The sequence below is a fragment of the Python bivittatus genome, unplaced genomic scaffold (assembly GCF_059951505.1).
Source record: "Python bivittatus isolate LINGU-HERP-01145 unplaced genomic scaffold, Pbiv_v1 ctg000850_np1212, whole genome shotgun sequence".
NCBI lineage: Eukaryota > Metazoa > Chordata > Lepidosauria > Squamata > Pythonidae > Python > Python bivittatus.
Window position 1 is genome coordinate 29,243,048 of NW_028277112.1, and position 72,089 is coordinate 29,315,136.

At 39.5% G+C, this 72,089-nt stretch overlaps 2 protein-coding genes across 2 annotated transcripts; one reads left to right on the forward strand and one right to left on the reverse strand.

Moving 5' to 3' along the window:
• Positions 1-22,540: 22,540 nt before the first annotated feature.
• HINT1 (histidine triad nucleotide binding protein 1) lies at positions 22,541-32,043 on the reverse strand. Its single transcript, XM_007438358.3, has 3 exons — positions 31,881-32,043; positions 30,308-30,412; positions 22,541-22,866 (listed from the first exon to the last, which is right to left on the reverse strand). Exons 1-3 carry the CDS (start codon positions 31,989-31,991, stop codon positions 22,702-22,704), a joined length of 381 nt encoding a protein of 126 aa, XP_007438420.1. The 5' UTR covers positions 31,992-32,043; the 3' UTR covers positions 22,541-22,701.
• A 2,068-nt stretch (positions 32,044-34,111) lies between these two features.
• LYRM7 (LYR motif containing 7) lies at positions 34,112-50,204 on the forward strand. Its single transcript, XM_007438359.3, has 5 exons — positions 34,112-34,254; positions 35,970-36,042; positions 40,059-40,129; positions 43,476-43,557; positions 50,100-50,204. Exons 1-5 carry the CDS (start codon positions 34,240-34,242, stop codon positions 50,168-50,170), a joined length of 312 nt encoding a protein of 103 aa, XP_007438421.1. The 5' UTR covers positions 34,112-34,239; the 3' UTR covers positions 50,171-50,204.
• The last annotated feature ends 21,885 nt before the right edge of the window (positions 50,205-72,089 follow it).

A 72,089-nucleotide genomic window follows, 5' to 3' on the forward strand; every position in this document is an offset into this window, starting at 1 on the left:
TTTGATGAAGAATTTTAATATTCATTTTCATTCTAAAAACTGGCTTGTGATATACAAAATAAATTAATATTTTAGAAGTTTGACTGCTGAATGCTCAGAGAGCAATAATGCGATGCCAATACTGCACCAAAATTCTCATTTTCAATACCAGAACTAGTTAGGAGAGGAGAGGAATGTATGACTCATCTGAAGCTAGACAGAGTTTGAAATGTGAGGTGGGGGGAGAAGATATTTACAATATCTGTAAACGTTATGTGGTAAATGAAAATATAATGGCTGTGATGGATGAGCGATGATAATTTATTACCTTGGCACACTGAAGTTCACTTAACCTAATAAAAATGTATGGTTTTCATTGTGCCAGCTTGTATTTTATAAATATGGAGATCTCCAGGACTATTATACTGTGGACACTATATTACTTTGCAAATCCAGAGGTGTCATAAATCCATTTTTAAATGATTTTGCTCAGGGAGGAATATTCTACTATCATCTCTCTTTTCCCTAATCAAGCTCATGCAGGGAACTGAATTTCTTAGGTATCTAAACCAAATAACTGGCATCCCCCCACTTTGATACTGAAATTCAGCTTTTCCCATCCTAATGACTTCCAGATGTACTGAACAATCATTTCCAACAGCCTTGCCTTTGGGAGTTATAGTCCAACACATTCAAAAGGTGCAAAGTTGGATAAACTAGTTGAAATGTATATTTGTCTAAGGGTATAATCCTCAACGTGCTTCATTTCCACTTATTTCTGAGTGAAAACAGGATTGGCTTCTAAATCATTTGCAGCAAGCTCAAAAATTCATCCCCAGAAAAGACAGAGACGTTCCCTAAATTTCACAGAAGAATTCATTTTATTAAATACCATGCAGAACTGATAAGCCAGCTGACTATATTAAAGAATTATTTCCTAATTATTTTCAAAAGGGAGAAATGACAGTGTTAGAAGAACCAATAATGCTTTCCCCAAAAGCATCTCCAGTGATTCCTTGACATGCTTCTGTATTTCTTTTTTACAAGAACATATTTCTTGCTGGTTTTTAAACATGAAGATAAGTAACAGTGAGACAGCAGGATGAAGAGAAATAAAATAATGCATTAAAGTAGCTTTCCCTCCAGAATGCCCACCATTTTAAGAGAAATGTAGGGAAGTGAAGAACAGTTGGCCTTGACAGAACAGCTTTAGGAGTACAATTTTGTCCAGTCTTTGACAAGCAAGAGGCACTTTATCAAATTTCAGTTTGGGTGGTAAAATTTTCAGCAGGGTTTTAAGACCTGCTGTTGGATGTATTCAGAATTAAAATGGGGAGGAAGGGGAAATCAGTGTATTTTAAGACTATTTGTTGTATTAGATGTTTTATGCTCCATAGTAGCTATAGCAACATCAACACAAGTTGAACTGTTCTCCGGATTAAACGGAGTGATTTGCACCTTTGGCATGGAAACCTAATATGCAGCTCTGTTTCCAAGTTTGTAAAAACAGAGCTGCATATTAACAGTCATTCCAAGTGCAATCCTACACTTGAGAGATACAGGTTTAGGATCTGGCAAAAGCATTTCTCCAGGATCTGAATTTGGAATATGCCAGCACACCACTCAGCTGCTGAAACGTGCAGCAGAATAAAAATTGAGTGGCACATCCTATAGTCTTTCAGTTTGTACCCATGTGCAAAAGAACTTTTCCCCATTGATTTCAACAGGAAAATGTCTTCCTCTTCCTCTTCCTTGTCCTCTTTTTCTTTTTCTTTTTTTCAAAAAAGGCACAGCCCGTCAAAAACCATCCATTACATGTCAGTATGTTGGGATAGAATGTAAGTGATGAGAAAAAAAAATAGCACCTAATGACTGCAGCAACAGCAATATGTAAAGCTCCCACAGAAAGGACGTGACTCTGATGTTAAGATGCTCCAACTGGGACTCATCTCTCTGCTTTCATGATAAGTACTCTAGGAGGAGGAACTGAGACGATGGATGGAAAACTATAGTGAAAGCTTAGTTTGTACAAAAAGTTGCTTTCAGAACAAATGGATGAATATGCACATATTCCTAATATCTTTCTCCTTAGGTTCTTAACAATTACTCCCCCAGAGACTCCAGACATAGTTGGGGTGCTACTAGATGAGGTCTTTGTACTACATTTTCCACAGAATCCTCTCTGAGCCCGAGTGATCTCCTGTAATCAGCTGTGTTCAACAGCTCAGCTTGATTGATCTGCACATCAGGATATCCAAAACCACACTGCAAGCAATATTTGTCACCCTTTACAGTGGGCCAGGTCAGAAAACAGACTCCACAATTCAGATTGTATTGATTCTGTACTCTCTCTCTCTAGAGATAGAGATAGAGATAGAGATAGAGATAGAGATAGAGATAGAGATAGAGATAGAGATAGAGATAGAGATAGAGATAGAGATAGAGATAGAGATAGAGATAGAGATAGAGATAATCTATATTATATTGATACAGGCCATAGTAACAATCTTGAAAGCCTAGCCAAGTTTTCCCCTCTTTCCTTCCTCTTATACTATAGTGAATTAGGGAAGAATCAATCTGAGCTTCTTTCTCCAATTTTTGCTGTTTCCCAGGCATAAGGCATGCTTTTGTTTAGGTAATTATTATTGTTTCTCTTAATTTCCCCAAGGTCATCTCCATGGCTTTCTACAATACTTCCACCTGAAACGTTGAAGCTCTGCAGAGCTTGTAAGTGGGTCATTTTCCCATTGTCAAGATTCTTTCATCACCCCAGTTCTTCACTGCCAGATTCAAGAAAGCTTCTTCCCTGTCTCCTGTAGAGATTCAGCTGCCATAGCACCATGTTGAGACACTTTTTTTCTTTTTCTTTTTTTTTACAATTTTTAAAAAATGCAATGGAGGGATAGTGGCTTGGCAGCTTGGTAGCTTGGCAGCGTTCCCTCATAAGAACCACTAGGATTTCTTTGTAAATCACCAAAGGACTGGTGGGAAGTAGGGCACTGACTGAATGATGTTTTTGTACTCTCATATTAGTCCATTGTGGGGAATCCTGAGCAATTCAAGGTTAATGCAAATGCAGGTGTTAATAGGGTCTCCTCAAACGTCTTTTGAGGGACTGGGGAATAGAAAGTGGCATGTGGAAGTGTTCTCAGTCAGCACTGTTCCAGTTCAACAATCGGGTGTGCCAAGATAGAGCACTCTTCAGAGAAGATGGGGAATGTATCTTGAAATGTAAAACTGACATTACTGCCACTTTGCCTTTTTTGCATTTCAGTATTAAATATGGTAGAAAGGGGCTTCCTGACTGACATAGGGTTTAGTCAATAAGTATTATGCACAGTTCTTCTCTAAAGGTAAGGGCTTATTTTATGACTGATGTAAAGACCAACTAATCGGTAGTACAGTATCCTTTTCTGGTTCTCCTAAACAAGATTTAAACCCCACTCCCACCTCCTTGAGCCTGAACTGAAAGATAGGTGCAGAGTACATTTATGGACAACATGGTCCAATATGGATTGATCCTGAATTTATGTCCTTCTTTGGCCAACTGTTTGCTTGGGAGAAATAGGTTAAGAGACTTCAGATGCCTACTACATACCAGTAGTGCTCTGGCCTTACATGGTATCACAGAAGACCATATGCAGAGTATGTTAAATCACCTAGCAATGTGCTCCAGAATTGTCTCATTTGCTATAGTTTGACTGCTTCAGGGTTGCTGATCAGAGAAATGCAGCTTTAATGTTTGTCAGACTCAAGTTTTGTATTGGTACAACAGAGCCTTATTTGCAATACCTACAAGTTATTCTGCCAGAGTGTGCACTGACAACTGAATAGCAAGATGCAAGTGCAGACTTTCAGGAATGTTCTTTTACAACAAGAGGTTTCACTCCCACTCTAGGAACAGTATGCAGTCATCTGAGATAATTACCTGTCTCACATCTGGATCTCAGGAGGAATTTCTTTCTGCTCATTTTGCTGTCAGAGAAAAAACCCTGCTGGGGTAGTCCAAGTTACTTTCACTATTAAAAGAACTTTATTTTCAACACCCAACCTGAATTGGAGAATATTGTAACTATTACCAACGCCAACTTACACCCTTAAGCATAGAATTAATACTCTGTGAATATCATACACATACCGTGCTAGCATTTAACCATGGCAACTTTGTGAAGCGTTCCAGAATGACTGGATTCCCTTCACAGCTTCAGTCAACATCTTGATTCCATATGAAAACACTTCTGACAATCTTTCCCCCTTTTTTGTACTAGAACAAAGACTTTCAATACAAAGGAAGTGAGAAGTGCCAGGCTTCAGAAGCAAGCTGGGCTGTAAAAGAGAAATCTTACAGCTGGGCTGTAAAAGAGCAATGAGTCCCCCATTGTGGGGAGATGGGCGGGGACAAGTCCAATAAATAAATAAATAAATAAATAAATAAATAAATAAATAAATAAATAAATCTACTGACGCTTAACCCTCAGCTCAAGTTCTCAGCTTGATCTGGCAGAAGACTCACCAACATGGCTCAGCTACTTTAGAATCTTTATTGCAGACAAGATTGAAGTTCTACACACACAGCAGTTAATTATTCACTGCAGCACAAAAGATTATGTTCTCAAGGGTATCTTGAAATCAGATAGTTATGAAATGAGTACATAACACCCCTCTCTAGTTTGGGAACTCCTGGTTCTTCCTTTCCTTTTCAGGAAGCTATTTTTGAAGCATCAGTGCTATTGATATATAGGTCCTATTTTGCAATTCTTCATTTGAAGGTATCTCCTTGGAAAATTACCTAAATCAACTTCAGTTTAAAGATGAAGTACAGCAGGGTTCCTCAACCTCAGCAACTTTAAGATGGGTGGACTTCAACTCCCAGAATTCCCTAGCCAGCCATGCTGGCTAGGGAATTCTGGGAGTTGAAGTCCACCCATCTTAAAGTTGCTAAGGTTGAGGAACTCTGAAGTACAGGATAGAGTAGCACTCAAAGTTTCCTATGAATAGTTCATACTGGGGACCAACTGAAGGACTTTCAGACTTTCCCACTACATTAAAATCTATTGTATTTATTATTTCCAAGTTTGTCTCTATACTCATATTGGTGTTAGGCTTTTACATAAGTGTAAACTCCATGTAATCTATGCTGTCATTTGTCTTGTGATGGGTGTGATGCATTTTCTTCTTTGGGGGAATGATTAACGCCTTCCTTTTGTGGGTGTGTACCTTCAGGTCAGTTTTTGACTCCTGGTGATTGCCTGACCAGTGCTTGCAGTTTTCTTGGCAAGAATTTTCAGAAGTGGTTTGCCAATGCCTCCTCCCTAGAGCTGAGAGAGAGCAACTGCTGTAACCCAGCTGGCTTTGTGCCTAATGCAGGACTAGAACTCAGTCTCCCAGTTTCTAGCCAGGTGCCTTCACCACAACACCAAACTGGTCTAATGCCTCCCTTAGTTTCTACCAAATATTCCAACAGAGTTCTTTGTATGTGATAGCATAGTCCTGGTCAGATATTTCCTTCCCAAATGTGGGTGGGGGGGGCAAGGTTACACCTTCTAGTCATGCTCCTAACCTACCCACATTCAGTGAAGGACATCAGAAAGGTCTCTGCCTCTATGTGTCACATTACCAGGAACTCACATCATGACAGATGACCAATGCATAAAAAAACCCACATATTCATAATCTCCAACCACCATAACTAATGACTATAAAATATAGGAAGTGTAGCTCAAAACATCTGAATGACATCAAGTTTTTATTTTTGCATGTTTAAGCATCCCTTGGCTAAATATGCCTAAGATGGGTAGGGTGGTCTCTAGGCATAGTGATGTCAAGAGAAATGCCTGCAGGCACTGATTATATGGGGAGGAATGGCTCATTGGGTTGTAACCCTTGATTAATTAGAACTCCCTTTGAGTTCCTAGCTTCCCAGAAATTAGTAGTGGTAGGAGGACTCATAGCTTAAAGCTTCAAGTGGGAGCTCCTGATAGGATTACCCTTGCTGGTAAGAGCAAAAGTGGAGATGTGAAGGAGTATTTCACAATGTGGATGATGTTCAGGTGAAACTCTGCAAGCATAAGGAAAGCCAGCCCACCTAGAAGAAGGAACTCAAAAATAAAATCTGAAAGAAGGCAATGGTAAACCACTTCTTTATGATTGCTAAGAAATTTGTAAAGACGTGGCTGAAACTTTTAGAGATGTTTGGGTGCCAGGTGATGAAAGGCACTCCTCTAGTTACTAAAGAAGAAAAAGATAGTGTGGAAAAGATTAACATGTAGAATTATACCAAAGAAGGGAAAGACACAAGAGAATGTCAAGCTACCAAACCATTCTACCCACAAGCAAAGTTTTGCTTTAGATCTTACAAATAAGAATAGAGCCATGAAAAAAAAGCTAAATAGACAGGTTTCAGGAAAGGAAAAGTACTGAGATCAGATAACTAACATAAAATGTATAAAGGAGAGACCAGGCGATTATAAGAAGGTTTCTTTTGGCATTACAGCTAGAGCTATGCAAGTACTTCAGATCTGAAGACGAAGAGCTACACAAAGATGCAGTTGGGAAAAGGCAAACTTGTTTTCTGGGGTAATAGGCAGATGATATAGTCATACCCCTGCAAGCTCTGGAGCACCATTTCCCCTTTGAATCCAAAACATCAACGAGCCCTACAACCCTAATTAGATTTCAAAGTATGAAACATTTAGCCCACCCTTCCTCAATCTGGTGTCCTCCAAATGGGTTAGATGGCTGTTTCCTATGAATTATAAGCCATCACATCAGGAGAACAGTGAGTTGGCGAAAGCCTTCTTAACACGTTGGCAAAAGTGAATAGAGAGTTGGATAACCTGTACAGAGTAATCAATATTTAGTATTAGCTATAAGTTTTCATTGAGGCTTGTTGTTATTAAGCAATTTTCACAAAATAATTGCTGGATAATCATACAGCCTGGTTTCAAACATAAACATGCAGATGCTCTGGTGAGTCAAGAAATGCAAAAAATAGGAAGGGGGGAACAGTTAAACCTATTTAGAAATGTCTTTAAGTCACGGATGATTTGTTAAATAAGGCTATATTTCTTATTGACTAGGTAAGACTATAATTTTTCACTTTAATTTATATTTCATATTGTGCTCTTTACCATTGATACTCATACATTAACTTGATTTTAATAATGATCTGTAGTTTTTAAATGACAAGATATTTAAATAAATATAACTAAATTAATGTTATTTTGATAATTTGTACGTAAGTTAATGTTATGATGCTTGTAATTTTCTTGTCTATTTACTTTATGTTTTTCTTATTTTTTTTCTCTTCTTTTTCTTAAAATGTTCAGTAAAAACGGGATGTAAAAATAAAGAAAAGAAAATATCTAGACTTGTCAGCTTGACTAAGGATATTAAATGTTTCATATGAGAATTTTATTTATGATGGTGAATAGATCCATCCAACAAAATTATGGCGATATTTTAAACTTTTAAAAACTACATAATCTCATTATTTACCTGGTTTAAACCACAAATCTGGAAATTAGTACCATTGAACTTTAAGGTGCTTAATTTTGAGTAGACAAAGGATTGCACTAGTGGAACAATAACCATTTGCTGTAAAACTGAATTTAGGAGCTTATCAGTCAGGAAGCAAAATGTCACAGCAGCTTTTGAGATAGACCTGAGATCAATAATGCATCAATGTGCCTATTAGACTCCCCTGCCGCATCTGATGTTTATGTGTGCGTGTGGCATTTTACAGAGGAAAGCACCAGTGCTGGAGATCTGAATGTAGCAGGTGCCTGTGTTACAAGAGATACTCCTGAACATAAGTAGAGTGCTGAAAGAAGACTGACTCAGTAAGTAACAAAAGGTCTCATAAAAATAAAAACATTCATGGTACAGTTAGATTCTGAGAATGGGCTTAGCCTGCTATCAGTGAATGCCAGCAGTCACTGTATTTGAAGTAAAAGCTAGATTTATTAACAAATGCATCAGACAGAAATCAGGGATGTCCTCAGGGGGAGTAAAAAAATTCAAGATGGTAGCTGTGACTGCACAGCCCCACTCCTTTTTGTACCTTGGCATGCATAACACGCATGGATATGGCCTCAATCATGCAGTCATAGCCTCCATCATGATTTTTCAACCTACCCATCCCTTGTAAACACCCCTGAATAGAAGAGCTTTACATATTGTTATATATTGAAGAAAGGGAAGCACAAGGGGGAGGGAAGGGGGAGGGAGGGGAGGGAAGTTTCCTTTGACTCTTACTGTGTGTGTGTGTATGCCTTCAAGTCATTGTTGACTCCTGCAGATTACCTTGACAAGGCCCTGCAGTTTTCTTGGCAAGGTTTTTTAGATGTGGTTTGCCATTGCCTCCTTCCTAGGACTGAGAGAGAGTGACTGGCCCAAGGTCACCCAGCTGGCTTTGTGCCTAAGGCAGGACTACAACTCACAGCCTCCCAGTTTCTAGCCTGGTGCCTTAACCTCTACACCAGACTGGCTCTCTGACTCTTACAAAAATAAACTCAATTAACCAGCAATAGGCCAGATTAAAAGCAGACCCATGTGAAGACCTTCCCCTCTTCTACCTATAACCATTTGCCCTAGTGGTCAAAAAAGCTGATAGGTGTAAAGAAATCATGCCATCTTTAACACTAAGCTTCCAGCACTGTCTTTATTTCAAAAGATTGAAGTAAGATGGGGTTCTGGCAGACATCCTGGATGGGTGAGGTTACAGGGAGTTTTTCAGTAAATTGGTCCTTTGTGATTGGAAAGCTATTTTGTGAATGGGTCCCTCCCTCTTGGCAGGTAGTTTGCAAGGCACACAACCCAGATTCTAAGTTTGCCATTGACGCTAAAAGGCTGGAGATTCCTGAAATAGATTGTAATACTATCATCGAAACATGTGCCCTAAATAGTCTTATTGACTTTTGATGTGCATAGTTTCTAAGTATATATCTATAGAGTTTCAATGCACTTACTGATTTTGATGTATGTGGTTTTGATGTGCATAGTCAGAGTACATAGTTTCTCCCCATGCTCAGAAAGTTATAGATGTTACTTGGAAGGCTAAAATTGTTAATCCTCTTTTCACATAACAAACCATCAGCTTACAGTATCATAGAGTTGACTTCTAAGTTTTCATTCCCAGGATTTGTCATGTCACTCAGTGCTGGTGGTGGTGGTTTAACCACCATTATTTCTATTCATATCCTGCCTTTCCTCTAAGAGCTCAAGTCAATGTACTGTATAGAGCACTTCTGTCTCCAATTTTGTCTCCAATTTTATCCCCACTGCAGCTCTGTGAGGTAGGCTGGGCTGAGAGACAGTGATTGGCCCAAAACTCACCTACTGAGCTTCCGAGACTGAGAATGGATTTTAATTTGTTCCTTCTGGGTTTAGCCCAACCTTAACTACTATATGACACTAGCTCAAAGACTGAAAGATTAAGTGGTTCCACATTATCAATATAACTTTGGTGCATTTAATGTTGTATATATTTGTGTAAAATTAGAAAATTGCTACGAGTTTATGTATCTTCTTGGCTGTTACTTTTATGTCCTTTTGTTGTTTTTAATTCTGGTTGTTTTTATTGCTTCTGCTCTGTCTTAACTGTCAGCCACTCAGAGTCATGTATATAAACAGCAGGCAAAGACAAATGGTTAGCATATAAAGACTTGTTAGCACAGGAAAATGGGGAGCTTAAGATGAAATCAAGAGAACAATTGAGGGATTTAGTTGTCAATGGTTCTCATATGCACAATTAAGAGAAAGATTTAATATAGATAATAAAGTACCAGGAATGGAATGTGATAAAATGGAATTTAAAAACAAATGATGTACAAATGATGAACACGTGATTGCTAAAATGTATAAAAATTTGATACGGAGGAAGAGCCAAGAATTTTGGTTATAATATTCAAATGGATCAATGGGAGAGAATGTGGTTAAAAGGTCTGAAATTCACATTGTCTTACAATTTAAAGGAAACCTTTTTTAAAAATGATGTACTGTTGATATATGACATCACAGAAATTGTCTAAGATGTATAAAGGTACTTCTAATCACTGTTGGAAATGTGAAAAACATGAAGGGACATTTTACCATGCATGGTGGACTTGTGCAAAAGCAAAAAGATACATATGGTGATGCAGAGAGTTTTAAAAATTAACATTCAGATGAAACCGTAACTTTTCTTATTAGGACTTATGGACACTCAGCTGGAAAAGGCTCATGGACAATTGGTTTTATATACTGTATGTTAACTGCAGTGAGGTTATTATATGCACAAAGATGGAAGACTACGGAAATACCAGTAATGGAGGAATGGATTGTGAAGATGGCTGAGTTTGCAGAAATGGCTAAACCGATTTGTTTGATTAAGGAGGGAACTACAATTACTTTTATAAAAGACTAGAAACCCTTCATAGATTTTTGCTAAAAATGGATAAAAATGAACTGCTGATTTTGGGATTTACTGATTAAAAGTTTTGTTTATGGGAAGAAGGGAACTATGATATGCAATATGGGAGGGTGGAGATGGTAATTGCTATGTTTGAAACTGCTACAAAGATCAGAAGTCGCTTCTTTAGACATCTTTTTCTTGCTTTTTTTTTGTTTTTCTTCACTTTTCCTTTTACCCTTTTATAATATTTTCTATTTCTATTTCTTCCTCTATGTTTCTATAGTTTTTAAAAACTTTGTAAAATCTTTTTTTAATAAAAATTATTTTAAAAAATTAAACAAATAAAGAAAATTCACCTTCATTTGGATGTTTAATTCAGTCTGACTCTGTATCTTTAATCCAATTTCAGACAGGATATAGTTACATAACCTTTCATAGCTACTTGGGTTTACATGAAGAACGTAAACATGAAGGCATTGAGCCGGATCAGTGGTCAGCTTATAGGATTTTCCAGATTTTTTTTTCAGCCTTTCCTGAGCCAAAGTGAGAAACATTTTCAGTGGGTAGTCCTTAATTCACTTAAGCAAAAGATAATATCCATTTCTTGACAGAATTGAAGTTGAAGCAGGCAAAGAGAAAAGCAGTTCCCCAGCTAAAAGTGTCAGTTGCATACACATACAACCAACACTGGGCTTAAGGCCACCAAGTGCCATATCAGAGCTGTTTTTTGTTTTTTGTTTTAATTTGAAAGGATGGGAGGAAGAATCCTTGGCTTTAAATCCTTGAAAATATATTGAAAAATCCCTGATATCATTGTACTAAGTAGACAATCATCTGTTGTATATGGCTGAATTCTTGTCTACAATAATCTAGCTGAGCCATGACTATTAGCCTGCTGCCAAGTCAAGCTGAAAAATTGACCTAAAACTGTGAAGTGTAATTTACTGTAATTTATTGCCAAATCCTGTTGAAGAAGCCTGACAGCTTGATTAACCCCTTTCCGATTCAGAATAGCTTGAGTTTAGATAACTACGTGAATTTTTGTGGCACATCTGAGAGCTAACTTTGAGGATCTGATCAAGCAAGTGACTGCCAGCCATGAAATCCATCACCTACAAGAGGGTTAATGTTTGCTGCAAGAATAAGTGGTTGAATTTCACCTGTTAGTTCAGGATATGGGCAAGAATGAAAGAGGCATAACTGACCAGTTTAAAGACAGACTATCAGATGAAATGCAGGATGAGCTCATTCATCAAGGTATCCCAAAACTGGCGACAGCATTAATCAAGGTCTGTCTGGGCATTGATGGAAGACTTGGGGAACAGAGTATGGGAAGAAAGGAAAGATGCCACTATTCTTTCATTCTCTCCTTCTTCCCTCTACTCACCCAAGAGAGACTTTACAACCCCATGCAGTTGGAAACTAGCAGAGCCTGAGAAAAGTTATACCAACCCACATATGGGATATTTCTACATTGTGGAAAATCTCACTTCACACATGAATGCCCTGCTAAAACCATTAACACTACAATTCCAAGGCATAAGAAAATGTCATTGTGAGTAAGGACGGACATTTTGTGAGCAAATGTGTGGCTTGTTAGGTACTGAAAAAGTCCCAGCCCTCAAAGCTCAGAAACTGGGACAACTAGTAGGGCCCAGACATGAGGAATTATATAACAATATTTAGATGTTCCTATTACCCTAGAAAGCCAGAATGGCATAGGACACAACTGCAGGTCCTAGTAGATTTTGTCATCACAGATAACTTCAGTAAATAACCCACAAAAATAGGCTTTGCCCACTCAACCTCCTGTTCATATTGAAATTATTGATGGTTTACACTTATACTCAGGACCCATCACAGAGTGCTCAGACATTGTATAATTCACAGTTCAGGAGACCTGCAACTTTATTTAGACTCCATACTGCATTTAAAAAATGGAAATGGACTGGCTACAGACTCACAATCCACATATTCATTGGATCCATGATGACATCATCTTTGACTCCCCAGGATGCAAAGTTTATAGATTGCAAGGACTCAATCCTGTGCATCCACTACCATTCGGCAAGTGCGCTCTCCAACTTAGCGTGCCAACTATATGGACAATGCAGATGTGTTTGCAAAGGAAGAATCACAGAACCTTCCTCCCTGTCAGTTCCATGACTGCAAAATCAATCTTATTGATTCACACGAAATGTCACTAGCTAATGTCAGATACAGATTTGGCCTGCCTAAAGAAATTTAATGATAAGAACTTATAGAACATTTTTAATCCACTCATGCCAATACTCCTACTTTTTTGTCAAGAAGAATAGCTTTATAGGTAGTCCATTATTATCAGCTCCTGAATTCTGTAACCATTAGGGATTACTACCTTCTGCCTCTTATTTCTGAACTCTTAGAATAGGTAGGGAAAGCATTCATTTTACCACATTGGGGCATTCAATCTGAAAGGGGGTGGGGGTGGAATAAAATACTTTGGATTGCAAATATTGCAAGCAAGAATAAACATGTCTTTCGACCTCCAAGTGGCAAAAGCAGTTCTTGTAAAGATTCATAAACTGCATTTTTCATTATTTTCTGGATAAATCCTTGATTCTTTATTGAAACAATTTACTTTTTTCTGAAGCTCCTGACCTCCATGCCAATCAAGTTCAAACAATTCTTCAGTACCTTCCTGCCAGCCCCACTAGAGACCAGATCAGGAAATCAACTCCACAGGAAGGCTAAAACTAATTTTATTGAGATTGGCTATAATAACAGAATCTTGCAAATCTGATCATGCTGTACCTTCTACTCCTTATTGTTCAATGAATTAGGGAGGTCTCTGCCTGATCCACTTCTGAATGTTATCTGGCTGTTCTGGATTTAAAAAATGCTTCAGCCCCTTTTGCCTAGGCAACAGCTTCTGCATATCTCTGTCAGGGTCATCTTCTCTACTCTCTACATCTCATGACTACAGCCTCTAGGCTAATCTATAAAAATGTATAGTTGATCAGCGTATGTTGAATTATTTGGAATTCATATGGATCCAGCTGCTAAGGTAGACTCTGGGATCATCCCTACACTTTCAGTAATATGCAATTTTTGACCTAATTTTGCTGTTCTGACTACACAGTTGAAAAGAATTCCCTTTAAATGAGATTCTGAAACCCAACAAACCTTTCTTCAGTTCAAACAAGCATTCATTTCTTGGATTATCTTCCATCATCCAAATCTCTTCCCTGTACATTCTTTTCCATAATCTGGAAACTTAATTTACATTGAGGCAACCTGAAACTACATTTGCCATTTTTGTACCTTTATTACACTATTGGCTATCTCAATTCAAATTGAAACTGATTGCAAATAAATTTATTTTCTATACCTGCACAGTCTGGTTGATATCATTAAACAGCAAAATGCCACCTTTGCAAATACAGTACTGAGTTACTAGTTGCTGTAACAGATTATTTTCTAAACAAATAAAATCCTATCTACAGCGCACATATGCTGAATGATTTCCTTTAATCCCTTTTTTTTTTCACCAAAGCAGTTGGATTTTAAACCAATCATGTTAGACAAAATAGCTGCATTAGTACCTACCTTTTATTTGTACCTACCTGCTACTCAACAGGTTTTTTTGGTTTGTTTGTTTCTCTTTTTGGCTGGATGTTCATTTCTCCTCCAACTATTCAATGTATGGGCTACATTTTCTCTAGGGATCAGCTATCAGCAGTTCTTGTTTTGGCTTAAATGTTGGGTGGCACCAAGAAGAATGTTGGAACTTGCCTATTATTGAATTCATGGACATGCTAAAATACATTATACATGAGATTGTGGGTATGGGTGGCATTATACCTACTCTTTTTTCTTTAACAAGTGGGTTGTAGGGGATGAAGTGACTGAGTAGTGATAATTTCCCATCCCCATCCCCATCCCTTCAACTCTGTCTTTTCAGAACATGCCATTTATTTGGGGCCATTTTTTAACAAATCTGAATTGTGGATACAAGGGAACACTGCCTGCCTTGCTTGTTTCCTGCATATAAATCCACAATGACCACTGCTTTAATGGAATGACATCATAATTTTGCAGCAAAGGACATTTCTCAACAGCTACAACCATTTGGATCAGTTGCATGTAAAGTTCCCTTGCATTGGGTGGGAGAGACAGGAATGGCTTCCTTGAGCCCTGAGGCTGGAAGTCAGAGTGAGTTAAGATTACCGGATATACTACCTGCACAACCAGGAAAATTCAAGATGAGCAGTTTTTTTCTAGAAATGATGGTTGTGAAACGGACTAGATTTATTTGGGCTAAGATTGGGTTTGTTCGTAAAGAGGTCAGTGAAATCCTATGGGGAAAGCACCCAAGAAACTCTAAAACAGTTCACATTTTGCCTGCAAAGTTCATTATAACCTTAGAAGGAGAAATCTCATCTCAATATTTGTCCCCTAGCCCCAGAGTTCTTTCCAATGTTGGAAGTTTGAAAGGGAGGGAAACAGGAACATGTCAGGAATCAGCTAGTGGGTTCCCACAACCAATAGTATATTATTCCCCTATTTCAAACTCATTCTTTCCTGCTAGTTTCAATAGGCATGGACTCCTTTAAACAATGACAAGAAAAAAGAAATGCAAAGATCTCCCTTCTTGTACCTAGACTGGACTGAGACTAGCTAAGCCTTAGAAGTCTTAGAAGCTCCAATGTCTGAGCTCACCACCATTATTGTTTTGTGAATGCTGGGCTGGGGAAAATACTTTGGCTCAGTATGAGGAAATCAAGATGAGATTATGGGTTTGCTTAAAGCCCAAAACCTCTCCTTCCCCTCCAACACATAATTAATGGTTTAGAAAAACTAGTCATTTTAGATTTGTTTCATTTATTATAGAAAAAGTAGTTCCCTATGTTTCATTACAAGATGACATCTTTTCTCTAGTATACGATAGTAACAATAATAGGATTGTATTATAGTAAAGATTACTCATAGTCATTGTCTTTTACCGATAAGAAGCAGTCACCCTCCAGTGAAAATTTTGTATGATTTGCTGGAATGTGTAAAGTCTCTGTATCTTCAGTTTCAAGGCTGCTCGGTCCAGTTTATGTCCCTGCACAGATTTCAAGAACTGCAGTAAGCCAGGTCCCTAAAGAAGCACAAAAATTAAACTTATTCTGCCCTCCTGTGGTCAATCCTGAAATCACAAAGCCTCAAATAAGCAGATAAATGCTATCAAAACTATACAGCAATACAAGAAAATTGAGCTTTATCATTTTATAAACATATGCTATATAAAGTTGGATAAATGTAAAAAGCTATTCTAGTGCATTAGCACATCTCCTGCACTGGAACAAGGAGCAAATGAAAATGTTCTTAGTAGTTTTAAAAAGCAGATGAGATATACCTGAATTATGGCTCCCTCCCATGGTTAGCATTAAAATAGTACTTTTAATACAATCTTTCTTTGCATTATGGCTCTCAAAATGGAAACATAAAATTAAACTGTTTTTATTCATCTTCTTCACCCCCTAAAATGATCTGTTTAAAAAAAAACACTACTAATTTTATCCAGTCTTTATTGTTGATTAATACAGTTTTTTAAAAACATCACCATTTTCGATGGCTGGTGTGGGTCTTCCGGGCTGTGTGGCCGTGTTCTGGAAGTTTTGTTTCCTAACGTTTCGCCAGCACCTGTGACCGGCATCTTCAGAATGCAGGAGCACAGACAGGAGCAGTTCTCTCTGTGCCCAGGGTGATGTGACCCTTTTGTGGGTATTTATAGGTTATCAATTTATAGGTTATTCTTTGTCTTTGTTCCTGCCAAGTGAACTGAAGACCTTCTGGAATCAACCATCTGTAGTTTACAATTACAATTCACAATTTTTTTGAGGCAGAAACACTATCATAGATTTGAAGTCCTGCCATGACTGCAGTCACACTATCTAGTTACAGAATTATCTATTTTCTGGGTTTGTGAGCCATAAACTAGCCGGACAGCATAGATTTGCACAATACTTGAAGCTACAACAATGCTTAACCACATTTAACATCTGCTGGGTCTTTAGTTGGTCAGGTTAAGCATGTGGTATGAATACAAGTAGTGAATTTTATAGTTAAGTGGGAATTTGATGTGCGTTTTCCAGATGCTAGTCTTATCATTATACTATTAACAAAGTTTTCTTCTTCCTCCAAATGAACTTGGACACCACTGATCTCTTCTTGGACAGCTAATTATTATTATTTTTTCTGCCTTCAAGACAGTCTTGACTCCTGGCAACTGCCTGAAGAAGTCCCTGTAGTTTTCTTGGCAATGTTTTCGGAAGTGGCTTGCGATTGCCTTCATCCAAGGATTGAGAGAGAGAACAGTTGGCCCAAGTCATCAGCTGGCTTCATGCCTAAGGCCGGACAAGGACTCATATTCTCCTAGTTTCTAGACCAATGCTTTTAACCACTACACCAAACTAGCTCTCATAATTAAATAAGCCACCAAGTCACTTTTTTGTGAAATGGGCAGCTATACAAATATGATAAATAAGTAAATAAAAACAAATACGCCTAAATATCTAAGAACAGAATTTTCCTTTTCTTGCACTGAACATCTAGTAGCATAGGAATTGGTGGGGACAGGCAAATGATGAACAAGTACCGCAACCCAAGCTCTGCTCCTTTTGTGAGAGATGTCATCGTAGGCATGTATGTCAAGGGAGAACCTTGCAATGTGACATGGTGATCCTTGTTTCAACATTCTGATGCAACTGCTGGATTCTGTGGGCCGCTCTGCTCCGTTGTCTCATTTACCAAGATAGTTCTGTGCTGCTTTGCACAGCTGGAAAGAGGGCTTTCTGTGTTGCGGGCTTCCTCTTTGGTGTCTGTCAGATATTTGTGTTTATGTGGATTATTTGCAATGACTCCAAGAATAGTGATCAAACAAGGAATTTATACTGGGGCTATACATCTCATTCTCTGGTATCCTGAATTAAATTGGGCAAATTTGGGCAAATTTAAGCAGCATCCAAGTCAGGCCAAATTGGACATCTCCTGAAGCTTGTTTAGTAATTCACAAGTACAAAAACAGCATGACTGTAAAAATTGTACACATTTCTTCCCAAGTTGTCTATACAGGAAAAAGTCCAATGTGGGCAGTGATGAGAAGTGAATAGGGATTACCAGCTCAGACTTCTAATTATAGTCAGTGGGCTTCTGGGGATCTCCAGTCACAATGTTTAAGAGGAAGGATTCTAAACTAATCTATCATAAGGCTGTTCCAATGTTCCATGCTCTTTGCTAGATCTCTTTCCTCAGAGCAAGAAAGGTTAAAGGGTTCCCTGTGAGACATAAGAAAGATTTTTGCTTGGGAAATGCTGAAGGTGCAAATCCTTCTGCCATAGGCACCACACAACTCCCTATATTCCATATGCATTATCCTATTATACATTCTGCAATTTTGATCCAGTTTAGCAGAATAAAACAAAAACAAAACCCAAAGCTGCAAAATTGGAGTGAATATTAACACATTTTCTTCAGCTCTATTGATAAAATGTATGATTTACTGTTTCAAAACCTTGTCCAGGACAAAACATTAATCCTTGCAAAGAACCGCTTCTATTTGGCAAAACATTGGAACAGGAGGCATTACGTTGCTAATGTTCAAGCTCTTGCTTCTGCAAAAATTCCAAAGGGATCTCCATGGTTCTTAAATAATTGAAGGATATCAGAGACAACCGAAGCACAAGTCTGCATTGGAATGTAGTTCTAAGCAGATAACAACTCTTTCACACTAGGATGAAAGGAAAACATGAGAGAAAAAAAGATCACTTCAAGAACCAGGTAGTCCCAAGTAATGCAATAAAAAACTATTTGAAAGGCTTCTTATCTTTTGACTTACAACAAGGCAGGAGTTACTTTTTAAAATATAAAATAAATATTGTGGGCTGAACTTTAGAATCCCTTTAGAATTAGCTCGTAAATCCTGTGTATGGAAGCCACTTCACTTTCTAATATACTCTTCAACCTGAACTAGGTGATTGCATTGCATAATTCACTATTTCTTGGTTAATTTAATCATGGTATACCCATCTGATACATTGTTGTGGGGCTGCACAACTTGCTGTGCCATTAGTTAATCATGCAGGCTGGATGACTGCTTGGTTTATGGCTCTGCAACATGCAAACATTCCCACTCTTTTCCTATCTCTCAAGAATGATTAATACAGCTGTCTGAAGTTTTCAAGTGCTGATTCGGTTCAAGAGATTTTCAACCAAATCATTCCTTCAAATCTGAACTGAATCTCACAGACCTTTGGAGGCATCTAATCAAATCAGGCATCTCTGGACACATTACAAGCCAATTTGGAGATCTGATCAACTTTCTGGTTTTGCAGTCTCAAACACTGTTGCAGCTTTTCTTCCACGTATGGACATAACTGAGGGAGGATTAAGTGTTGGATGGATTCTCTGATATTGATATGAACAGCTAACCAGTGAGTCTTGCCACCTTCCTTAACTCTATCAGATCTGGGAGGTATTGCTAAGCTAGGTACACCTTACCCTTCTGCTATACTGTAATTTGTTTAGGGAGTTATAAAGAGGGATTCAGATGTATTCTGCTCTTTTTTTATTGTTTGCTCTTTTTGTGATCCTATTTTGCCAAATTAATACTCTTCATTTACTCTCAATCTCCTTGCCTGAGCTGAAGTCCATTATTCTATGTCAGCTCTGTCTGCAGTTCTTCAGCATTTTCAGTCCATTTCATTCTCCGCATTGTGAAAAAATAATCCTGTGTTCTTTCTACTTGTCTATGTACTAAGCCTTTTTCACTGAATTAATGAGCATGCATGCTAGTATACTATCACATAGAGTACTGTGCAAAAGTTTTAGGCAGGTGTGAAAAAATGCTGTAAAGTAAGAATGCTTTCAAAAATATATATTGTAATTGTTTATGTTTATCAATTTACAAAATGCAAAGTGAGCAAACAGAAGAAAAACCCAAATCAAATCAATATTTGGCATGACCACCCTTTGCGTTCAAAACAGCATCAATTCTTACACTCGCAACTTTGGACACTTGCACAAAGTCAGGGATCTTGTAGGATTAGAGTCAGGTGTATGATTAACCAATTATACCAAGCAGGTGCTAATGATCATCCATTTCATATGTAGGTTGAAACATAGTCATTAACTGAAACAGAAACAGCTGTGTAGGAGGCTTAAAACTGGGTGAGGAACAGGCAAACTGCTACTAAGGTGAGGTTGTGGAAGACAGTTTCATGTTATAGGTCATGCACCATGGCAAGACTGAGCACAGCAACAAGACACAAGGTAGTTAGACTGCATCAGCAAGGTCTCTCCCAGGCAAAAATTTCAAAGCAGACTGGAGTTTCAAGATGTGCTGTTCAAGCTCTTTTGAAGAAGCACAAAGAAACAGGCAATGTAGATGCAGTGGTCGGCCAAGGAAACTTAATGCAGCAGATGGAAGACACATCATGCTTACTTCCCTTTGACATTGGAAGATGTCCATCAGTGCCATCAGCACAGAACTGGTGGAAACCAGTGGGACCCTGGTACACCCATCTACTGTCTGGAGAAGTCTGGCCAGAAGTGGTCTTCATGGAAGAATTGCAGCCAAAAAGCCATACCTCTGACATGGAAACAAGGCTAAGTGACTCAGCTATGCACGAAAACATAGGAACTGGGGTGCAGAAAAATGGCAGCAGGTGCTCTGGACTGATGAGTCAACATTTGAAATATTTGACTGTAGCAGGAGGCAGTTTGTTCGCTGAAGGGCTGGAGACCAGCACAATAATGAGTGGATGCAGGCAACAGTGAAGCATGGTGGAGGTTCCTTGCAAGTTTGGAGCTGCATTTCTGCAAATGGAGTTGGAGATTTGGTCAGGATCAATGGTGTCCTCAATGCTGAGAAATACAGGCAGATACTTATCCATCATGCCATACCATCAGGGAGGCATGTGATTGGCCCCAAATTTATTCTGCAGCAGGACAACCACTCCAAACATATAGCCAATGTCATTAAGAACTATCTTCAGCATAAAGAACAAGGAGTCTTGGAAGTGATGGTTTGGCCCCCACAGAGCCCTGATCTCAACATCATTGAGTCTGTCTGGGATTACATGAAGAGACAGAAGGCTTTGAGACAGCCTACATCCACAGGAGATCTGTGGTTAGTTCTCCAAGATCTTTGGAACAACCTACTGGCCGAGTTCCTTCAAAAACTCTGTGCAAGTGTACCTAGAAGAATTGATGCTGTTTTGAAGGCAAAGGGTGGTCACACCAAATATTGATTTGGGTTTTTCTTCTGTTTGCTCACTTTGCATTTTATAAATTGATAAACATAAAGTTACAATATATGTTTTTGAAAGCATTCTTACTTTACAGCATTTTTTCACACCTGCCTAAAACTTTTGCACAGTACTGTACTAGTGCAGACTTACAAAATAGTGGAATACATATACAGTAACAATGCACATACACTCCTCAGACCTTTAACTGCTGCACAAACAGCATATAGCTACATGCAGAAATTTAGATACCCTGGTCAATGTGTGTATTTCAATCATTAAATAAACAGAAGCTGACACAACCTCTCCATGGTATAAAGTGAAATGCATCATCTTTCTGCAAATTTGAATGTATATTCATCATGCCCTGGGTGACTTTGGTTGAATGAATCTTTTTCAGGCCAAGTTAAATTAGAGTTGCTGTTGTGGGGAAAAACTAGAGGAGGGAGTGCTCCTGAAGAAAAAGTGGATATCAATTTAACAAACCGTACATAATTATGATGAAACTGTTAAAGCTACCAGCTGAAACACTGCATAAGTAACATTGTCTAAAGGGTTTATCATCCTTGTGATTTTCATCCCATTGTAACAAAAAATTAAGCAGCTGTGGTTTTTATTCTTCCCCATTATAGTCTGAGTGAATCTTGTATTGAATAAAATTTTGAATTGTTTCAAATCTAGTAGACTCTTCCTTGGGTGACCTACATACTGGAAATGTGTTTTCAACCCAGAACACTGGGTTCCAGAGGTTCTACTCAACCATTTCAGATCACGGCAGGAATAAAACCAGCATTTTGTTTTAAATGAAAGGAAATCTAGAGTGGTGCTGGAGTGATTTAATGAAGTAAGGCAAGGCTGTTGCAAGTTGTCCCTCTCTGCCCTCAGCAGATCCCATTGGTCCATCCACCCCTCCAGCTTTGCCAGTGCCCTCTCTTCCCTCAGCCACTGCTTATGAACTAGCTTGTCTGCCTGTTCCTTACAACCGTCTTACTCTAACCCATATCCCACCTGCTGTCCTGTCCCTCTATTCCTCCCAGTGCACCTCCCTCCCTATGCTCAGCTGCCATCCAGGTCTTTGGCTTTTTTCTGCTCTTACATCCCCACTTCTGCCTGTAATAACTGTTTTGATCCATGCACAGAACAAAACAGCCCCAAATTTGTTCTAGGTGCAGACCAAAGCATCCTGTTTCAGCTGAGCCATGATCCACCCAAAATAGAACCTTTTGCACATCCCTACATCTTGCTATCTTTTAATTCCAAATTTGAATCCCATTTTGATTTACCTGCACATCCATAGTCCTGCTGGGTACTCTGAATGCTGAGCATATTGTGGGCACTCACAATTGGACACCACAAAAGAGGAGTTTGCCCAGTTACAAAATGGCTGCTACTGTGAGCTTGGCAAACCCCAGAATGCCCGTTAACAGAGGATGAATAAGAGAGGTTACTCCCTTTCAGCCTAGTAGCACCCATCTGCATGGATGCTAAGCCAGTATGTAGATCTTTGGATCATTTAAGTTTTTTGGGAATGTATTTTGGCTTTATTCAAAGTGGGTATGTCTGTGGGTATGCGTATTAGTTTCAGCAAAGAAAACAATATTTTGAGAAGCAAAAGGAAAACATCCAGGCATACAAATTGCTAATGTTATTTTCAGAATAGCACCTGTGCATTTGCAGCTTTCTGCTTTAACAAAAATACTGAAAAATATTAAAATTAAATACAGTTAATTTGATTATTCCTGATACACCTAATACTTCCTTTCCTAACACATTAACATTACAATTTAGAAACAATGTTTGGACAGTTTCTGGGGACTGTATCCAAGGATTGTAGAAGCCAAATGTAGCCCTGGGTCTCAGATTGTTAGATAATATGAAAAGAAAGAAAAAAGAATCCAGTATGCTTCAACTTTATTAATTTATGGGCAAAATGTATAATTGTGTTCCATGAGAAAGATTAATTAATTGGTATTATTGACAGGGGCTGTATTTTCAATACAAGTGTGGACTATATTCAACAGAATGAGGACAACACTTTTTCTTCCCATGTTTTTCTTAGCCTGGAGGCCAACCCATCTGACGTCCCCCAAGCACATGGAGATGCACATGATAGACCGATTGACCACCATCTGGACCTTCATTCAAAACCATTCGGTATCCTCTAGTCAGGCCTAATTCAGCTGCACATTTCTTGCCCACAATGATTAAATGTCCAAGAAGCTGGAAAAGAAAAGCACATTATTCTAAGACATAACAGAGAAAAAAACTTCTTAGAATGGCCAAACAAAAATAAAGTTCAGTATGAAGAGTGTACTCTTACAGTGCAGTTTCAGTATCAGTAAAAGTTAACCTGGCTGTTCACCATAGATGGGGAACATACAGTATAAAAGAAGGGCCAAAGCAGCCTGCATATTCAGCCACCATTTCACCAGTGTTCCTTTCAGCAGATTTACTTACTGTTGCATTGAAGATTAGCTCAGAAGAATGACAGTAAAAAAAAAAGGCTGAAACCTAGTTTTTCCTTCTTCTAGACTGGCATAAAAGTTTAGAGAACATGCAACCGAATAATTACCGTTAATCCGTTCTGGCGTGGAGGACAGGGAGCCGGCTATTGCTTGGAGGGAGAGTCCCCCTCCCTACAACCACGTGTCAGGGTGGAAAATGGCCACGGACCACGTGTCAGGGGCGTAAAAATGGCCGCGGACGTGTCGGGGCGGAAAATGGCCACGGACCACGTGTCAGGGGCGGAAAAATGGCCGCGGACCACGTGTCGGGGCGGGAAAATGGCCGCAGACCACGTGTCGGGGCAGAAAAATGGCCGCAGACCACCTGTCAGGGGCGGAAAAATGGCCACGGACCGTGTCACGGGATATCTTGTTCGTACCCCGAGGTGGAGTTCGCAAACCGAGGTAAATTTTTGCGGCCGGAGCTGGTCGTAACCCGAAAAGTTCGTTAACAGAGGCGTTCGTAACCCGAGGTACCACTGTACATGTATTTTTTTAAAAAGGAAGCTTGCCTGACTTGAATGTCACTCCTGGTAATTTATATGGATGCATCCATGTAGGTTTTTTGCCATGATACAAAAGTTGTTTGGTGTTGCCTTCCTTCAGGCTAGTTTTTGGTCTTGAGTTTAACCAACAGCCCTGATATTTCTTCCATCCAAGTGCTAATCAGGACTGACCCTACTTAGCTTTCTAGATTGGCCAAGGACAAGCTAAATGCTGTTATCTATTGAGGCCTGTAAAACATCAAGCTTGGGCATGCACTCTGTATTTTCATGTCATGCATACAATAAATTATTGTATAAATTAATTTTATATTGTGTATTAATAAATTATTAATACCTATATCACTAAAAATGAGAACATTGTATAACAGATTTACCATGATGGTCTATTTGCTACTGTACAGATAGGGCATTCCATCCTGGAATATTTCTCTCCCATTTGCTCCAAAAGGACTAGAGAGTTCTGACACTGCTGCTGTGGAAGGAGACAGTAGCATCCCGAGTTTTGGAACAAGCCAGAAGAGCAGCTCAAGAAAGGACACTTGAAAAAAGTAGGCATAGAGATTACAAGAAACTATGTAAAAATGGTTCCTGAAATTGACAGGACCCTGATGCATCTTTTCTTTATTGCTTGGATGGGCTGGGTGTTCCATTCCTGCTATAGAATATGGATCTTTGGGTCCTTTTTTCTAGAGCTCAGTCAGGGTTTTCCATAGGGGGACATATCAGAACTACTGCAATGCACTCTAGAGGGGGCTGCCCTTGGACACCACCTGGAAGCTGCAGTTAGCCCAGAATGCAATGGTGCAAGCAGCAATGGGCATGCCGTGGTATCCAGATGCTTCGCCACTGCTCTGCAAGCTGCATTGGTTGTCAGTCAGTTTCTGAATGAAATTCAAGGTGATTATTATTTTCATGGCCTAGGGCCTGATAATTTGAGGGACCACCTGTCTCCAATACTTTCTGCCCCTCCAGTAAGATCTGGCAGAGTATACACGCTTCAGGTCCCTCCAATTAAGCAATGTCATGTATAGGACCCAGGAAGCATTCCTTCTCTGTTGTAGCATCTGCCTTCTGGAGCAGCATCCCCACCAAGATCCATAAGGCTCCCACTCTGATAATGTTCCTAAAGTCTCTGAAACCCTGGCTTTTCTCCCAGGCCTGGGGATTTGATCAGCACGTTGTCTAAGCAGTTGTTCAAATAAGGTAGGTACAACAGTAACCATCACCTTTATGAATCTCCACAACTGCTGACAGGCTGAATGGAAGAGCCTTGAACTGTTAGCAGATGCCCTGGTAATCAAATCTCTAGAACCCCTAATGGGACGGGTGGCTTAGGATACACAGGTACGTTTAGCAAGACCAAACCATCTCTGTTTTCTGGAAGCGTTCTTTAATGGATCTCAAGGTTTCTATTTGGAACTTGCAGTATTAAATGTGGTGGTTCACCTGCTTGAGGTCCAGGATGATGTCATTCTTTGGTCTTCTTGGGAACGATGCAAAATATGAAAATGAGTCTTAGAATCTTTCACAACAGGAGAACCTGTTTGAGTACTTGAATGCTTCAGTTGTGATTTATGACCTTCAGGATTAGACAGGATGGGGTGAACTCTATGAAATAACTATTTAAAGACCACCTTTTGGAATCGTGCATCTGAAGTTACGTGGATCCATAGAATTCCATTAGCCTCCTGCCCATTGATGTTTGTATCTTCCATTTTTGGTGGTGGGAAAAGACAATGTCCTTTGGATGGTTTGAGACTAGTGAAACTTATTTTCAGGGTTTCTGCCTCGCCCTTCCTGCTCCCCTGCCCAACGATCTGCATTGGGTGTGGTAGGAACAAAAGTAATGGTAGGTATACCCTAATGTCCTACTGCCTTTGCCTCAATATTTTTTGGTGATGTAGAAGAGGACAGGGATTAGCACTATTTTCTCCTACTCTCCTAGGGTCATCTCAGTTGAGCAGCCTGGATACAGCGTTTCTCACTCATTTTATTTCTCATGGAGTGGGTGGACACTAGTTCAGGCCTGATCTGCAGAAGCCATAGCCCAGCCTCAGCCTTCCCCAGGTGTCTCTGGTAACTGAAAGGTCACAAAGGCTTTCAGGGGGGTTATTGCCTAGCAGAACCAGCTGATGAGCATTAGAAAGATTGTCCCATTCGTGAAGGATGGGAAATTTGAATGCCCAGAGTCACTAGCTCCGGTCCCCTCTGGTGCCTTGGCAGTCTGGTTCCATGGAGTAGCAGCTTCAGAGACTGTTAATGTTGCCTGCTTCACAGCTGACACCTTGACAGCCGTGATATTGGTTAAGGTCTTCTGAGGGCAGTATGGTGGAGAAACCGGAGATGGAATTCAGTACCTTGTCTTGGCCATAACAACTGGAGAGATCCTGCAATTCTCCACAGGCAGAGAGCTGGTGGCCATGACGTTGCTGGCCATGGTGTCTGTAATAGGTGATGCTGAAGAGAACATAAAGTAGAAAAAACTAGAGGAGACGTCTGGTGGTTCAGCTGATCCTAGCCATCTGAGTGGCTGGGTGAGCTTCCAGATGGGTGTGCCCTCTACAGCAAGGGAGGGTCAGGACAGGGGGAATTCCTGTTCTATCTCCTCCCCCCCAAAAAATACCACCCATATCTTCAACCCTTGCCTCTGAAGCAAATGGGAAGGAGAAACCCATTTGTGGAATGCTTTGGTTCCACTGTAGAAAAAAGAGAAATTAAACATAAAAACTAGTATACTCAAAGCAAATTTCAAAATAAAGTTCAAGCAGGACTTTTGGCAATAAATGTTTTTAAAATATGGAAAGAATATTTAGTTTCTCTAACCACTGTATAACTGTCTGAGAATGGGTATCCTTCCAGTTTTGTAATATTGTTTTTTAAATCATAAAGGAGTACAATATCAATTTCTACTGTCCTGTCAATTCCAAACCACTGATCTATAATTCAAAGAAAATAAGCACCTATGAAAATCAATTAATTTTCCGGCAAATGTATGAAAGAATTTCATATTAAGCAGAATGTTATTTCACTTGACCACATCATATAAACCAGTGTTAATTTTAAGCACCACTATCTCCAACAATTAGTTAAACCTAAAAAATGCTTCCTAAAAGATGTCCAACAGATGAAAAAAAAATTAGTAAGAGGGATTTCCATAGGTTCTAATGTAGCTGGACCTAACTAAATATGCTAATTCCAAGATAGCCCATGAGGGCAAGGTTCCAGAAAGCAAAATTTGCCAATCATTTTTTCAAGAAAAAAGATCCATTATATGGGCTAAAGTTGAATATGAAAAATTAAAAACTGCTTCCTTGAAAACTGAAGCATCTTTAGGGAAAAATGGGTGTTCCCCAAATAACCCTTTGAAACAAGGCATTAAATGTCCGAAAATAGATTTTTGGAATATATAAAGGATGTCACGTATGGTATAAATTATTCATGCAAAACATCCATTTTAGAAATGTTATTTCTTCTACAGGTACTCAATTTAAGTAAACCTTATCTCCAAATCTGTTATTATATTCTATAACAACGTATTTCAATTTAGTTTAACCATCTAGGTCAGTGATTCTCAACCTTTTTGAAGCTGCCGCCCCCCTAAGGAGCAGAAAATTTTTCAATGCCACCCTTTGGGGAGGGGGGGGAGTTACTGAATTATAAAAGGCAAAAGTTTTAAGTAATTTTTTTCAGTAGACTTACACACCAAATTTGTTCGATTTAACTCGATACTTTTGGCCTGGAAGGTAATTGCATTCCTTTTATTAAAATTAAAATGACTAATGCAAAAAAAATGAAGCGAACGAAAAGCAACTCAAGAAACACGGGTCAAATCAAACATTCATATTGAAAGGACGCTCAACGCATGCACTGCGATTAATCGCGTGGGAAGACAGCTGACGCACGCGCTGCGATTAATCGCGTGGGAAGACAGCTGACGCACGCGCTGCGATTAATCACGCAGGAAAACAGCTGACGCATGCGCTGTGCTGGTTGGGATCGGAGAAGAATCGTAGTGTCTTCAAGGTCACTTTTTTCAATTTTGTTATGTTGCAGCCTGATACTACAATTGTTCAAATTCATTTTTTTTCTCATTAATCTACACTCAGTACCCCATAATGACAAAGTGGAAACAGAATTTTAGAAATGTCTGTAAATTTATTAAAAAGGAAATACTGAAATATCACATTGGCATAAGTATTCAGACCCTTTGCAACAACACTTGAAATTTAGGTCAGGTTCCTCTTGATTGTTGCTGAGCTGTTTCTACACCTTGACTGGAGTCCACCTGTGGTAAATTAAATTGATTGGACATGATTTGGAAAGGCACACACCTCTCTACAGAAGGCCTCACAGCTGACAACGCATACTGTATCAGAGCAAAAGCCATGAGGTCAAAGGAACCGCCTGCAGAGCTCAGAGACAGGATTATTGCAAGGCACAGATCTGGGGAAGGCTACAAAAAAATTTCTGCTGCACTGAAGGTTCCCAAGAGCACAGTGGTCTCCATAATTCTCAAATGGAAGAAGTCTGGCACAACCAGGACTCTTCCAAGAACTGGTCACCCGGCCAAACTGAGCAATCGGGAGAGAAGAGCCACAGTAAGAGAGGTGACCAAGAACCTAATGGTCACTCTGACTAAGCTCCAGAGATCCTGTGTGGAGATGGGACAAAGTTCCAGAAGGACAACCATCATTGCAGCCCTCCACCGATCTGGGCTTTATGGCAGAGTGGCTAGACAGAAGCCTCTCCTCAGTGCAAAACACACGAAAGCCTGCTTGGAGTTTGCAAAAAAGCACCTGAATGACTCTCAGACTGTGAGGAACAAGATTCTCTGGTCTGATCAAACCAAGATTGAACAGTTTGGCCTCAATTTGAAATGTTATGTCTGGAGGACACCAAGCATCGCTCATCACCTGCCCAATACCATCCCAACAGTGAAGCATGGGTGGTGGCAGCATCATGCTGTGAGGGTGTTTTTCAGCAGCAGGGACTGGGAGATTGGTCAGGGTTGAGGGAAAGCTGAATGGAGCAAAGGACAGAAATATCCTCAATGAAAACCTGTTCCACAGCGCTCAGGACCTCAGACTGGGCCGAAGGTTCACCTTCCAACATGACAATGATCCTAAGCACACAGCCAAGACAACACAGGAATGGCTTGGGGACAATTCTGTGAATGTCCTAGAGTGGCTCAGCCAGAGCCCTGACTTGAACCCTATTGAACATCTCTGGAGAGACCTGATAATGGCTGTCCACTGATGGTCCCCATCCAACCTGACTGAGCTTGAGAGGATTTGCAAAGAAGAATGGAAGAAAGTCCCCCAATCCAGGTGTGCAAAGCTTGTCGCGTCATACCAAAAAAGACTCGAGGCTGTAATTGCTGCCAAAGGTGCTTCAACAAAGTACTGAGTAAAGGGTCTGAATACTTACAATAAATACATGTGATATTTCAGTTTTTCCTTTTTAATAAATGTACAGACATTTCTAAAATTCTGTTTTCACTTTGTCATTATGGGGTACTGAGTGTAGATTAATGACAAAAAAAATGAATTTGAACAATTGTATCAGGCTGTAACATAACAAAATTGAAAAAAGTGAAGGGGGTCTGAATACTTTCTGAATGCACTGTATCTAGAATAACCTGCAAAACAATTAATTTTAGTATGGAAGATTTGGGGCTATCAGTAAGCTTCCAAAAGGGCTTCTGGAAACAAATAAGGATTATTTTATACTCTTTATCTGCAGGTCCACTGCTATGCTTAACTGCACACACTGAAGCTTCAAATAAAAATAAAGGAAAAAGAAGTTAACTCTGCTGTACATTTCTTCCCAAGTGATCAGGTAAGATCCCATTAGTCTTCACCCACTTTGGAAACAAATAAAAATATGTAATCAACTCTAATAATTCCTGAAGAAAACAAAATTTTGAAATTAAAAAAAAAAATTCTAATAAAATTTATCAAAGGCCTTCTGTGCAGCCACTGATGTAAGAAGAGCAGCATCCACCTTAACATTATTTAAAACTACAAACTGTTGGTCTCTTGCCTATAATAAATAAATCCTGTTTGATCAGCAGGTATAAAGGTCAGTAATACATTCTGAAGTTATATAGCAGCAATGCCAGTTATTTTTAAACCTACATGTATTCATTAAGTAGCTCTATCATTTGTTTATGATGTTTACTTACTTTAAGAACTACAGTATAAGCTCCTCAAGGGAAGTAGATAAAATATTATAGTCTAATACAAAATTATAGGGCCAAATTATAGAATTCTCCAGGAAAACCATTTGGCCCTGACATTTTACCACTCCTCATGCTATCAATAATATAGTCCTCCCTCCACCTCACCCTCATAGCTTTTTTTGTTGACAAACATGGGAGGGAATCTGATTTCTTTTTAATCAAATCCATAACATTTAAAAAAAATAAAGCCTTGAACAAAACTATTGAAAACTTAAATGTATGTCCTTTAGTGTTACATGCATATTATGATCACCCTATATCACTGGACTAAAATTCTGAGCTTTTGCTGGTTTAGCCAACATGCCAAAACTTCACCTGGTCTTCATCTCTCAAACTTTGCTCTGAGGTAACTCTTCTTCTTATTGAAAAGCTGGCCACTACTTAATAAAAAGCCCTTTTGCAATACTTACATCTTCATCAGTATCTTGTACTTGAGATAACTGAGCAATAGGCTTCTTGGGAACCACTAGGAAATGAGTTGGAGCTTGTGGAGAAATGTCATGGAACGCGAGGCACTGAATGGAAAAAGGCACCGCTTTAGTAATAGCTTTTACAAAATGAGTATAAATTTTAAGTAAGCCTATGAACGGAAAACAAGTTTTTACTGGAATACTTTATATGAAATATTCCTCTGTGCTAGGCTGCCCTCTTCATAACGCAACAGTATTTTAAAATACAATTAACAATTCAAGCAAAATTTTATTAGGGGTTATGGACATGAAGACTGTGAGAAATCCTAATGGATTTGTTGAATTGTATTGAATCAATACTTTTTAAAAAAAATATATAGCACTACTAGGATCCTTAAAAATAACCTGGCTCAAAATGATAGCACTCCTTCCAATAATAAACTCAGACTGTGAGTACAGACAAGACTATGGCCAAAATAGACCCATAGAGAAAGAGAGAAGTATCAGAATGTCTTCAGAAGCCCTAAGGAGAAAATCCTCTCCAGACTGGGACCCTTCCCTCATAGCTAGGATTAATAATTGCAAACCAGGTTTTATTTTTACTTAATTCCTGGATTTAGAGGGAAGCGACGAATCAGGTTTGGGTATGCTCATAATAGGCTCTTCCTCATTTGCATGTAACCATGGCAGTAAAATGCTCTAGCAACATCTTTTTTCTAGCATGTCCCCATGATGTCTTCTTCATGTTGTCCTCAGCATAGGAGTGAAACAATCTTACATTGTCCTTAGATATGCCAGTGTTTTCTTCTTTAGGCTGACCTAGTCCAAGGGTATCCCAAAAGTGTACAGAATCTGTCAGGCTTTATCACCTATTACTTTGGAGAAAAGTCAAGTGATTTGCTTATTTATTAGATTTATATTGCACCTTTCCTCCTGGAGTTCAAACAGGAAATACATAGCATTCCCTTTTCCAGTCATTATGGGTTGGGGATGAAACGAAAATATCATGAGAACCTAAATCATATCTCACCATGGCTAGCTGTATGTGAAATTATACAAACCCCATGCAGGGACAAGGGCCCAGTAGCTGAAAGTTACCTTCTAATTGGGAAGAGACTGCAGTAGTGGGGGAGTTAGTCCCCTAATCTCTGCCTTGCTAGAATTACTCTAAAGAATTTGAAGAAGTTTCACCTCCAGGACAGAAAACGTAAGACGCAGGGGAGGGCCCATTAGCTGCAGGTAACATATCCTTCTCGCTCCTTCTCTGGGGCGGGGAGGAGGCAAGAAAAATGGAGCCTCCACGTGCAAAGGCAGTCTACCTCCATGAGCCAGGCTTCAGGAAAGCGAGCGAGGCACTCGGTTTGCTTGGCACCCCACCCCCTTGCCACGGGATTACAGTTCCGAGCCAACAAGGCCACGGAACGTGGCTTGAAATCATGCGAGTCACGATCCAGCCCGGCGATGCGGCTAGAAAAGACAAATGGACCTGGGCCGCTTATGGCCGCAGCCATGCAAGTGCGGACTCGCCCCTCGAACGGAGGAGGAGCCGCCGAGCTCGTCCCCGCTTGCCCACCTTCTCGTCCTCGAAGATGATCTTGGCGGGGATCTCTTTGCGGATGATTTTTCCGAAAATGGTGTCCCCGCCCGGCTGAGCCACCTGAGCCTTACGAATCTCATCCGCCATCTCTGCCCGAGAAGCACCCGGCGCTCCGTGCGTCCTACCTTCTACCCTCCGGGCCCACCCCATCGAGTTCACCAATAGCGAGCGTAGGATGGGAAACCAACGACAAGACTGCCCTATCAAAGGGATACGCTGGTAGAACTGTCCCTCTTACTGGTCCATCCCCCTGCCCGTCATTTTATTCCCGCCTTCGCGTCTTTCCCGAGGAGTAGCAATTCCAGGGGTTCAATCGTATGATGCGGCAGCAAAGTAAAAGAGTGCTGGGGCTAAGTTATGCGCTCAATGAGTTCAGCGTTTTTCATAAGCTACTATAGGCTTCATAAATAGCTGTTGCCTTTTCTTTTCAGTCATTTGTTCACCCTCTCTATTAATCAGTTTTATCATTTTAACATTTCCTAAATGGCACTGTATTTATATCCGTTATTTATCCAACTGCATTTTTGAGATTGGAGGGTCACAAAAAGATGTTGACAAAACCGACAAAAAAGGGGAGGACAAGTATATACGTAATAATAATCATAGTTTGAAAACCAGACCAGAATGGCCAAGGAGAACAGCGTCAAAGGACTGAAAGGAAAGAAGATTCAACTGTAGTTGAAATGGCTAATAGGTGTTAGATGTAACTCAGTCTGTAATTCTGAATAGACAACCTAAGGTTGCCTTAGGTATGGGTTGGGATGACCCAAAGATATCATGAGGACACAGCAGAAAAAAAAAGTTTGGGCAATATTCCTGCCATGGCTAGGTGTATGTGAAATTATACAAATCCCATGCAGGGACAAGGATCCAGTAACTGAAATTTACCTTCTATTAGTTGAGAAGAAGAGACTGCAATGCTGGGGGAAGTTAGTCCCCTCATCTCTGCCTTGCTAGAATAATACTATTACTGAGAAAAGTTGTTACTTGGGGATTCTAGACCTGAGGATGCTGTTTACAAAATTCTTCCAGGTGGTGGATTGCAAAAATAGTTATATTTTAATACTGGAACTATAATAATGTATGTTATGTTGAACCATTTCCATGTAAGTTTATTACATAATGTATTTGATCATCTTAAAGCTATCAGACATTTTTTTTCCTGCAAAAAATATACATGGCTTGTTTTCATGGTTCAGTTTTTCTTCTGTAAATACATATTCTCCATAATCATTTTCCAAAATACCTCTTTGTTCAAACTGTACAAGCAAAATAAAAGCAACCTCTGAAGAAATGTATGATGATGATCTCAAAGTATTTAGTAACTATGTCATTATTAATTAATTTAATTATTTTCCTGATAAATATTCCATCAGATAATTTTCTGGGAAATGTTAAGTACATATAGTAGTTTTAATGACAACACTATCCATGTTTACCCAAAATTAAATGTGAAATTAAGGCAGGATGCTCTGGAGTAATGAAAAAAATCAAGGAACAATTGTACATGTCTAGTTATAACACTGTCTCAATAAACTTAAGGACTGAATTAATTGTATATTGGTACCTATGGATATTATATGGAATTTTTTCTTTATTTTTTTTAACTAGTATTTTTTCTCTTTTTTTGTCACATTTGTTTTATATAATCACCATTATTAGATTTTCTTTTCTTTTTTGTATAACTGTCATTTACTAGTTTTTTCCTATTTGTACTGTAGTTTTAATTAATGGTTTATGCAAACCTCTTTGATAACCTGTATTTTTCCCTAGGAACAGCTTCAAAAAGCCTTAAATAAAATAGTCGTTCTTTTGTGTAATATGCAAAATTAAAGCATCCTTAAAGTCTTACAACAGAAGTTATGTCCCCAGCACCCACATCAGGTAATGCTATTATTCCATCACATGTGAATTTGAAGCAAAGGAAAACATTCAAATTGTTCTCTGTTAACACCATTTTTGTGCCTAGTGCAGTTGGCTGGGGAATTTTGGGAGTTGAAGTCCACACATCTTAGAGCTGCTGAGGTTGAGAAACACTAGCTTAGCGGAACGCTGATGCTTCACGCTCTATTCCCTTCCCGCAGATTTATTCCCATTTTAACCCTCTCACATTGCAGGTAACGGCGCTACTCTATCGGTATAGCTCTCGCGTCATCTTTTATCTCTTCCCATTTTAGGATGCGGGACAGGAAGGTACTCACTGATTTGTCGCTGACGTGGTGGCGATATTCTCTATTGGCTCACACGGAACCAATAACGTGCACTGGTGGGCGTGGCTCTGTCCTTCCCGGAAACGTCTGTTATAGGGCTTCGTCCAAGAGCAGCAGCCTCGGCAATGCGAAGGGCAGAGGTTAGTTGATGGCCTGGTGCGGCTGCGCAGGCAAGATAGTGTTTGAGGGGGGGAAGGGGGGTGTTGGTGTCGTGTTTTGCTGTTGGCCTGAGAACATCGTTTGAGGGATATGAGACCGTCTTATAGTTGGAATGCATGCAAAATATGCCACCTATGAATGAACACTATGGGACACCAGATACATTTTTATTCCACTTTTTCTGGCTATTCTTACTCCACTGCCTGACTATATTGTTATTATGGTTGATTGATTGATTTTCAAAATATGCTTACAGTATATGGATCCCTGAAAACTTCCCTGAATTTATGGCCTGCTGTATAACCTGGGTCATGAAAGTGCAGTTGTGACAAGGCCAGTGATTGTGCTAAGTGATGTTTGAGTGACAGTAAGCTGGTTTTTCCTTTAGAACAACTTTTTGCTTTCTTTTGATTTACTCTGGATGTACTAGACTACAATTTCCCATCATCCAAAATGCTGTGGAGCCCTATTGTATACAACTCTATATCTGGGTTCACACAACACACTAAGCCAGAACTTAATACACCATTTTACAGTTCAACGTAATGTATGAGCCCTGAATTTCTCACAGTCTTGGATAAGCCATTCTCTCTTAATCTGTTTTTTACTCTTTAAATGGTGTGTGTGTGCACACGCCTTTGAGTCAGTGTAGACTCCTGGCAACTGCCTGGACAAGTCCCTGCAGTTTCCTTGGCAAGATTTTGGAAGTGGTTGCCATTGCCTGCTTCCTTGGGCTAAGACAGAGTGACTGGCCCAAGGTCATCCACCTGGCTTTGTACCCAAGGGTAGACCTGAACCCAGGTCTCCCTGGATCTCATTTACTGTAATACCTTAGCCACTCTACCACACTGGCTCTCTTCCTAATCTAATACTTGCTTAATTGTTCATATCTCACATTTAACAGATATTTATGACCAGATGTCCTGAGATAACATCATCTTCTCTCTCATATTTTATTTATTTATTTGTATGTTGCCCAACTCACATACATGGCAGCTCGCAAAGTTAGAAACACAAAAACATTACAAAAAAATAATCAAAATCATAACAACAAAAACATTTAAAAACATATTAAACAATAAAAACTGTGAAAAAATATTTTTAAAAAAACATAATCTGTGAGAGTGCAGTCCATCGTACTAACAATGTAACCATCTAGCAGGCTCCATACCACCACTACTGGATCCCCAGGCAAAATGGCAAAGTCAAGTCTTCAGGTCCTTCCAGAAGACCAGTAAGGTCACGGCCAATCTGACATTTTTAAACTAAAAACTAAAATTTTTAAATTTTAAACTATTATTGTGTCAGACTATTTCTGGAATATCTGAAATGTCTTCTTTAACAACTTTTCTGTCACTTTCTGGAGGCTTGCCTATCTAAGAATCAGACAAGGAATTTATGACTCCAATATAGTACCCGTCATATTATGGTCTTTTCTGCTCTAAGTTTCACTAATGTCACCACATACCAGGATCCAAGTTAGAGTGAGGAATGTGGGTTGCTTGTTATCGTATCAGCATTTAGCTGCTGCTTCTAGGAATCTTTTTCATTTCATTCTCCTTTGACCAAATGCTTTTTCTTGGAAATTTTCTATATTTTGATTCCCTGATATTCTTACTTCAAATTTAACTGAGCAAATGGTGCTTCCTCTCTAACATGAGAATGTAAAAGTTTTAACATTCTGTTGCACTTACAGGTCTTGAAAATTTTCAAGGTTTTGCATAGGACAAGGCAAACCGTTTTCAAAAATGACACCAGAAGTTTAGACGGTAAGAATTCTTGTGTTTTTTGTAAAACAGGTTTGTAACACGCCTTGACATCTAATGTACTGTATATATTATAGTATCACTCACCCTCTTGCAACTGGTGCCCTCCTCCCAAAATCTCTAGCCAGCATTGGTTATGCTAATAATTATGGGAGTATAAACTCACCTGAAGACAACAGAATTGAGGAAAGCTGCTATACACTTTTATTGTGTTGTGGAACTTTTTACATAGTAATTAACAACCATGTAAGTCAACTTGCAAAACTTCTTAGCATGATTTTTTTAAAATATCTTCCTTTGAAATGGCAGAGTAGAGAAAAAGCCATATTCTTGTTACAGCAGGCCTGCTCTGTCTTTTTTGAAGGTTGAAAAAGGAACAAGTGCTCAATCCTTTCTCCAATAGAGGGCTACTTAAAAACATAGTTTTAAGATGTGATTATTAATTCTAGCATGTAGTTGTGTTTGGGCCTCTATGCTTTTCTGAAAAGATATACATTCTGTATATGCATTGAGTCCCATGTTATTTCATTATAAAATTCCCCAGTATTGAATTCTAATTGCTTCACTGTTTATTCAATCAGTCTTTCTTTCCATGTTTTTATCTTAAAAGATGCAATTTCCTCCATGTATATACAATTCTCACATTATGACCCCCAAGAGTTTTCCTCAGTCAGAAGAGAACACAAAGTCTGCCTGGCTAACTTCAAGCTAGCACACATGCATTCAGATCAAATATGTGTAAGAGGGACATGACTTACCAGCTTCACTGGTTGGAAGAAGCTGTTGGAGAAGAGATTGAGCACTAGTCCTTTCTCAGTCCCCAAGGAAATTTGCACCATTGCTGCTAGAACAAGAATTGAACCCTCTTTCTCTCCCCTGCAACCTCAAAGGAGCCTGTTAAAACAAATCAGACTTTTGTAGGTTGACTTCATACTGAGAGGTGGGAAAAACAGAACTGTTCATTTTTTTCATCCGTATACACTTCTGGATAAAAACCTGTTTCATCACTCAACTATCATTTAAATGTGTGTGTTGTAAACCTGGATTTCCCATCCTTGCTATGGATACTTGAAAATTTCTCCTGAAATTTTAAAATAATGTAAAATCCTCTGAACCTTCTATCAAGATATTATGCTTCATGAGCTCAATATGTATTTTGTCCCCCATTTGATGCACAACATTAAATTATTTTGCTTTTCTAAATAAAGGGGGGATATGCACTCATGCATTGGAATAACTAAATTGAAAGCAGGTAAGAAGAAAAAGGTCAATATGAATGAAAAGTTTATTACAGTCAAAGGACCCAAGAGCAAACATAATAAAAAAGAAAGTAACATACATTTTGACATTTCGTGGGAAACAAATCATTCAGAAAATAGCTCTTTCATGCATCTAATCATGACAGCCAAAAATTTGGTTACCGCCGGAGTCACATTAGGCCTAAATTCAGATAAGAGAAAATGTGCATATACATGGTTTAAAAAGCTTGGTTGAAAAATAATAAAGGAGAAATAAAGGTTTGTCTCAGATCAGTACAATATACAATTCACAAACATACAGTATGTGCTCCACTGACTCTATTTCTGTCTTATTACAATCCAGATCTGTGATGGAAAGGCATTTAATTGTGCCTTTGCAAAAGCGACCTGATTAAAAACTATGATTTACATGGGTTAAATATGAGGCCATACAGCAATTGTTTTGGTAACAGATGCCTAAATGAACTGGAAAACAGGGTGAGTTAGCTTTACTAATCAAGTCCTGTGAGCTTATATCCCAGAGCCTTTGCCTAATTAACAAAAAGCTGAAGTATGCCCCATTAAAAACAGGTGATCTGGAGAGAGGCCAATTTGGCTAATTTTATGGAATGTAATTTTAAACTAGGAACTAATAAATGGGTCATCAACAAGGTAAGAAAGTAATCCTGAAGTGGAATAGAACACATACATTTTGCACTAGTTTAGTTGCAGCACACCATGCTCTGGCTTCCAATGGGCTTTGCCCTGTCTCTAAAACGACTACGGCATTTTGTACACAGCTGGGTAATGTTAAGAGGGCTCTCCAAAAGTGGGCCTGAATATTACAGAGCCCTTGAGATACTATATTTACCCACACAGAAGCCCCATATAGGAGCGGCGTAGCCAGCTTAGCATTACAGGTTCTAGCTGCAGCTGGAATGTAGCTTCTCATTTGAATATAAAAAACACAGAAGCAGAAATAAAATGTATTGTCGAAGGCTTTCACGGCCGGCATACAATGGCTGGTGTGGGTCTTCCGGGCTGTGTGGCCGTGGTCTTGAAGTTTTGTTTCCTAACGTTCTCCTAACAGGAGAACTGCTCCTGTCTGTGCTCCTGCTCTCTGAAGATGCCGGTCACAGGTGCTGGCGAAACGTTAGGAAACAAAACTTCAAGACCACGGCCACACAGCCCGGAAGACCCACACCAGCCACAGAAATAAAATGGCTTCTGACTTCTGAAGAACAGAAGAACAGTGGGTTGACTAGGACAAGAGTGGTAAACGTCAAGCCAAGATACCTAAAGCATCTTACCTGCTTGACTGGTTGGTTCCAAACCAACCATTTATGGCACTTGAATTTCCTCTCAAAGATCAGGGTCTTAGATTTGTCCCAGTTTATTACGAAGGAATTTTACTTGCAGTATTCAGCAAAGGCTGTTAAGGAGGACATTTGAAGCCCAGTCTTGAATGGGAGAGTAAAACTGCATCATCAATATGACAAAGTGTTACTCCAAGAAAGCTTGGCTTCATTTTATCTAAATTGTATGCCTTTTAGAAAAATTAAACACATAAACACTGTACAAGAAAATGCTGTTATTTCATTCATCAATAATGTCATTTCTCCAGAAAGATCATACCAGCCAATACTTTGTAATGTATAATAGATTTGTTAGCTGACTTTGAATGTATTGTCAGCAATATACCGTTCATATTGAGCGCCACCTTAAATGTTCCTAGATGGAATTCAAGGTGCTATGCTTGAATTCTAAAGTTCCAGATGATTGGATCCTTACTTGGTGAAACATGCTTAACTTGGCCAGCTGCTTACCCAGGCATATCTTCTTGTTTGTGATTCTAACAGAGCACAGTTATATTAATTTAGTCAAAACTCATCATTTGGGGAATACAGAATCCCTGATAATTTTCTCCGGAAAATACTTAGTATCAATCCCTTGCACTAGGAGTTTAGTGCCAAGACTTCATGATATCACTAGTCCCTTCCCCAGTGGTCAGGTTGGCAGCAGTCAGCAGTCAGCATGGCTTAGATATGACAGCCAGGTAGTTTATGAAAAAAACTGTTGAGTGCTGCCATACTTTGTTACTGAATGCTGTAATGGATAGATTTGCTTTTTCAACTGAGTCAGTTTAACCCTGTATTTACAGTGTAACCCTGTAAAACAGGGTCTGTTTTAGGTATTATTTAATCTCTGAAGATTTAGTTGACCTTGTCTAGGTGTTCTCACAGGGTATTGACTGATTTTGGACCCAGTTGTGTGTTGTGGGAATAGAGTGATTGTTTTCTATCCCATGTTCTGTGAAACTGTTCTATTGATAACACCTTTTCTAAATTTTCTTCAGTTTATGTTATGCCACGTTTCTACAATAAGAGCTTATATACATTTAAATATCTCCTTACTGGAGCCTCATCTTATCCAAGATAGTTATTATACTGCTTTGTGATATGTCAAGTATGCTTTCTTTAAATACTGATTTCTGTAGGCTGTTTTATGTTCAACTTCCTCAACTTGCTGCAGAGCCATAGTTATTTTTTAGATATAACTTGCATTTGGGATTTTTAGTGACATTTTGTAATACCACATATTGTAATTTGGCTGTTGGGGAAACAAACTACGTCTTTTTAAATATCTTCACTCCAGCATATAAGGCTCTGGTAACATTCTATGGTATATGGCTGACTGAAATAGAAGAATCTATTTTATCTGCTAACGAAAAGCTGAATAAATAGATTTTTTAAAATCCCCGTTCTCTCTCCTTTTTTCCAGCTGCAAGATTTAAGATAAATGAAGAATTCAAAAATAATAGAGATGAAACTTCTCCTGAAAAAATAGCTGAGGTATTTGTATAGAAATTGGTTTCTGTTATTGAGTACAACTCTGCACTGTAACTTAAGCTAGCTTAACTATTACAAAGTATACTGAGTATAACTTTGTACTGACTACACAGAACAGATTAGGAACAGGAAGAGGATAGAGATTACTGGCAAACAATTGTGAATGTCTTTGTAAAATTACCATTCTTAACCGTTCTCTGAAAAGAGAAACCATACAGTTAAACTGACAAAATAGAAATGTGATCTGTACATTTGTATTGGAAACCACAGCTTGAAAGTCAGTGGCTGAATCTCTGTTTCATGGTGGTATTTCCTCTGCTTCACATTCAAAGGGAAATATAAAGCAATAATCAAAGATGAATTAGAAGCAAGCAGCTATTGAGTAGAGATAACAATTTTTCTTCTTAGAATGTTATCCCTTGCAGAATTCTTATTGTAGCTTGAAGAGGAGAGAATAGGATGGGATCCCCTAACATTTGAAGCATGTGGAGGAATTTGCTCAGCATCTGTCGGACAAAGTCACTGAGATTTGCTTGCAGTTGGACACCTGCCTTGTAGAGGAGATGCCTGGAAAGGAATCTTGCCTGATTATCTGGGAACAGTTTGAACCTGTTGGACCTGAGGAAGTGGACAGGGTCCTTAGGACTGTGAGCTCAGCCACCTGTTCTTTAGACCCATGCCCCTCCTGGCCTGTTAAAGCGGTCTCATGTGAGTGGGTTCTAGCAGTAGTTAATTCTTTTTTGAGTGAGCGGGTTGTTCCTTCATCTCTTAAAGAGGCCTTGGTTTACCCCCCTCCTTAAGAAGCCATTGCTGGAACCCTCCATACTGGACAATTTTTGTCCAGTATCTAACCTCCCCTTTTTGGGAAAGGTGGTTGAGAAGGTGATTGCACAACAGCTTCAGAGGGCCTTGGATGTAGTGGATTATCTCAACCCTTTTCAGTCACATTTCAGACCTGGGTATGAGATGGAAACAGCATTGGTCGCACTTTTGGATGATCTCTGGCATGGGTGGGATGGGGGTTGTGCATCCATCCTTGCCCTACTTGACCTCTCGGTGGCTTTTGATACTATCAGCCGAGGTATCCTTCTGGATTGGTTCAGAGGATTGGGGATGGGTGGCACAGCATTGTGCTAGTTTGCCTCCTTTCTCCAGGGTTGATTCCAGTCGGTAGAGATTGGGCAGGAGAGGTCCTGCCCTTGGCCTACTGTGTGGGGTGCCACAGGATTTGGTGCCCTCTCCTATTTAACAACTACATGAAGTTGCTGAGTGAGCTCATCTGTCACCGTGGGGTGAGGTATCATCAATATGCTGATGATACCCAATTATACATCTCTGCTTCTGGCAATTAAGCAGTGTCATGAACATCTTATCAAGGTGTCTGGAGGCTCTGAGGGTCTGGATGGGAAACAACAGGCTTCAGCTCCATTCAGCAAGACTGAGTGGCTTTGGGTTTGGGGGCATAGTGGTTCTAGGACTATGCCATCTTTGGTGCTGGATGGGGTTGCACTGCACCAGATGGACCTGGTGCGCAATCTGGGGTCCTCCTCGACTCATGACTCCTGCTTAAAGAGCAGGTTGCAGTCATTGCTAGGAAGGCCTTTACATGCACATATGTATATATGTGTGTGTATACACACACACATACATACACACACACACATATATACATACATACATACATACATGCATGGCTGGGGAATTCTGGGAGTTGAAGTCCACACATCTTAAAGTTGCCAAGGATGAGAAACATTGCTGTAGGAGCTATCTAGGTATCTGATGATAACCAGTTTTCTTATTACTACTGTAAAGCATGGCTAAATGGATCTAGAGGCTTTGTTGCCTGACCATTAATCAGTAAAGATCCTGAAGCAGAGAGTTAAATTGCCTACAGTTTTGTCACCTTTCTATTTAACAGAATATGTTACTAATCCCCCCCCAGCATAACTGATATTTTGAACTGTTATTTTGAACATGAGCTAATAAGTGTTATATTTTGCTGCCTGTGCCAAACTAGTGAATAAGCTCTCTTGCTATTCCATTTCAGAAACATTCCCCCGCTCATTGAATTCTTTTCCTACAATTGCCACCATTTATAAATGAATGCCAGTTATCTGACAGGGGAAAAGAGAGAGATTAAGGAAAATGGCAGTTCTGAAGAATCTGTTCAAAGGAATAATAATTTGCTTGTAAAACAGGAAGAAGTACTTTTATGTGCATACAGAACAGATAAATGGACATCTTTAACTGAACCAATCTTTGACATAAGAGTCTTCTTGCAGAAACTGGCACAGTAGATTACATTATGCTGTAATTTTCTCTTTCCCTTAAAATTGAAACAGCTCTGCCTGATCCCCTGAATCACTGATATTTAGGTTCTCTTGCCTGAAGAAAAAATTTCTCTCAAATTTAGCAAGTGGTCATATGTTTGATAATACTAAAATCCCAGCTGTAAAAAATGAATTTATATAGCTTTCACTTGGTTGAAAACTGATAGCTAAAGTAAATGCATGCATATTTTTTCATGGATTGTTGTTCTTTCAGTCAGTATCCCAGATATTCTTACAAGCTGACTCATGCAAATAATTATTTAGATTTGGAGGAATAGACTGTCAAATTATTCGTGAATCTGATGAAATGATGAAATTCTAACTCTGCATTCTGAAACCCAAATAAACTACTGTAATTACTACCTGTGTATCAAGTATTATATTCCTGCCGTATGGCTTTGTGTTTTAATAAAGTGTGAGATCTTTTTAGCAACTATCTGAGTAATAGCTCTCTGACTGCTTCTTTGGAGCAGTATGATGGCATTGTAGGGATTTCTAGTAGTAAGTGCAGTATAAACTATTTGAAGATTTCCACATGAATATTTAATATTAATATTAGAAGAATAAAAATATAATTTCAAGGAAGAAAAGAGATATCATTAAACAAAGTGACAGTTTCAGGCCCTCTTAAGAGATTATAAAGGTAGTGTATTGAAAAGGTCCCTTTTGCTCTATTCTGGAAGGAAATGCATGGTTTTTATGATTAAGTCTTCTCCTTGTGATGAATATATCTTGCCAGTTGTAGAAAAAAAATCCATTTTCTATTAAAGCATTGTTGTTGTTGTTCAGTCGTTAAGTCGTGTCCGACTCTTCGTGACCCCATGAACCATATCGCACCAGGCCTTCCCACATATTAAAGCATATGTAATGTAAATACAGTAATTTCAGCATCCAAGAGAACATCTTTTGAAAGCTTCAGTTATGAAATAATGGACTTGTAAGATAATGACATTTTGAGGATATGCAGGAAACAAAATATGTTGGATAATAATTCTGAATTCTGTTTCCCAACTCCACAGCTTATAAAACTTGCTTCAGATGTGGAAGTTATACTTAGAACATGTGTCCTACAAGGTGTTTTTGTGAATACCGACAAAGTGTGTAAGTAATGATTCTCTGCTTTGCAATTTCTGTTAAAGTAGACAGTTTAATACTGAGTACTGCATATACTAAACTTGGTATGGTGTACTTAATTTATTAGGTATATTTATAGAGGTAAGTGTGTTTATAATTACAGTGGAACCTCGGGTTACGAACGCTTCTGTTAACGAACTTTTCGGGTTACGACCAGCTCCGGCCACAAAATTTTGCTTCGGTTTGCGAACTCCGCCTTGGGGTACGAACAGGATACGCGGCCATTTTCCCTCCTGTGACACAGTCCGCGGCCATTTTCCGCCCCTGACAGGTGGTCCACAGCCATTTTTCCGCCCGACATGTGGTCCGTGGCCATTTTTCCGTCCCTGACACGTGGTCCGCGGCCATTTTCCGCCCCTGATACGTGGTCCGTGGCCATTTTTCCGCCCCTGACACGTGGTTCGCGGCCATTTTCTGCCCCTGACGCGTGGTCCGCGGCCATTTTCCGCCCCTGACACGTGGTCGTAGGGAGGCGGAATACGTAGGGAGGCGCCCCTCCAAGCAATAGCCGCCTCCCTGTCCTCCACACCAGAACGGATTAACAGTAATTACATTGAACCTTATGGGGAAATTTGCTTTGGGTCGCAACCAATTCGGGCTGCGACCAGAGTCATGGAACGAATTAAGTTCATAACCTGAGGTACCACTGTATAGTCTTTCAGGATTTAATCAGATTTCATGTTCTGTTTATGGCAAGGTAATTATTAGCTTCAAGCAGTTCTTAAATTTAAATGTATAGTGGAATATCGAAGAAATATCAGTATAATTATGAACTTCTTATAATTAACTCTCAAATTTGTTCTGTTTTCCTAATTCCAACTGAATTTCTGTTTTTTAATATGTGTAATTGGAAACTTGTAACATTCTACCTTAATTAAATATCTTGACATCTGTTGCTATTCCCATTACTATATTTTTGTAATATTGTATCTAATGAGTTCATTAGATAATGCATACCTGAAAATTGCCCCCCACCCCAAATAAAATGTATATTGAGTAGCGGTTGTCATCCGGGACTCTCTGTTGGCCTTCAGGGGCACTGCTCCACAAGTGGCTGGTTATGAAACCCTGTTCCTGAAGTTGGGCTCATGAGAACAGTTGGGATTGTTGCTACTGTACCAGCCTCCCTGCTGTGTAGCAACCTCCCTGCCTGAGTTGCTGGAGGCAGTCTCAGGGCTGGCAGTAGAGTTCCCCAGACTTATGGTTCTGGCGGACTTTAATCTGCCATCCCTGGGATGTACCTCGGAGGCAGCCCAGGAGTTCATGGCCACCATGGCAGCCATGGGCCTGTCCCAGATTATTTGCAACCTGACTCAGGACAGTGGCCTCACATCAGACTTGGTTTTCTTGTCCGAGCAGTGGCAATGTGATCTGAAGGGGGAATTACATCTGTCCCCCTTGTCATGGTCTGATCACGCCCTGGTGGCCTTGAGATTCTCCTATGCCATCCCCCTCCTCAGGGAGGCTGGACCTATTCGATTGGTCCACCCCCGGTGACTGATGGACCCAATGGGGTTCCAGAGGGAGCTGGGGACTATACCCGAGGATCTCCTGCAAGGTCCAGTGGAGGCCCCGGCCACCAACTGGAATAGGAAGGTGGTCAAGGCCTTGGACAAGATCGTGCCCATGCAACCTCTCTTGACCCGTCAAGCCCAATACTCCCTGTGGTTTATGGAGGAGCTAAGGGTTCTGAAAAGGATTAAGAGACGTCTAGAATACCACTGGAGGAAAACAAGGACAGAATCCGACCGAACACAGGCTAGAGCCACTATTAAGACCTACCTTGTGGCAGTAAGAGCGGCAGAACGTCAACATTTCTCCACTCTTATTGCACCCTCAGAATGCCGCTCAGTGGCCCTGTGTAAGATCATCCAATCTCTTCTGGGAAAGGTGGGCCCAATGACCCACCTACAGGGCCGCACAGAGGAGTTTTCTGGGCATCTGGAGGATTAAAATCGCCCGGATACGTTCCCAGTAGGATACCAAGCAAGTGGTATGCCCTGTGGAGATGCCTGGGGTACATACTTACCCTGTTATCTGGCAACAGTTTGATCCTGTTGGACCTGAGGAAGTGGACAGGGTCCTCCGGGCTGTAAATGCCACCACCACCCTCCTGGCTGGTTAAGGCAGCTTGGGAGGTGACATGTGGGTGGGTCCAGGCGATGATGAATTCATCCTTGAGAGAGGGAGTGTTTCCAGCGGCCTTTAAAGAGGCACGGGTATACCCCCTTCTCAAGAACCATCACTGGATTCCACCATACTGGACAATTTTCGTCCAGTCTCCCACCTTCCGTTTTTAGGTGGTAGCGTTGCAGCTCCAGAGGATCCTGGATGAAACAGATGATCTAGACCCTTTTCAGTCAGGTTTCAGGCCCAGATTTGGGACTAAAACAGCATTGGTTGCACTTTTGGATGATCTCTGGCGGGAGCGGGATGGGGGTAGTGCATCCATCCTTGCTCTTCTTGACCTCTCAGTGGCTTTCAATACCATCGACCGTGGTATCCTTTTGGGTAAGCTTGGGGAGTTGGGGGTGGGTGGCACCGTTTTGTGCTGGTTTACCTCCTTCCTCCAAGGCTGGTCCCAATCGGTATTGACAGGGAGCGAGTGGTCCAGCCTGCGGCCCCTCCTTTATGGGGTGCCACAGGGTTCGGTACTTTCCTGTTCCTTTTTAACATCTACATGGAACCACTGGGTGAGATCATCTCCCACCATGGGATGAGGTATCATCAATATGCAGATGATACCCAGTTATACAACTCCATCCCAGGTGATCTGAGTGATGCTGTGACTACCCTTTTGTGGTGCCTGGAAACTCTGCGGGTCTGGATGGGGAACAACAGGCTTCAGCTGAACCCTGATAAGATGGAGTGACTGTAGGTTGGGGGGTCCTCTGTATCTGGAAATTTACCATCTTTGGTTCTGGATGGGGTCGCACTACCCCAGACAGACCTGGTGCATAATCTGGGGGTCCTCCTGGACTCATGACTCCTGCTCGAAGAGCAGGTGGCAATCGTGGCCAGGAAGGGCTTTGCTCAACTATGTGTTGTGCACCAGTTACGCCCTTTCCTGGATTGGGAGTCCCTCCAGTCAGTTACTCATGCCCTAGTCATCTCCCATATAGACTATTGCAATGCATCGTACATGGGGCTACCCTTGAAAAGTATCCGGAAGCTTCAGCTGGTTCAAAATGCAGCCGTGCAGGCAATTTTAGGTGCCCCAAAGATGGCACATGTTACACCTTTGCTGCGCGAGCTGCATTGGGTCCCAGTTTGCTTCCGGGTCCAATTCAAGGTGTTGGTTATCACCTTTAAAGCCCTACTTGGCATGGGACTGGGTTACCTGAGGGACCGTCTCACCTCCATTATATCAACCCGTCACACCCAGTCAAGCAGAGAGGATATGCTGTGGACCCCCTCAGTGAAAGAATGTCGACTGGCGGGGTCCAGAAAGAGCCTTCTCTGCCACAGCCCCTGCCCTATGGAATACCCTTCCCCCAGAGTGAGGCAGGCCCCAACTCTGTCCTTCCGGAAAGCAGTCAAGACCTGGCTCTGCCAACTGGCATGGGGAGAGAGAAGGGGCAACCAACCCTGGGGGTGGCTAGCACCTTGAAGATGCTCCCATATGTTAACATGTTATTGATCACCAGCATCTTGGAAGATATTATTTGTGTATGTGTTTGGCTTTACTGTTTTTTTTTATACTGTTTTTATTGTATTTTAATTAATATTTATTTGTTGTTTTGTGAACCACCCAGAGTCACTTCCTTGTGAGATGGGCAGTATCTAAATTTTAAATAAATAAATAAATAAATAAATAAATAAATATGTTCACTCTATATTTTTATCCTATACTTCCTGTGGAATGTGAGATGTTTGATACCTTGCAATGCAAAATATAAAATGTTATGACTAATATCAGACAGGTAAACCTAGTTTTAATCCCCAATATGTACAGATTCAGTTTGCAACCAAAACCTTATCTAGCATTCCAGACATAAAGGTACCATAAATTTCTGTTGGCATTTTTATCCCTTTCCTAATGATCTATAGCATGGAAATTTGCCTTTTTCACAGCTGCTGTACATTGCATGAGCATCTTTACTGAGTTATCCACTTCATTATTGACACCAATGACAACATGACAACCCCCTCCCCAAAGATCTTTTCCTAGTTCCTTTCAGTCAGCTCAGAGCCTATCAGTATATAAATCAGGGACTGTAAAGAATTGTTTAGCCCAATGGTTATCATGGTTTATGGCTTAGCATGAACATAAAACTTACTAGTTGTGATTTATTCAACACACCATGATTACAACAGGGGTTTACATGATGTGTGAACTGATCCAGTTTTTATGGTTACCTCTCGAAACACAGCTCTGTATATTTAGCTTATTTTAGTCATAAAACTTAAAGCATCTGAGCAGAGATAAAAGCCAAATCCAGCAGGTTATTACTTCACAGGAGTGTTCAGTCACTGTCCAGACTATATACAACACATTCCTAAACTTGACTAAGAAATATAGGATTAGAATACTGAAGAGGGATAGGAAATAAGAAAGAGGTCAATATACCAAAATTATTAATTTGTGTGCTCAGTGTTGGATTTATATCCTGTCAAGAATGGCCAATCCATAGTATTTTGGGGGGGGGAGGGGGAATTGAGAAGTCACATTGGGTGAGGTGATGATGCAAAGTGGGTGGAGTCAACAGTGCCAGGGACTAGTCTTAGTTTTGGGGAATTCACTAGTTGCATTTCCCAGGAGCTTTCATCACTTCTTTCCCTCCTAAATGTCCACTCTAAATTATTTTTCCACTCTCTTGAATTACTTGCTGATGATCTGATAAGCAGCCACACTTGTTCCAGTTCTATCTATTTCCCAACTAGCTACTCCAGTAATTATCAAATATGCCCCTTTTCCCCTTTTCTGTATCTTTCTTCTCTCCCCCTCTCCTTAAAACAAAAAAAAAGCTTAAGAGTGAGGGATCCTTGTTGAAACTTGATGATCAAGGGCAGAGTTAGTGTTACTCATACAGCATTGACTGTTATACCTGGCCTGGTGCTGTTTGATCTGTCAGCAGCTCTGGATGGTCTCATGCAAAGTATTCTCCTCCTGCTGTCAGATCCTATTTAACTGTCAGTACCAAGGGTTGAAGTTGAGACTTTGTTCACGCAGAGAATGTGCTGTATCAGTAAACAGTGCTCTTATTTCCTGTTAGTCTTGAATCTGACAGAGTTTTCTCACCTTTTTGACTTTTGCTGGCTGCCCTTCCAACCCAGACTAGTGTTAATTAGAAAGAGTATTTGCTGGGATTGCAGGCTTTAGATACAGTTCTTTCAACTAATCTGAAAGGTTTGGGGAGCATATGCTGAAAGTTTCAGATGGTCTGAACTTTTGTACAGGGGAAGCCTGGAGAGGAGCGTTGCAGTAAACAGAACTCAACAAGTGGCTCTTCTCTCTTTCCTTTTTAAGGAGAGGTGAGAATATGACTTCATTGATCATATAAAAAGATGTTTGTTCACTGTCTTTATGCACTTCTTTGTTACATTTCTGTCCCATCCTTCCTTCAGGAGCCCAAGGGGCATACACAGCACTCTCTCTTCCAATTTTGCCCCACGACAGCCATGCTGTGCACTAGGTTGTCCTGAGAGTCTTTCTGACCCAGAGTCACCCTGTCAGCTTCCATGGCTGAGGCTGGACCCAAACTGGGGTGTCCACAGTTTTAGTTCAACACTGTAACCACCATGTGACATTAGTTCTCCATTAAACTGAGATTTCAGATTTGGCTTTTTTTGAGTGAAGAGTGAGAAATAATGGAGCACTGTGTTGCAAAATATTAATCAAGTCCTTACTAGCTACTTACAGGGGTATGTAGCTCAGTAATAAAGTATTGCTTTGTGGACAAAAAGTCCCAGATTCAATCTCTGCACACTTAAGGGGGATAAAGATGATCTCAGTTGGAGCTCAGTTGTTGATTACCACATGGACATAATTATACCACAGTACAGAAACATCTGCCATTTTTTCTTCCAGGATTTATTTATGTATTTAACTTCTTAGACTGCCGTATAGCCCTGGTTTTCCCTGTTAGTCTCCCATCCAAGAACCAAGTAGGCCCAATTCTGCTTAATTTCCAAGCCCAGGCAAATGTTGTCACTTGCTGAAATGGCATCTCTAGGTAGAACTAGAAAAATCCCTGCCTCAAACTCAGGGAAGCCACCACCAATTTGATACAGATAATTCTTGGCTGGGTGAATGAATGTTTTAACTTAGCACAGAGTATTTTGCAACATCCTGTCTATGACAAAAAGATAAAGAATATTGAATGATCTTTCCAGTGGGCACTACATTTAAATACATATATTTGTAATTAGTTTAGCTAATTACTATTTGTAGAAAATACTGCTTCTAATTCTGCAATCTCCATTATTGTTAGAGTAGTAGAAAGACGGCGGTCCTTTGTTTAAACAATAGCATGGAAAATCTAACAAGTAATGTCTTTTTCTTCCAGTGCTTCTCCCAAGAAAGGAGCTGCTGCGAGACAACACACCATACTGCAACACACCAAAGCAAAACACCTGAATTCAATAGAATAAAGTTCTTGATTAATTAGTTATGTGATGTAATTTCTTTTAGAATAAAATCCCTTTCCTATAATCCCGGACTAAATACAATTCTCAATGTGACCAATGTCAAGTATTTCCGTTCAGATGAAAAGCAGAAAAATAGTTTTATTTGTTGATTCAGGAAATGAATTCAGATTTATTTTCTGGTTTAAGAGAATGTCTTTACATTTAATCAAAATTACTGTAAGACTTTCATAACTTTTAATCCCTCCAATGGAAATGATTCATTCTTCCTATGTACTACAAATTTATATTTGTTTTCCTATCAGTCCCTAAATATGTGATGATCTATTTCAGAATTAAAAAGAAAATGTTTGCAAATTTTAAAATATAATTCCAAAGATTCCAGAAAAGCAAGGTACAGAATTTCTTACAGTTGATGTAAACTATCAACTTTTTAATTTTCAATAAATATTATGCAGTACACATATTATTTAGTTGAAGTTTAGGAAAGCCATTTTAAACCTTTACATGTGAGGAAAGGAGCATTGGTTTAAAATTTATAATGGCACAATTCCAATCATTCCACTCAGAAGTAGTTCACACTGAATTCATTGGGCTTAAGCCTAGATATGTAGATTGCAGCCTTAAGTTGTGATGCTATTTACAGTTTGTTTAATTATTTATACACCAGTGGACATCGTGACCTACACTTACCTTTTGCTAAGTTTTAGTGAACTTAATAGGACTATGTGTCACCTTCAGATTGTGCTACATGTCAGTTATTTCCTCTTCTTGTTCTCATTATAATCCTGAACCTGAGTTTTAGCCTGTATATTGGATATTTTCAGAGTAGTTACAGGAACAGCTTGTTCCCTTGGCATTAACACTGATCCAGGAATACAGTAATGGACTAAAAGTTTAAGTATAATGAAGGAGGAGGGAATCTTACAGTAAGATTATTCCTTTTTTAAAAAAAAAATTCAAATAGCAGAGTATTGAATGGGAATACTCCCATTCATGTTGATTTAAGTGTGACAGAAGGGCTGAAGAACAGCCTCATGGAAAGAAATGGAAAAAATACTATGAAATCATTATTATGAAGGTTTTTACAAAGAGAGAATTTTCTCAATTCATGGTCTAGCATGGAGGCTTTAATTCCAGAATGTATTAAAATGATATATATTGTGTTTGTTGAATAATTCCCATTGGAAAATTAGATTTAATTGACTTCATTTCTTCAGTTTGGCACCACAGAGTTACTAACTTGCATCCTGTCTCAGACCATTTCCCCAACAGTGACTTAAATTATTCTCATAGCATCATCCAGCCATTACTAAAGTGATATAAATAGCCATTACTATTGTTTTGGCCCAACAGTAGTCAGATGAAATTGTTAGTGGGGAACTAACTTCAAACACATGCCATTTCTCTACAATAAAGATGTAGCTGGCATTTTAATACACGGATGGACAGGCCTTGGGTTTACAGACTGACTTTGTTTATAATTAATGTTCAGAAGCTTACTGCTAAGTTTATAGCCCAGGTTTTTACCTGCTCCCATCTGTACTTTTGATTTTATTTATTTTTATATCTCTTCCCAAAGAAGGTTAGACAATACTTATTCAAAAACTTTAGTGATATTTTCAGCAGATGGTGCTCTTGCATATCTGTAAGGAAGCAAGCTTGGGAAAGAGTTCAGAACCACGTCCTGTGTATGTTTCATATTGAGAGGTAAGCCTTTTTAAAAAGGAACGTTTTATAAATGCTTGATCAAATTAATGGAAGTAATATATCTGTGCTCACTGAAACTTCATTACAAATTCAGTAGGGTTTTTTAAAAGCTCTTTGTTTTAAAAAGAAAATGTAAATACAAAAAGTCTCTCTTCATTTGAAGTTAAACAAGTATAAGAATTTTTCTTGAAACATACAGTAGATATGTTTCATGCATATGAAATAAAATGCATACTGTTCAGAATAAAACTAAATCATAAGTTATGATGTATTTAACAATAACAGTTCATAGCCATAATAGTGAAATCCTCTTAGAAGTAGGCCTGATTAAATTCAGAGAGACATTCAAGTAAGTGTATTTATAATCTTAGCTACAACCTTAGCTAGATTTCCCTTTTTTAGCTCAGAATATTTCAGTATCTTTTAAAATATGACTTCTATAGGCATTAGTTTCATTTCTGCTATTTCTTCTGAAAATGCTGGATTGGTGTCAACTTTAATGGTGTAACTGTAATTATTGGCTGTGTATCATGTTAGATTTGTACATAAGGAATTTAATTTCTAGTACTGGCAGTTCCTTATACTTCCTTTGCAAAAATGGAAAAATATTAACACTGGAAAACTAAAAATAAGGCCAACTAACCTTTGCAGGAAAAACAGCCTTTCCTTGCATGAGACAGCTCTTTCCACAAGATTTCCTAGGGTTTAGCTTTGAAACAACTCTGTTACAATGAATGGGAAATGCATAATCATGAATGCAATTAAATACACAATCTTTTCTATCAGTTATGACTACAGTATTTCCTTGCTATAAACTTGAATGTGTTAAAATATTTTTTCTTCACAAATCTTGTTTCTTACAGTAGGAAATGTTCAGTACAACTGACGCTTGGTTACAATTTATGAATATAGTATAGTCTTCTCAGACTAAATGTTTTCTACCCTACCACCTGGGGTGTTTGGGACTAACAAAATCTCAAGTATTGTGGTATAATGTAGCATGTGTTTAAGGTATTGGACACGTAGCTTTCAGCTATAAAGCATTCATTCATTCTAGTATCTGAAGGGTGTGAGGTTGAGGAGGGCTATTCTAGCTCCTGCCCTTTCAAGAGGATTTATCTCAGCAATGATGGTATTATTTAGAAAAGTATTTATATTGTGCTTGAGTGTACTTCAAGAACTTAAATTTAAATGCCAACTTAAACTGAGGCAAGCTGGGAAGTTGATAAATATAAAGAAAACCTAAGGCCCAACAGAAAGTTGGACAAAATTCTTAAAAGTATCTTCAGGTTGGTTCATACTAGGAAGAGATGGCCAAGTAGCTCCCTGGGTGTCTTAGGGGCAATCACAATTCTCTGTTCAGGCTACCTCACAGGATTGTTATGATGAAACTGGAGGAGAAATATCTCCTAGATTGCATCAACTGCCTACCTAGTATATAAACACAAATTAAGTAAGCATCAAATATTCTGACTGGCCAACTGTTAGGACAATAAAAGGCAAACCCTTACAGGGTCCTTCCCAGAAGTACAAAATCTACAAAGATGACAATCTCTACAAAGCAGGAATCATGCTAAACTGAGTATTTTATTGCTTGGAAGTGGCTTTTTACTGTTCAGACTTTTAATGCTTCTGACTCAGTATTGTCCAAAGGAACAGTATTGTCAGAAGCTGTGTTTGCACATCATGATACTTCATCAAGGTATGAAACTTCTCCAGGTAGCTTCACTGCAATGAGTTAATGGTAGCTTCATTTACACTGTCTCCATCTACAAAGCCTACACTGGAGGGGAATAAATTTTGCTTACCTACTGTGGCTCCAGACTGAAATGCTAAGTATAATAGTCAAGACGACATTCTACAATTCGGTATGTTTTTTGAAATATACAGTCAGGTCCAGAAATATTGGGACATCGACACAATTCTAACATCCTTGGCTCTATACACCACCACAATGGATTTGGAATGAAACAAACACAATGTGCTTTAACTGCAGACTGTCAGCTTTAATTTGAGGGTATGTACATCCAACTCAGGTGAACGGTGTAGGAATTACAACAGTTTGCGTATGTGCCTCCCACTTGTTAAGGGACCAAAAGTAATGGGACAGAATAATAATCATAAATCAAACTTTCCCTTTTTAATACTTGGTTGCAAATCTGTTGCAGTCAATCACAGCCTGAAGCCTAGAACGCATAGACATCACCAGGCGCTGGGTTTCATCCCTGGTGATGCTCTGCCAGGCCTCTACTGCAACTGTCTTCAGTTCCTGCTTGTTCTTGGGGCATTTTCCCTTCAGTTTTGTCTTCAGCAAGTGAAATGCATGCTCAATGGGATTCAGGTCAGGTGATTGACTTGGCCATTGCATAACATTCCACTTCTGTCCCTTCAAAAACTCTTTGGTTGCTTTTGCAGTATGCTTTGGGTCATTGTCCATCTGTACTGTGAAGCGCCGTCCAATGAGTTCTGCAGCATTTGGCTGAATGTGAGCAGATAATATTGCCCGAAACACTGCAGAATTCATCCTGCTGCTTTGGTCAGCAGTCACATCATCAATAAATACAAGAGAACCAGTGCCATTGGCAGCCATACATGCCCACGCCATGACACTACCACCACCATGCTTCACTGATGAGGTGGTATGCTTAGGATCATGAGCAGTTCCTTTCCTTCTCCATACTCTTCTCTTCCCATCACTCTGGTACAAGTTGATCTTGGTCTCATCTATCCATAGGATGTTGTTCCAGAACTGTGAAGGCTTTTTTAGATGTCGTTTGGCAAACTCTAATCTGGCCTTCCTGTTTTTGAGGCTCACCAGTGGTTTACATCCTGTGGTGAACCCTCTGTATTCACTCTGGTGAAGTCTTCTTTTGATTGTTGACTTTGACACACATACACCTACCTCCTGGAGAGTGTTCTTGATCTGGCCAACTGTTGTGAAGGGTGTTTTCTTCACCAGGGAAAGGATTCTTCAGTCATCCACCACAGTTGTTTTCTGTTGTCTCCCGGGTCTTTTGGTGTTGCTGAGCTCACCGGTGCGTTCCTTCTTTTTGAGAATGTTCCAAACAGTTGCTTTGGCCATGCCTAATGTTCTTGCTATCTCTCTGATGGGTTTGTTTTGTTTCTTCAGCCTAATGATGGCTTGCTTCACTGATAGTGACAGCTCTTTGGATCTCATCTTGAGAGTTGACAGCAACAGATTCCAAATGCAAATAGCACACTTGAAATGAACTCTGGGCCTTTTATCTGCACATTGTAATTGGGGTACTGAGGGAATATCACACACCTGGCCATGGAACAGCTGAGAAGCCAATTGTCCCATTACTTTTGGTCCCTTAACAAGTGGGGGGCACATATGCAAACTGTTGTAATTCCTACACCGTTCACCTGAGTTGGATGTACATACCCTCAAATTAAAGCTGACAGTCTGCAGTTAAAGCACATTGTGTTTGTTTCATTCCAAATCCATTGTGGTGGTGTATAGAGCCAAAGATGTTAGAATTGTGTCAATGTCCCAATATTTCTGGACCTGACTGTAGACCAGATTTAATAAGACAGCACTGTTGATTTTGATCACTTTGTTGTTGTCCATATTTTCTGTGTTTTGGATTTCACCAGGTTTGTTTCTCACTGGCCTATATATAGCCTCAGGTCAATTCACAAGGTTCAGATATGGTACATCAAATTTTGTGAAAGAGACATGAGAAATGATATCCTTCACTTGCCAGAGATTTTCTGGGGCAGTAACTGCTGCTAGTCTCTGATTTCTCCAATCTTGACTATTTGCTAAATTAGGTCCAGCTGCGTAGCTGTCATACAATTAAAAGCAGCCGCAAAATGATGTCTGAACTGAGAATATTTGAAAAGAAATAATGGGGATTGTACTTCTAGGAAGGACCCTGTAAGGCAGGGTTCCTCAACCTTGGCAACTTTAAGACGGGTGGACTTCAACTCCCAGAATTCCCCAGCCAGCCTTGCTGGCTGGGGAATTGTGGGAGTTGGTCCACCCGTCTTAAAGTTGCCAAGGTTGAGGAACCCTGCTATGAGGGTTTGCCTTTTATTGTCCTAACAGTTGGCCAGTCAAAATATTTGATGCTTACTTAATTTGCGTTTATATACTAGGTAGGCAGTTGATGCAATCTAGGAGATATTTCTCCTCCAGTTTCATCATAACAATCCTGTGAGTAGCCTGAATGGAGAATTGTGATTGCCCCAAGTCACGCAGGGAGCTACATGGACAAGCGCGGACTTGCGTCTAAGTCAATCTTTCCATCCTGATGTTGGAAATGTAAAGAGAGGTGTGGCTTGCCTCTGCAACCAAAGCGATCTCCAGTCCAGTCTGCAGCAGTGTGTAAGGAGTTGTTGCTTCAAAACAGGCCGTTGACCAAATAAAACAGTGCCCTGGCATAAAAGCAAAACAAATGACATGAATGAGAATGAGAACGCTAACACTCAAGAGAACAGGAAAGCAAGACCAAAACAACGGATACAAAATAAAGCACAGTCATCATGTTTCGCTTATTTCATTTTTTCCCCAGAGGGTGGTTCCCCCCTCCTCCCCTTTCCTCCTACCATTGCAGAATGTGAGTAGTTTGATGTAAACTTCCTTTCACTTGAAATTTGTAAGTGGAAGGATAGTTTCTTGTCTTCTAGAACTGTATGTTCCTTAACAGCAGACCTGGTGAGAACAGTTTCACTAGTAATGAAGTATCACTCGTAGTCCCTCAGAGCAATTTTTCTCAACGTGCTTCTTCCCCAAAGCATCACTTTGTGGGCATTCTGGGCAAGATGTTCTCTGTGCCCCCATATTCCTTACTCCCCTTCTGACCACCAGTTTCTTCCTCCTCACTTGCTTTTCCAGCTCCACATTCTCTTTTCTTTCTCTCCCTTCCCTTTATCAGACCCAGGACTGCTATCCTTCTCCCGCTCCCCCCTTTCTTGGCTAAATTCACACAGCCGCATAGCCCTCCCTTCATCCAGGGCTGGTGCCAGTGGGAAACCATGATGCTTTAAATCTGGTTGCCCCCCAAGCATGCCCTTGCCATGCAGCCAGAGCAGGCCTGCTGTGCACCACTGCTCACTCAGCCTTACTGCACTGGAGTCAAGGTTGGATGCCCTGCCCTGCTAACAAAAGCACTGTGTGCAAAGCCACCATCAATCACCATCAATTGCAGGCTCTGTAATTGGATAATCATCTAATGTACTGAGAAACACCAGCCACAAACGTTCAGCGTTATGTTATTGCTTGTAACAGGCCACTATATAAGGCATCATCCCACCATGAGGTGGCTAAAAGATCACAAAAAATAGCGGACTGTTCTGTCCCACACAGCCATGTACCCAGCACCCCTGTATAAACACCTACATTATCCCCTCTCATTGAATTATTATGCTTAGGGATATAGTGAAACCACAGGAGTGACCCAGTTCTGCACAGAGGCTGCAGTGTTGACTGTTTGAACAGCATTAAAAAAGTTGGCAGGAGGAGGAGGAGGAGGAGGAGAAGGAGAAGAAGGAGGAGAAGAAAGACATCAATAAAGGGAGCTGAATGGTGAAGTATAGATAGCTATGGATTTGCCACAGGTCAGCAATGCTTTATATATATAACATCAATATTTTAAGTTCTTTGTTGTTCATACCAATACCTGTGACAAAACTGCTTCCCTCCATTCAAAAGAAAGGTAGAAAGGACTTCAAAGCTACATGATGTAAGATTAAAATGAGAAAAACTATTATATTTACCTTGCTTCAATGGACTGTGATTTGTTTTTTATTTATTTATGTCCTGCTTTTATTTTGTACAATTCAAGATGGCAAACATAATGCTCCCTCCTCCAATTTTCCCCAGAACAACCACCCCGTGATTTGAGTTGGGCTGAGAGATTATGATCAGCTCAAAGTCACCTTCTGTGCCTTAATGGAGGACTAGAACTTCTAACCACTATCAAAATATATAATCAGGATGAATTTTCTATTAGATTAATCAGCAACAGAATGTGAAACCATCTACTACTATACCTTTAACTCCACCACAAAGTGTTAAATGCATGCCTAGCTACTCCAATAACACTAAAGGATTATTTTGTATGGCCAGTCAACAAGCTGGCAAGAGAAGCCAACCAGATTCAGATTTTACACTATTGAAATAAGTACCTATCCAAGCCTGTTGTGCCATAATTTCACCTGATTATATGGATTAAGGCTAAGACAGACTGGGGCCTGTTACAAAAGCTATGAATGGTCTATGTTTTTTTACAAACTGTATCAGGGTGTGTTTTGATTTTTCTTATCTTAGCTTCATACCCAATGAATTGGGCATATTCACCACTGTGTATAGTACATCATACATCTACACCTACATCTACGTATATATGCATACTACCTTCTTTTTTTCAAGGTGCTGGAAGCCACCGTGAAGTAGCTTAATCTCCTTTTAAAAGCAAGAAATATTATAGAGGTTGATAGCCTATAGGTTACAGTGAGGGTGGCAGCAATTTATTTATAGTCCATCAAAGCAACCTGAAATTGTGGCACTAAAGTTAGGTGGCAAAATGGCTGTTTCCAGCATTATTGTAACACCAACATATAGCTGGAGACAGGTGTGCTAAGCCCCTGAAAGGCATTATCTCCCACTGTGTGACTTGAGTAGCTGTACGAAACAGCGTAGGTATGGAGAGAGAAATAAAATTGATGCAGCAATTCAGAGAAGGATTTTTGGAGAATAGGGTTTATCTTAAATAAGAAAATACATATTAGGCAACTGCATTTACATAAAAAGCCAAAATACCCAATCTAGCTGTATCCCAAGTAGAAGAATAAAAGGTCATGTAGTCTACTATGCTATATGAAGTTTGACAATAAAGTATCTACTCCATTGCAACAGGAAAGAGAGGGAAAGAGCCGAAAATGAGGGTAGCCCTGAAAATATCAGTCTAACCAATTAAAAAGAGCCAGTGTGGTGTAGTAATATACTGGTGTGGTGTAGTAGCTTCTGTGAGGACAAAGAGGAGGAGGAAATACTATGTAAGCCATCTTGAGCTCCTATACAAAAGGAGAGAGATTATCCATGTCTAATTTCTGTATTTCTAAGAGCTATTCATATTTTCTGTGATTTAAGGCAACCTCCTTCAGTCTGATATTGTTAGAGTTGTCGCCCCAACATCTCTGGAAGATACTAGGTTGGGGGCCTATGGCCATATTTTGCAGATATAAAAAATACATACCTGTGGTATGAAAGAAAATGTCATACCTGTGGCATGAAAGAACCAAAAAGGATACTCTACCTTTGTCTTTTCAAATTTTTGAAAACTTGCTTACCTTGAGCTCCTGGACATAAGGTGAGATATAAATGCAACAACTAAATAAATATTAGCAAAATCTATGCTGCACATTATTAAAAGTTAGCTGGCCTGCCACAGACAGATAAAACAATTGCAGAGATTAATCCATCCACGGGACAAATACTTGTCAACTTCAGGTTAGATATTTCCTGTCTGTTACAAATCTAAAACTTTGAAGCATAGAAGATGCTTAAGATATCTTAAACATTTTTCTCCAGATGGAACTTCTTGGTTTCCTAATTGGTCAGGGGAAAAAAGGTAGATGGAAATTATTTTTTTATTAAAAAAAAAAGCAGGATTATATTTCTCAGGAAATTATATAGGCCTTAGCTCCCCAACAATTTGCCTATGAATGCACTGATGCCTCCAGACCACACATCCCTCAATTTTTAGGTTTGTGTAATTTATCTTTTATTAATGTTTGGGAGGAAAGACTTCCAATTTCAGCTTCTCTTCTCTTCTCTTCTCTTCTCTTCTCTTCTCTTCTCTTCTCTTCTCTTCTCTTCTCTTCTCTTCTCTTCTCTTCTCTTCTCTTCTCTTCTCTTCTCCTCTCCTCTCCTCTCCTCTCCTCTCCTCTCCTCTCCTCTCCTCTCCTCTCCTCTCCTCTCCTCTCCTCTCCTCTCCTCTCCTCTCCTCTCCTCTCCTCTCCTCTCCTCTCCTCTCCTCTCCTCTCCTCTCCTCTCCTCCCTTCCCTTCCCTTCCCTTCCCTTCCCTTCCCTTCCCTTCCCTTCCCTTCCCTTCCCTTCCCTTCCCTTCCCTTCCCTCAGACTGCCTTTGGGCCATATTGGGGGAAAAAAGGTAGCCTAGTAGCCAAGAAAGTAGTGGGAAGTGTCCTGAGATGAGCAGCTCTAAGGTGAAAAATGGGTGCCTATGTATTTCAGTTGGTGTTTGGGACGAGCTTTGGCTATTGCCATTCTTCTTCGGATTTTATTTTTTTTAATTAACATCAAATATCTCATGTGGTATTTGCATTGTGATTAGTTTTTAAGTTTTTGTTTGTTAACCTAGCAATTATTTCCTCAAATCTAAATGTACCCAAAGCCCTCAAAACTTTGGGGATCTCTGGTCTATTAATAAATGCAAAAGTGTGGCCAAGCAGTAATATGCTGCAGATGTTGAGTGCTTGGAATCAGGTTGTAGCTTGCCATACTTTCTGCCCAGATACTCCATTCTGGCCAAATATTCAATTTTCTCTTTTCTTCCAACCAGTCTCCACTCCACTCCCACTGAGCACACTCAGCTTTTTTTAATATTGGTAAGTGGAGGATCCTACTCAGGGAGATTTTTTACAAATGTTGAAGACCCTCTCAAGCTCATTCATGCCATCTTCTTGTGCATGAGTTGTATGATACTTAAGTATCCACAGAATACTTGTTCAGAAAACAAGTTTGCTATTCTGGTACAAAACTAGCAAATGCCTAGTTTGTCAGAATATCAAGAACATTTTCTTCGGATAGATAAATACTTTTAAGTAGTCACTTCCTGCACACTAAGCAACTCCAGCTTTTTTCTTTCTTTTCAATGAGAATGTCCTCTGGGTTCCATGGGATGTGATAGAGATCCTTCTATAAAGAAGAACAAATACAACAATATTTACACAATGTAGTCTAATCACACTGGTCAGTTTTCAGTTACATAAGTCAACTTGGGTAAGCCAAATTTTTGTTTTCTAAATAAGTTTTTTTTTTCTTTTGACAGAGAGCTTTCTATCATGCCTTCAGGATGTAAACTACATTACGCAGGTTTGTATAATCCTTTTTGCCAACTGACCTTTCCTCACTTTTCCCAAGGTCTATATGAGGTGAAGCTGGATTCCAGCCAAGTTGGCTGATGTTGAGACTGATGCAAAACCAGCTGACAGAGAAAAACAACTAAAGGAAATAGAGGAGGTTATAATTACTCCCTGTATCTAGAGAATGCATCCACCTTTTGATTCTCAGTGAATCAGTTTTGGAAGAATAATTGGCTTGTTCTTAGGCTGGTCTAAAATGGATGAAGCTGTATAGAGTAAGACAAGCTTCTGGGAAATAATGATGCCTAAAAGAGAAGTTCCTTAAATTTAATGTTTGGTGTGTGTGCATACCTAATAAAGAAGTCTTCCATTACTTTCTACCATAAATCAATGCATGTTCCATTGCCTGTTCTATGGGTGTGTTGTCCTTTTTCACAAATGGTTGATGAAAGATACCATAGTAGTTATTTATTCTAAATATAGATACTGAAATGAATGAAAGTTGCAGTGTTTTTTTAACCAATGACTCCTTTAACAATAAAATAAATTGTTACATTTATCGTGGAGCTGTATTATAGCAGTCTGATAGTAAATAATTATTAAATAGTAAAAAAAGAAGAAGAAAAATAAGAGGTTTGCATAAAATACGCATGTGATAATTTATTTATCTGCATTTGTGACCCATATTTCTTTAAAAAGCTTAAGAAAGCTTATTTTTTTCCTCTTCCAACCTTCCCCAATTTTATCTTCACAACTCTATGAGTTGAGTTAAGAGATAGAGACTGGTTGAAATCACCCAGCTAGAACCTTGGTCTCCTTAGTGCTAGTCAATATGACTATAGTTTATTTAGCAACGTACAGATGAATTGCTTTCTTCCCCTGGACACTCCTCAATTACTCCTGTAAGATCCTGTATGCCCCACACAGAAGAATGTTCTTCCTAGCCCGTGTAGATGCTTTCTGTACTAGGGTGACAGCTGGTCAATATGGCAACCTTCCATACAAAGATTATGTACTTGCCCAAATATAGAGGCTGAGTCTGTTTCACACATCCTTTAAAGTGCCCACAGTACTCACACTGGCAATCAGAGCTAATACACCCACTCTTTAGTCTGATAAACTCCACTCATGATGCGGAGACTGAGGTATTCTTATTAAATGACCAATTTCCAGGTATTTTAAAGTCAGTAGCTAAATTTCTATTTACAGCTTTAGCTTATAGAAACCATTTAGTCCCTTCAATGAAATGCTAACTTTATAGGGTTTCTTCCTTTTATATATGTATGTACTATATGTAGTTATTTATGCAGGTATTAATAGTGTGCTGTATTTTTAAATTCTGTGACTTGGTCTTGGACCATAGATAGATAGATAGATAGATAGATAGATAGATAGATAGATAGATAGATAGATAGATAGATAGCAATATAACATATTTTACCTTAATGGGGGAGAATTTGGTGACCTGAATCTATCAAGCTTTTTAATTTTTTTAACTTTGACTTAAAAAAAAAAGAAACCTAAAGCAGGGTTTAGCCAGCCATGTATCCTTTCACAGCCAAATATCAAATTATGACTCTCTTTATATCTATGCAAGTATGACTGCATGGAATACTGTTCCAGATTCTGCACAGCTCGGTTGGAAATTAAGCCTTGGGTTAAGCCTTTCTGCCTCTCAAATAGAATTTAGAATTCTACCACATGGGGCATGCCCTTGTCTATTGATAGATACATCCTGGTCCTTATACTATATGGTGCTGGCTGCAAAGTAACATTTATGTGTCAGAGATTGGAGTAAAGTCTATATTCTAGTCTCTTCCAGAGAATCAGAATCTTTTCTGTCCGTTTTTCATAGGCAGATACAACACATCCCCTTAAACTTTGTGCCTGTCTTTTGTTCACGAGTTGGAAGATCAGCTGCCTGCTGCCTCTCCAAATGTACAGCATTTGGAAATGGTGATGGTGAGGACAAACTGGAGGAAAGGTAATTTGAACTATGGTTGGTGTTAGAAATGCTTTGAAGAGGGGACAGGTAGCAGTGTGAAAGAACTCTTAATTTTTTTTTAAAAAGCACACCGTTGTAATGGAGTGTTTTTAAAAATCCCATATAGGGAAAAAATATCACAACAAAGCAACTCAGTGGGTACGTTCATCTGTCCCCAGTCTACATCCAATTGTTCTGAACTTCAGTTAGACCTGAGATGCTTATTCTAGTCCATGCTGTGGCCTGGGCTCAGTGGAGCCAAGATGAGGCACAAATAACTGGTGTCAGGAAAGTAAAAACTCTTCTGTTTCTCTTGTGAAGCCTCCTTGCTTTGAACCAATTACACCTCATTCTTTTTCATCAACTGAATGGTGGCCACTCATTGCTCTTTTCCTTTGACCTTCTCTTCAAGGACTGCTGTGAGCTTCCATTTGCTGCAAATATGTCCCAGATTGTTCTCAGACAGGAAGAGATGCATGCACAAGCATTGTAGATCACAACTGCAGACTCCCGGCTCTTCCTGTTCATTTTTGTTCTTAGAGCATCACCAGTAGAAAAGCTTTTATTTCTTGTTCCTTTCTCAGGCTCTCACCTTAGTATTAATTCTTGACTTAGAGGGAGAATTTGTTTGAGACTCGCTTTTAAGCTCCCCAGGCAACTGTCCCTGTTTGCTTGGTCAGTGAACTTGCTCCAAAGATCTGGGTTGCCTTAGTTTCCTCTTACAGTCTCTGCTTATTCAGTGCTGTTGCAGTTAGAAGGTGCAGCAGAAGTCAAATGCCCAGTGTTGTAAAGAGTCTTACTTACAAATCTTGTACAAATACTTTATAAATCTGTACCAGCTCCTACCAGCTCGTGAGCCGATCGTTAAATTTTCAGGAATTTTGCAAGCTGGTTGAAAGCAGGGCTGAGCCAGTGTGCCTGATCGGCACACTAGGCTGAGCTAGGATGCCTAGTGTGTTGATCAGCTGTTCTGCAGCCAGCAGCAGGGCATGGATCTGGCAGAGCCAGTTCTTAAACATTTACCAGCACACCACTGAGCTTGGATCATTTTCATACTACACAAGTGGAACCAGCCTCCTTGCATAGAATAGATCCTTTGTTGCCTTGCATCAAAGCTTTCAGTCACTAAACCAAGTTTGTTAAAACCTTAAAACTGAATTTTATGAAATGCTGCAGTTGTTATAAAATGACAATTTTATTCAAAGGAATAACATTCACCAGAGAGGAAGAAAACAACAACACACTACCCTTCCTAGATATCCTCATCAGCAGAGGAAACAACAGCAAACTAGAAACCCAAGTTTATCGGAAGACAACCCACACCAATCAAGTACTCCATTACCAAAGCAAGAACCCAACCTCCCACAAGAGGACCTGTGTAAGAACATTATTGAAGCGAGCACAAACACACTGCAGCAACCCAGAACAGCAGAAAAAGGAAAGAGACCACCTATACAACATCTTCCAACAAAAAGGATATCCACACAACTTTATCAAAAAGTGCCTGACCACTCAGCCTACCACAACACAAACAACACAAACTATGAAAAGGATCACACTGCCATACATCAGAAATGTCTCAGAAACCACCAACAGACTATTACAATCACATGGCATCTCAATGGCACACAAACCAACGAAAGCCCTCCAAAATATCTTAAGTAAACCAAAAGACCCAGTAGCACATGAAGAAAAAACAGGAGTCGTCTACAATGTACAGTGCAAGGACTGCAACAAACACTATGTAGGACAGACAGGCAGAAGATTGGCAGAGCGCATCCACGAACACCAACTAGCAGTCAGAAGACATGATGAAAACTCCTTAATCTCACAACACATGGACAGATATAACCATAATTTTAACTGGGAAACTGTCAGCATTTTAGACCAAGGAAAATCTAAAAATGCAAGGGAATTCTTGGAAGCTTGGTATTCAGACAAGGCAGCAATTAACAGACACACAGAGATAAACAGCATCTACACACTATTCAAAAGAGACAAAAGATCAGACCAGCTCCTCACCAGCAATTATCACCAAGATAAGAGGTTACCACAGGGCACACAAGCAAGCAGCAAACAATACCCTAATCAAGGAACTACTAGAGGAACAAAACAAAACCCCCACCCCCACCAACACTGGCAGGGCATGCCACAGTATATAAACAGAGAGCAAACCCCATCCCATTCCAGCACTGAAGATGCTACCTAGTCAGGTAATGAAACATTTGCAGGAAAAGAACCAAGCTCAGAGAACCCCAAGGACTCCACAGTTCAACCCTGAGCTACACATATTCGCCTCCATTGGTTATAAAATGAGTCAGAGGAATCAATATGGCCAGGAATATTTTCTTGATTCAAATTGCAGACATTGTTAGAAATTTAACAAGCTTAACATTGTTTTTGTTTTAAAGTGGCAAAGGTTTAAAAGCAAATTTTACTTTGCCATTGTTTTAATTCCAACATATCTAAATACACATCTCAATCCTATTACTTAAATGTTTCCATTATTATTATAACCAGAAACTAAGGAAGAAATAAAGAAAAAAAAAATAAAGAAACATTATAGTATCAGATCTCTAGGCAGCCATTATAACTTGCTGTGTTAATATGTTCAGAATTTAAAGTTAAAAGGAAACAGTAGAAAGTGAATATGGTGGGAAGAAAGAAGAAAAGGGAAATGTGTAGAAAAGGAATGTCATCACACACACAAATTTTTTTTTTTAATGAAATGTGATTGTGACCCTGAATTAAATGAGAGTAAGATGTAAAATAACTTATACAGAATGTATTGTCGAAGGCTTTCACGGCCGGCATACGATGGCTGGTGTGGATGTTCCGGGCTGTGTGGCCGTGTTCTGGAAGTTTTGTTTCCTCTTTTATCCTGGTATGGATGCTGCGTTTTGTGGTCCCGATGCATACTTGCCCGCAACTGCATGGTATGCGGTATACTCCTGCGGCGGTGAGGGGATCCCTTTTGCCTTTTGCTGATTTTAGCACTTCTTGTACTTTTCTGGTGGGTCTGAAGATTGTTTGGAAATTGTGTTTTTCCATCAGTTTTCCCATGCTGATGGAAAAACACAATTTCCAAACAATCTTCAGACCCACCAGAAAAGTACAAGAAGTGCTAAAATCAGCAAAAGGCAAAAGGGATCCCCTCACCGCCACAGGAGTATACCGCATACCATGCAGTTGCGGGCAAGTATGCATTGGGACCACAAAACGCAGCATCCATACCAGGATAAAAGAGGAAACAAAACTTCCAGAACACGGCCACACAGCCCGGAACATCCACACCAGCCAACTTATACAGAACTTAGTCAAAATGTTTATTTCAATCAATACACAGAAACTGACACTTCTTTGTTGTACAAAGTTAAACATGACATCTTTGCGCAGATTTGAGTTCATACTTACTATTCAAATATAGTAAAATAAGAAAACAGTGAATATGAAAGGTGCAGAAGTTTGGATATTCTTCCAGTCAATTCACTGGTATTTTATTTTTTACTGCAAAGTTGTTAGGCCCAAAAAGGTGTTTGGCTTACAACCAGCCAGGGCAAGACAATTCCTCAAGTGAACAGATTTGCTGACCCTTCTAACATCTCTGATAGTGATCCTTCTCTCTCCAATCAACAATCATGTGCTCTTCCTCCAAACAACTATCTGAACATTCATAGATGAAGATAATTCACACTTAAAAAAAAACAGGAAGACTAAAAAATCTATAAACACTTCCAGCTAGCAGTTTTAACTGTAAAAAACACTATTAAGAAATGGAACTGTTAAGGCAAGATTTCAAGGACCGAGAAAAATCTCTGCAAAATAGAAATAACAGATCACCACAAATGACCAGTTGATAAGTTTAATAAGCTGTCACTGGAGTAACTGTCCACAGGTCAATAGTACAGTGTTGTTTATAAAACAATAATCTTCATGACAGAGTTGTCAAAAAAAAGGATCTCTCTAGTCTCATCTCAAACTCATGGCTTAAAATATGCAAAAGAAAACCCATGAAACATTTTGGAACAGCATTTTGTACTGATGAAACAAAAACTGAACAATTTGGTCACAACCTTACAAGATATATTTGGAGGAAAAAAGGGTGAAACATTTGGGGAAAAAAAAGAAAAGAAAGAAAGCTTGCCACCTGTTAAGCACAAGGGGGCTCTATTACAGTTTGGGGCTGTGGGGCAGCCAATGGTACAGGTAATATTGTGGAAGGAAGGAAGAATGGATTTCATTAAGTCTCAACACATCCTAGCAGTTAATGTCCTACAGTCAGTGAAGAAACTGAAACTGAAAAGAGGTTGGCTATTTCAGCAAGATGATGTTCTAAAACATACCTTTAAATCAACCATGAAATACTTACAGGAAAGAAAAATAAAGGTCCTGGAATGGCTACCCAGTACCCAAACTTGAGTATTATTGAAAACCTGCGGGGTAATCTCAAGCATGTAATGCATGCAAAAGGGTTTTTTTTACCTAGAAGAGTTCTGCAAGGAACAGTGGGGGAAAATTCTAAAAGCAAAAATAGAAAGATTTAGCTAGGTAAAGGAAATGTTTGGAAGTTATTTCTGAAAGGAGGGTAACAAAATACTGAAAAGATGCCCAGACTTATACACTTGCCATATCCACTGTTTCCTTATTCTTAATCCATAAACAACTGCACATGATTAGCAAGCATGCTTTCAAATTTTCAGAAGGATGTGGAAGTTGTATCAGCTTCTCTTCCCTTACAGATGGAATGAAATACACAATTTGACAAAGGGTGACTAAACTTTTGCGTGCATCTGTAAGTCATAAATATTTTTGGACAATAATAGCACAAAGAGTCCCCTAAAGAATTTGGTGAGGGGCTAGCAGGGTGCAGAATTAGGTGACCGATTTGACCCAGTATACCAGGAGTCAAGAGCTTCTTCCCCCACCCCCTTCACTGAAGGCAATCCCTTTGGGTGTAATTCAGTGTTGTCCAAACTTGGCCACTTTAAGATGAGTGGACTTCAACTCCCAGAATTCCCCAGCCAGCATGGCTGGCTGGAGAATTCTGGGAGTTGAAGTCCACTCATCTTAAAGTGGCCAAGTTTGGACAACACTGGTGTAATTGAAGGTGGGGTAAAAGAGCATATGTTGGAACTGAACGAAGCTGAAACAGATTGCCCTGGATCAACATACTATTAGATACATGAGCCTTTTTCTCTTTTCTCTCTCTTCCACTGTTTTGCCTACTGAATTTCCCAGAAAGGTAATCCAGAATTATAAGAGTTGATCAAGTGCCTTTTTGTAATCAGGAAATGATTGCTTTTGGCTTGGAGGATGTAAGTCAGCAACACTGCTTTATTTGCACTAGCCTCTGGCTAAAATATTGCCCATTCGTGGTCTAAAGCAGTCATAGCCATATGCTTCCAAAGATGCAGAATGATAGCTATAGTGTTACCCCTGTCTTAAATTATCAATGGGATAAAAATGGTGTGTCTTTTCAGATGCTGCTGGACTCCAACTCCAACTAATCAAAAATAGCCAATATCATTCAGAAGAATGGGAAGTGGAGTCCAAAAATATTGGGAAGATTATAGATTGCCTGCTCTCAGATTAAGCACTGAATTGTATAGCATACTAGAAGAGCCAAATTTATACTGAAACTAGACATCAAAGATAAATTCCTCTGAACAGCGAAGAATTCAGAGGGCCACAATTAATCTACACCCTTCATTATAATGACAGAGTAGAATATATACTTCAGTACTAAGAGACAAATGCTGGAAAGCTTCAGGCACGTATATGATTAGCTGATTAGTTTTGAATTCTTGAAGCCAACAATGCTTGGTCAGCAATTGGCACAAATGATTAACCCCTGTCTTTCTGAATGTGGGTTTATTTTCCCTAAAGCAATCCTGAATTCATGCATATTATTAAAGCATATGACTATACTATTAAAAATGGCTTGGTCAGATTATATGTGGCAGGGAAGGTACATAATTTTTACATAATAAAAAATTCTAGTGAAGGATAAGGCACAACGTAAGGGGGTTATTCTCTTCTGAGTTCCTAGTTCAGCTTTCCCAGGCTGGCACCATCCTGATGTGTTGGGTATTACTCCCTGAATTCCTGGCCATTATTCCTAACATATCTGGAAAGTATCTTCTAGGGAAACCTTGTCTGACTCACACAGTTTCAGCTCAGAGGATGAACTTTGAAGGTTTTTTCTTTTTCATTTTTATGCTCAAACTAGACATGCTGAAGGAAACATACAATTCCATTTTGCTGACATGGGTTTAGGGTCATTTGCATTGGAGAGGTTGCGTAACTCTCTCTGTCCACTGATTACTTCCTGCATGTCTCCATCTGGACTTTGAAAACAAAATGGGAAAATTGAGAAAAACATTAATTGGAAGTGAGGTGGTGGTAGAATCAGTTCTCTTGTCCAGTGAATCTGATTTTCCCTCTAAATGCCTTTTCCTTGCATTTCCAGTATCTCCAAATATGAGGTTGGAATCATGCTTGCTAAAATACTGAGCCCTACCACACACCACTTGTTGGGTTTATAAGCTGACACCAACTATCAAACCAGAGAGCCAGTTTGGTGTAGGGGTGAAGGTGCTGGCCTAGAAACCAGGAGACTGTGAGTTCTAGGCCTCCCTTAAGCACAAAAGTTGGCTGGGTGACTTTGGGACAAGTCCAACCCCTCTCACAGGGTTGTTGTTGTGGGGAAATAGGAGGCAGGAGTATTAAGTATGTTTGAAGCTTTGAGTTTTATATATTTATATATATATATATATATATGGGATAGAAAAATTATTAATAATAATAACTGAGAGTAATCTCAACCCATTTTTCCACTCACCATGGCAGAAAGAGGGTATGGCAAGGAGTCAGGTTCTCCAACCAAAAAGCAAAGAGTAGGAGCAAAGCATGTGAAGGTCCACCACTCCAAAAGTAGAGACACGTGAAGGAAATAAGCTTCCTTTTTAAGATTTCTGAGCAACTGGATAATTTTGCTGCTTGTGACACAGAACCAGCAAGTCACAGTTCTTGAGTGAATGTCCTATGTGTGATCAGACTCAACTTCTACCTTTTCTCTTAAAAGGCTTGATTGTACACAGATGTTCTTCACAACTCTACTATAATAAAACCATTGTTCAAGTAAGCACTGTCATGTCTACCCTGGGTTTTTCCTCTGAGAAGGCAATATCAGGGGATGAGAATGCAATCCAAAGGTTCCTGCTATGACCCAGGACTCAAACCAGGTAGTGCAGCCTGAAGTAGAATCACTTCCTGCAATATCTTTGTTGGAAGCTGACCTTGTATACTGATTCCCTGCATATAATTACCTTCAGCTGAATCACAAGCATTCCTACCTGATTCTTCTTGTACCTATTATAGTACTGATTAGCTTTAGATCCAGGGTCTGGCTTGGATAATTCTTTAGATTTAGCATCTTCATAGGACTAATTCAGTGCTTTTGACTTTGGTGAGTATATGCTCTTTCCCTCTTGTAAAAGAGAGAAATTAAAGTTGTAATAAAAATATCAGAATTGCTGCATTCTTACAATGACTAAAATATAATTGGGGATACCAGGAATGATATTTTTATTGGTTAGAGACATTCAACATTAATAATTGTGATAGTGTAATAATCTTGGCAGTTTTCTTTGAATCTACTACTAAAAATCATATTTGGAAAGGTGGCAATCCACACTGTCACTTTCTTTCCACATCCTTAATTCCTTAATGTATCATATAATCATGTATGCTTGGAAGTCAAACTGGAAATTTTTTAAAGTTCAATCCCCAATTACTCCAAAATGATTTGAAGCTAGCCTATAATCCTTTTCACTCCAGCTATCCTTGGAACCCTAAAAACATGTTGACAACACCATGAATTAATCAGGCTTACCTTCACTTAGCTAGTAAGAAATTTCAGAAATGTCTTGCTCCTTGATGTAGATCCCTGTGTAGTAAGTGAAGGAACTACAAGGTAATAAAAGAAATTCATTATGCCCCACTATCTATGGTTTCAGTTTGCATATACATGTGTTTGCTGTATCATTTTTGTAAAAGACATTTTTCCCATGCTTCTAAACCTTAGTTGCATACTGCTATGGTGCTGGGAAAAAGATAAACAGTTTCAAATGCATGAAGGCAGGGCACCATGGTTTTGACAGGAGAGGGAGAAAGTACTGATGGCTATAGTCAAGCAGCTAGGAGGTGGGGGAGGCAGCAATTCCCACAAATGGGAAAATGCCCACCCATCAGTTCTGCAGAGCTTCAGCATTACAAATGAACAGGTTGTCTTTTCTGCAATTTGAGGTAATCAGCAGATGAGCCAGAAATAAATTGGTTCAGCTGCCAGACAGAGACTGTGTGAAATCATGCAAGTATGCAGTTTCTTTTGAAATGGTACAAAGATCTCATGAGGAAGTGTTCTTTATGATTCTAGGATTGCAAAAAGATAATGCTGACTTGCTGAAAGCTCCTCTGTTGCATCAGGAATATTAGACTCTACATAACTGTTGCAAAATGATGATGCTCATGGGCCAGGTGGCTTTTCAGTAGAATGGTATAAGACAGTGTTGTCCAAACTTGGCCACTTTAAGATGAGTGGACTCCAACTCCCAGAATTCCCCAGCCAGCAATTCTGGGAGTTGGAGTCCACTCATCTTAAAGTGGCCAAGTTTGGACAACACTGGTATAAGACATTTACAGGTTTGCTGCATCCTATACTTTTGGAGGCGTATAATGTATCTTTTAAGAATGGTAAATTGCCATCATCATTTTGTGAGGCATATATAAGGCTGATTTGAAAACCAGGTAAGGATCCAAACTTTTGTGCTAGTTATAGGCCTATTTCATTAATTAATGTGGATACTAAGATCTTAACTACTATATTGGCCAGATGCTTGCAGAAGGTTTTACCAGACATAATTTATTACCCCATCATCTTGAATGGTTTTTTTTTTAGTATTTATATATAGGGCTGTTTTATAGTTGGATTTTAATTGATTAATTAATTTTAATTATTTATATGGTATTGTTTTTTAATGGCTTGGGTTTTTGGTTTTAATTGTGAGCTGCCCAGAGTCACCCACTGGAGGAAATGGGCAGCATACAAATTTAATAAATAAATAAATAATTCTTCCCAGTCAGG

Coding starts and splice junctions, on each gene's coding strand:
- HINT1 (XM_007438358.3), bottom strand. CDS start 31,991: ATGGCGGATGAGATTCGTAAGGCTCAGGTGGCTCAGCCGGGCGGGGAC. Junction 30,413..31,880: donor TCATCTTCGAGGACGAGAAG/GTGGGCAAGCGG, acceptor TTTTCCATTCAG/TGCCTCGCGTTCCATGACAT. Junction 22,867..30,307: donor TACAAGATACTGATGAAGAT/GTAAGTATTGCA, acceptor TTTCTTTTCCAG/CTTCTTGGACATTTAATCAT.
- LYRM7 (XM_007438359.3), top strand. Junction 36,043..40,058: donor TGACACCAGAAGTTTAGACG/GTAAGAATTCTT, acceptor CCTTTTTTCCAG/CTGCAAGATTTAAGATAAAT. Junction 43,558..50,099: donor TGTGAATACCGACAAAGTGT/GTAAGTAATGAT, acceptor TTTTTCTTCCAG/TGCTTCTCCCAAGAAAGGAG.